The 71,431-nt window shown below is 47.8% G+C and overlaps 2 long non-coding RNA genes and 1 pseudogene across 3 annotated transcripts; 2 read left to right on the top strand and 1 right to left on the bottom strand.

The window, feature by feature from the left end:
• The first annotated feature begins 26,800 nt into the window (after positions 1 to 26,800).
• Positions 26,801 to 39,072, top strand: LOC140628542 (BTB/POZ domain-containing protein 2-like; annotated as a pseudogene).
• Positions 39,073 to 40,340: 1,268 nt separating this feature from the next.
• On the top strand, positions 40,341 to 41,461 carry LOC140627544 (uncharacterized). The gene is made up of 3 exons (XR_012026231.1): positions 40,341 to 40,585; positions 40,913 to 41,150; positions 41,358 to 41,461. It is a non-coding gene; the product is annotated as an uncharacterized lncRNA (long non-coding RNA).
• Positions 41,462 to 43,862: 2,401 nt separating this feature from the next.
• LOC140627543 (uncharacterized) lies at positions 43,863 to 69,242 on the bottom strand. Of its 2 annotated transcripts, none has more exons than XR_012026229.1 (3): positions 67,804 to 69,231; positions 67,003 to 67,157; positions 43,863 to 44,898 (listed from the first exon to the last, which is right to left on the bottom strand). It is a non-coding gene; the product is annotated as an uncharacterized lncRNA (long non-coding RNA). The 2 variants fall into 2 exon arrangements; XR_012026230.1 differs by lacking the exon at positions 43,863 to 44,898 and adding an exon at positions 48,975 to 49,324 and having other exon boundaries at positions 67,804 to 69,242.
• Positions 69,243 to 71,431: the final 2,189 nt, after the last annotated feature.

The following is a 71,431-nucleotide window of genomic DNA, read 5'->3' as shown; positions in this document are numbered from 1 at the left end:
AGCCTCTTGATGAGTGTCAGGGGTCTTTGCTGTGGGAACACACGGTCGGTGAGAGACTATATGAAGAAGTCCTTTTGATATTTGATGACTAAATGCCTTTGGGTGGGTTTTCAACATATTTCACTTTGTGATAAATAGCTCTGGAGAGAGGATTCAGTGAATTGATAAAAGGACTAAAATATCTTGGTATGCTGAAACTGTTAAAACTTGCTCTTGTCTACTTTTTTCTAAAATCTGTAGAGAAAAGAAAATTATATGGACTATATTTGGGTTCCAGAAATAGTTATTAAGGGTTTTCTTTTAAAGAACAGCTTGATAATGGGAGGAGATGGACATACATACACATTGTTGGTGAGAGTGTAAATTGGCACAAGATTTCCGGAGGGTAAGCTGGCAATCTCTATCGAATTTAAAACAGGCTCTCCCTGGTCCAAAAGTTTAAGTCATAGAAATTTATCCTAAAGAGAAAATCGAGCAACTGCAACAAAATGTATATACAAGGATGTTCATTGAGAGAGTCGTTATAAAAAAATATAAAAAATGGAAAAGCCAAAAGGTCTATTGGTGGAAGATTGCTTTTCAATGGACTATTATGCTGAGTCAGAAGGATTCATAAGTTTTAATATAAAAAGATATCTATAATAAACTGGGTATTGATCAAAGCTAGTTAGAGAGTGGTTTTTTGTATGTCCTGTGTATTTTTAGTGATTTGTGTATTTTGCTACCATTTGACTCACGACAGATACTTAATAATATTTAGTGAATTAATTCATTTAAATCTATTTTTATATATCATTATATGCATTATACATTCTGGAAGGATATATGCTTCTCCGTTAACGGTGGTTATTTTTAATCATTGGGTGGAGTTGAAGCCTGAGGCCATAGCGGAGATTATTAGAAACAACTTTCACTTTCTAATTTCCCTTCTTTTGCATTATTTAAATTTCTTTTTTTTCATTATTTAAATTTCTAAATAAACATGTGTTATTTTAAAATTCTATTGCTAATTTGAAACAATGTGGAGTTTTCAAATTTTGTAACAGGCGAAGGCACCTAGAATATATTAGAATTCGTACACAGCAAACAGAAAAAGGGAAACAACCCAATAGAAGAATGGGCAATTGCACTGCTGGGGATTTACCCCAAAGATACAGATGCAATGAAATGCCGGGACACCGGCACCCCAATGTTTATAGCAGCAATGTCCACAATAGCCAAACTGTGGAAGGAGCCTCGGTGTCCATCGAAAGATGAATGGATAAAGAAGATGTGGTTTATGTATACAATGGAATATTACTCAGCCATTAGAAACGACAAATACCCACCATTTGCTTCAACGTGGATGGAACTGGAGGGTATTATGCTGAGTGAAGTAAGTCAATCGGAGAAGGACAAACATTATATGGTCTCATTCATTTGGGGAATATAAATAATAGTGAAAGGGAATAGAAGGGAAGGGAGAAGAAATGGGTAGGAAATATCAGAAAGGGAGACAGAACATAGACTCCTAACTCTGGGAAACGAACTAGGGGTGGTGGAAGTGGAGGAGGGCGGGGGGTGGGGGTGAATGGGTGACGGGCACTGAGGGGGACACTTGACAGGATGAGCACTGAGTGTTATTCTGTATGTTGGCAAATTGAACACCAATAAAAAATAAATTTATTATTAAAAAAAGAAGAAGAATGGGCAAATGGTACAAGGGCCACAAATATACATCAAGACGTCAAACCACAGTAATGGGGTTCCACTTCTCAGCCACTAGATTGGCAAAACTTTAAGTCTGACAATATCTCGGGTTTTCAAGAATGTAGAGAAACAGGGACTCTCAGATGCTGCTGATGGGGCTGGGAATTGGTGTAAGCACTTTGGAACACACCTGGGGAAATGGAAGCTGCAGGCTCTAGGAGCCAGTACTTGCACTAAATATATACCTTAGATGGAATGTCGCACAAAGAGAAGTGTGCATGTGTGAACCAAGGTGGTTTTAAATAGCTGTGCTCTCAGAGTGTTGGAGTGATTTGGGAAGCAAGTACTTCCCCCTCAGGAGCCAGTGAGGAAGGAGGGCCTAGATAAAGGACAGTGAAGCCGAGCAAGGGGGATGTCAGGCCGGGTCCCTACAGCCTCAGCTGGCCCAGATGGGGAGCTCTGGGCTTTTGTTCCTTCATGCCAGTCATTGGCTAAGGCCCCCCCTTGAGGGATAGAAATACCCAGGCACTTCTGACTCTCTGTGACTGTAGGCAAGGTGGCTCTAGGAACTCTTGGGTAATTGCCAAAGAAGCCCCACTGTGGGTTGTTAGAAGCCAATGCCCCCAGAAGCTGGGAAGGGGCTCCTAGAGCTGGTTGAAAAAACAAAAAGATCCTGGAAGATCTGGATGAAGTACCAACAGGTGCAAAGAATACACTAGAATCATAGATAATATATTCATGATTTTCATTGAGAGGTAGAGAAGAGAATGGACCTTATCTATGTATAATGTTTTACTTTGTTTTTAAAGCTGAAGACAATGTAACAAATATGAATACTAGTCAATTTTGGGTGGTGGAAATATGAATGAAACTGGGGTCCTTGTGTGTGACTACACTGGGCATCAAAAACACTCACGCATGGCTGATCAAGAGGCCAGGGGGATTTCCAAAATTTGACTTGCAATGGGAACCAGGGAGCTTCCCAGGAGTGTAACCAACCCAGGCTTCAAGTCTCTGGGGCTAGCCCAGAACTGGCATTTAGCAGGTGCTCAAAAAATAGCTAATGAATCATGCAGCTTTATTTGGGATGCCTTTAAAAATTGTTATGCAAATGATAAAAACTGTTACACAAATGATCAAGAGGCCTCGCCCCACTTTGCTGCGGACCATATCTTAACTTTGGCACTCTGAGGACCTAATGTATTGGTGGCAATACCTGGCAAAGGTTTCAGAGTTTGAGAGGAGCAGGCAGGTTCATACACACCTGGGAAACACTCTCTGTATGCTTCCAGGAAGGCCTGGGGTGGGAAGGCCACTAAGGATGGTCGTTTGTTAGTGGCTGAGGTATCTTCCAAGCAAGACTGGGTAAAAATTGAGTTCTTTCAAGGAGTCATAGAAATATTCTAAAATTAAATTGTACTATGGATTGCACAATTCTGTAAATATACCAAAATTCATTGGATTATGCACATAAAACGAGTGAATTGCTGCTATGTAAGTTACCCTTCAATCAAGCTATTTTTAAAAAATTGAGTTACCCTTAAAGAGATCTTAGTAAGTGGGAGAATTGGGATCTACAAGGAATCTGTGGCTTCGGAGAACCACCTGTGCTTTTGCCCCACGCTGTGACTTTCTACGGAATAAACTCCAAATAGTTGTTCATACAAGTGGCATGCTGTGCAAATGGGTTACAGATATGCTGGGACTTATGGATCCCCACAGCTCTCAGGAAGGCTGCCTGGGGCCAGGGTACAGAAAAGCTTCAGTCAATTGCCTCAGGCCAAGGGCATCCTCCTCCATCTGCCCCAGCGTGTTAGACAAATAGCATAAATTGTCTTTGGGTGCTGTGATGTGAAAAGCCAACCAACCAACCAACCAACCAACCAACCAACCAACCTGGCAAGCATTTCCCTAAAGAAATGCCATGTTTTTCAACCTTTACTTCTTAATGGGAACCTGGGCCTTGCAGTGATGGAAGGGCTGTAGGTCTCCTGCTATTGGCAGATTTGGGGCTTGATGTAAGCAAAGGGCGTGGAGCTGGCCAGCTAAGAAAGGGTGCCCCAGGTAAATGTGAGGGCAGCCAGCACCAACAGTGAGAATCCACTTGGATGTTTCCTTTACCCCTGCAGAGCATTATGTTTATTCACCTGGAAAGCAGAAACTGTTGCTAACTGGAGCAGAAAAGTAATTTCCATTTGGATGTGGCAAAAGAAGATCAGAGCATCAGAAGAGGAAGCCTCCTCTCGCAGAGACACGTCACCTTTGCCTGCATTTCCAAAAGCAGAAACTTGGTCCACCCGTAACTCTAAGAGCAGAGGAAGCCACCCGGGAGGTGCCGGAGGTGCATGGAAAAAAGAATTAGCTCAGGCCTGTCTTCAGCCAGACTTTGAAAGTCCCTTACTAGCCTTCTTTTTTTTAAAAAAAAGATTTATTTATTTATTCGTGAGAGACAGAGAGAGACAGAGAGAAGCAGAGGGAGAAGCAGGCTCCATGCAGGAAGCCCAATGTGGGACTCGACCCCGGAACTCCCGGGATCACACCCTGAGCCAAAGGCAGATGCTCAACCGCTGAGCCACCCAGGCGTCCCCCTTACTAGGCTTCTCAAAGCTTGTCTTACTTCTATGACCTACCTATCTTTGCAGAAGGTTAGAACATTCATCCTTCTCAGAATCAAGAGATTGTGCAGGTGAAGAGCATTTCTCAGGATATCCTTTGCCACCCAGAGTCCTTTCTGGAGTCTTTGAGTTCCCCAAAGGCAGGCCAGAGACACTGAATAGATTTTAAGTCATTTCTTTGGAGGTGGGAGGTGGCCAGGGTTGGGTGCAAGGGAGTGAGGCAGGGCAGGGAAGGGAAGGAGACAAATGAAGGCTGTGTCACCAAGTGGGTGAGCACTCTAGGCAACAAGAGCTACTCCCACTGGGGAAGCCTGTCTGGGAGACAGTGCAGGGGACACACTCAGACGGGCAGGGAGGCTCCCCACTGGCTCCCCATTAGTTGAGAACTATTCCCAGGGGCATTCTCATTCTCCAGCATTCTAGGCTTATTATGCAGACAGGCAAAGTAGAGCCTGGGGGCAGAGAAAGCATCCCAGGAAAGGGACCCAGGAAAGGGTTACAGGTGCTGGTGGTTGCATGTCGGGCCCATGTGCAGGGCTATGGCAAGACTGGAGGATATGGGTGCACCACAAGCCTTGGTACCCTTGGCTCAGGTCGTCCTGTGTTCTGGGCACCTGCTGCTGCCTCTCTGAAAAGCCACAGGCCTGATTTTCCCCCCAAGCACTGGCTGTCAGAGCCCTGGGCTCCCGGCCCCTGTAAGGGTTAACTCGCAGTCACCAAGGGCGCCGCCTGTGTTGGCCGGTCTGATAGCACCATGCACGTGTGGTCTGCCCGGAGAAAGGCGAAGGCAAGAGGAGCTTTGCACTGCCCAGCTGAGGACTTAGTCATCCGCGCCACGCGCTGTCTGAGGTCACCCGCGTCTGACAACAGAAGCCAGAGCCTCTGGCCAGAGCCTCCGCCACAGCCGTCAGATCTGATTTCTAGGCAGCTCTGTCTCTAATCTGGAAGAGACTCAGTGACCAAAGAAAGTGGGTCACTCAACTCTTGGCAGATGCTTCTCAACAGTCAGTACATCCTCATGAAATGACAGTAGGGATTTTAGTCCTTCCCTCTCATCCCCCAGGATGAGGCAGTGCAGCACAGTGATTAAGAGAGAGAGAGAGAGTGTGTGTGTATGTGTGTGTGTGTACACGTGCACCTCTGGAGTTTGCCTGGCTTCAAATGCCAGGTGTGCTACTCATGCAAGTCACTTAACCTCTTTGTGCCTCGTTTTACTTTCATAATACCACCTCAGAGGACTGGTGCAAGGATAAAGTTATAGAAACATCTAGAACATTCTAAAAGCACCAAATACTTGGCAAATGCTGACTATTTTTATTCTGCTGTGAGATCCTGAAAACCCTGGAAGTGGGGAGATGTACCCAAGGTAACAGACAAGTTGGATCTGCAGCAGACAAGAGCTGCACCTGTCAGCCCCTGGCCAGCCCCGATCTCAGCAGCCCTCCTTGGGCACACGTGTGGAGTCACCTGTCATTGTGATTCTCACAGTTAACTCCCACCTCTGTAACAGCTCCAGCTCTCGAGCCTGGATTTCTTTTTTTTTTTTAAGGTTTTATTTATTTTTTCATGCGAGATACAGAGAGAGAGAGGCAGAGATACAGGCAGAAGAAGAAGCAGGCTCCTCCCGGGGAGCCCGATGCGGGACTCAATCCCAGGACCCCAGGATCACAACCTGAGCCACAGCAGATGCTCAACCACTGAGCCACCCCTGCATCCCTTGAGCCTGGATTTCTGCATCAACTTCCCTGCAGGGAAAACTGATCGTACGACTCAAGCCTGACTCTTCGTTGTTCCTCAGTCCCAGCTCTACACCCTCATGCCCCAATTCCAATGTCTCAGCTTCCCACTTGGGCCCCATTCCCTTTCCTTTGTGCATTCGGCGCAATGCTTGGCACTGGGTAGGTGCTTGGGCAGCGGGGTGTGGTTGCACTGGTCTCTGCTCCGTGGCTAAGTACAAGGATCAATACCATTATCTCTACCTGGAACTAAAGCCCTGCCAGTGACAGGAGGCTGCTCTGCACTGCTGGCCCCTGCTGGCATATCCCGTTTTCTTGAACTTGCACCCCCAACCCTCTGCGGCTTTCTGGGCTCCATGCTCTGTGTCAGCCACATTGTCCCAGTTCCCTGGCATTTGCCTGGATGGGGATCTGAAGTGGCTGCAACTTCTGGTGCTAGACTCAGCTTCCAGGCTAAAACTCCTCTACCTGAGCCTGCAGCTGAGCCGGTGTCCCCAGAATCGCCCCTAGTCCCATGGGTGTGTCTGCAGCCTATTCTATTCAGTGCTGGAGCTCCTAGTCCAAACTGGCTGCACCACTTTTCATTTTTTCTCCAGAAATGAAAACCAAAATGTCTCTTACTTGGTGTCCAGTTCCAAATTCAGAAACTCTTGTCCACCCAGCCAGACACTGGCTGATTCTGGAACCACTGAATTTATAGATGAAGTTCAAATGAGAGTAATTCTCAGGGCCCTACAACATATGTCTGTTTAAACCCACCATTAATTTGTTTCACCACCAATTCTAGGTGCCAGGGGTACGAAAATTAATAAGTCACATCCGTTATCTCCTGATGGAGAAGGCAGATGTGTAAGCAAATAGCTATTATACGAGGTTATAAATGCTAAAATACAAGTATCATTAAAATGCTATGGGAATGTCAATAAAGGAGGAATTAATCCTATGGGGAAGGGTCGAAGAAAGCTTCAAAATGAGATTATGCCTGAGCTAAGCTTGAAGGATGGGTGGCAACATGTCAGATGGAGGAAGGAGAAAGGGCATTTGGCTTTGGTTTTGCTTCCTTTTGCACCTGAGGTCGAGAGGGCTCCATTAGCCACATCTCTGCGTTTGCCAGCCCTACCTGCACTGGAGCCTCGCACTTCACCCTTTTGCTCCCCCCCCCTCCTTCCACTCTTCAATCCCCCAGTTCCATTCCCTTCCCCTCAGAGGCACCCTCTGGAAGGTGCAGAAGTGGTGTCCTTAAATGTTCTTTTGCTTTGGTATGGTACACAGTGTCGTTTCAGGCGTACGTGTTCTCAGGGTACGTAAGAGGTATTGTGCTGTGTCATTTCCCATCTTCCACTGTGCACTCAACACTCTTTGTAAAGACCTATACATCTGCTGTATGAGCATTTAGTTTTTCCTTCCAGCTGCAGCACAGTGTTCTGTGGTGTGCACACACCTCATTTTTCTATCATCTCCCTTAATAACAGACACCGGAGATGCTAAAAAGTGCTCTTCCGCACATACGTCCTCTTACAGACCTGTGTGTGAATTTTCCTTGGCGGGACTTCCTGGTGATGGGCCACGCACGTGCTTGGTTTTACAATGTGCTGCCAAGTGGCTTTCAAGAGGCACACCCTCCGCAGAGATTTACTGAGTGAGGACCTCGTGCCAGGTGCTGGTCTAGCCACAGGGGATGGAGCCGAGAAGGTAGCCCTTGCTTTCAGGGACTGATGGTCGAGTGCAAGAGTCAGCAAGGAACTGAGAAGTACATAATGAAATACCACGTGGTGAGAAGTGCTGTGAAGGAAAGGAAGCCGGGTAGAGAGTGCCAGGGAATGCTACTTTAGGTGAGATCTTCAGAAAAGGCCTCCAGGGGAAGCTGTTCCATGGGAGGTCTGGAAGAAGAGAGGGAGTGAGCCACGTATTGGGTCTGGGGAGTGCCATGGTTAGATTGGAGGTTTGGGAAGACCCTTTGGGTTGCAAAAGGAAGAAAGATGGAGTAATTCGAAACCAGCAAGAGGGGTGCATGCCTGGATTGGGGTAGTGGCAGTGGGGTTTCAGTTTAGAGTGTAGACAGTCCTTGCTAGCTTAAAAATTTTTTTTCTGTCTTTATGAGTGTTTTCTCAACAACCCTTGGGATCTGGTTTTCGAGCCAGCAACTGAACTGATGGTCATCATCCATCTTCATCATCATTAGGGGGTGCAGCCAGAGTATGGTCCTTACAGAAGAGGGAGCTCCTTCCAGGACTGGGGAGGCACTCCGACAAGAAGCTGGACCAAAGTGCATCCCCTGCTTCTTGGGAGCTTAAAGAGAACAGCATCTTGGCAGGGTGTTTCAGCTAAATGCCCAAACGATCAGCTAATTACTTGGGTCTGAGTGCAGCTGAACAAATCCACCTTCCCAAGTCACTGCCAGGGGTTTGAGCAACTTCATTCTGGCTGAATTTCAACACCACACACCAAGAACCAGATGACCGGGCCAGGAGGGGCATTTCTCACCTACCTGCTTCCTTCTGTTAAAAAAAAAAAATCCTACAGTGCAATCAGTCTCCCTACCTACAGATTTGGTGAGAGCTCAAGACCGGATGAAGGATATTCAGCCTTGCTAGAAATCAGAACTGCGCAATTATAAACAGAAATGAGAGACCGCTTTTCATCAGGTTGGCAAACATTAAAAAGATAGAAGGATCAACAATATGTAAAATTGCAGAGAGTGGGGGAAAATGGGCCCTATTGTACACTCTTGGTGGGAGTTTTAATTGGCAAGGACATTGTGGAGGGCAATTTGGCAGCTTTTAGCAACATTTAAAAATGGTCATAGTCTTTGGCCCAGCAAAGTCCTCTTCTAAGCCAGCCTGAGAAACTCTATCTTGTAGATATATTTGCATGTGTACCCAGCTACACACACACACACACACACACATACATATATATGTGTGTGTGTGTATATATATATATATATAGATGGATAGATGCAATTGATCTAAATGCCCATCCATAGGGGAGTTGTTAAATAAATAAATCATGGCATGCCTGTACAATGGGGTCTTTGATGGATGCACTGACAGGGAAAGATGTTCAAGATATACGATCATGAAATAAAAGCAAGCTCTGGATGATATGTAGGAGAGAATCTCATTAATATAAAAAAAACCTATATGTGTTCATTTATGTGTGTAAATACTTTTCTACAGGGTCTGAAAGGACACACTTCAGCTGTTAACTCCATCCACTTCCCGGGGAGGGCAGTGGGAAGAGGGAAGGGTGGCCTGAAAGGGTTTTCTCTATGTACTTCTCAGTTAGTATTCATGTATTATATGTGCCTTTAAAGGTGGTCTTATCAGAAACACAGAAGATAGGGGACCTGACCGGATGGGACGGGGTGGGACCGGATGGGCATTTGTATTTAAAACGCTTCCTCTTCCTCCTCTTCCACCACCAATCCTGATCATCACTTTCAAACCCCTGAGTCTTTTCTCTTCCTTGGCGCATGACAAACCCTGAATCCTAAGCATGCTCTTATTGTGGCTGATAGCTCTGTCAGCTGTTAATTATTCATGCTAATGGAAGGGGCTGGAGGCACAGATAATGCAAAATCAAGAGGAGTAAATCTTTCAGAGTCTCTGTCTACTCCCCTCCTGGATCCCCTGGGAGCACCTTGCATACTGTAGGTATTTACTCAGCAATAAATATGGATTGATATGGATTGATATTTGTCTCTGCAATTTCAAATCCTCCCCCCATCTATGGACGTGTAGATGCACACCCCTGGGCAGTGCCCTCCTCACATCTTTCCTAGCCTGACCTTCCCTGACAGGTGGGGCCCTGAGCCCAGCAGGGGCTTCCCACAAAGATTGGCAAGCCCCAGGCATTAGCCACCAGGGGGCTATTCTGTTCCCGGATAGAACAGAGGTGACAGCAGTCCTTGTTATTATTTGTTTTTTACACAAACTGGTTACCATGTTAACTGGTGATCCCGCCTCACTAGTGGGTTTTCATCCAGTTTATGCTCAGCACAAACAAAAGAAAACCAAGATTTCACATCCACTAGAATGGCTAAAATTTTTTAAAAAGGACCAATAACCCCAAATATTGATGAAGGTGAGGAGCAATTGAAACACATGTTTTGTTGGTGGGAATGTAAAATGGTACGACCACTTTGGAAAACTAATAGTTTCTTAGAATTATACATCTAACCCTACAACCCAGCAATTCCAGTCCCAGGTATTTGCCCAAGAGAGATGATGACATAACCCCCCCCCCCATAAGACTTGTACACAAGTGCTCATGGCAGCCTTATTTCTGAGAGCCGCACACAAGAAGTCCCTCAGATGTGCATCGGCTGGCAAATGGATGAACAAATTGTGGTGCATTTGCCCAATGGAAGATATTCAACAATTAAGAAGAATAAGCTAATGATATAGGCAACAACATAGATGAACCCTAAAAGCATTTTGTTGTGTAAAAGAAGCCAGGCATAGGAAAGGATGTACCATATGATTCCACTTTCATGAAGTTCTAGAATCAGCAAGACTGCTGTATGGTGGTGATAGGTGTTAGAAAGTTGTTGTTTATGGGCAAGGAGGGAGTTGATTGGAAAGGGGTATGAGAGGACACCTGGGTGGCTCAGTGGTTGAGCTTCTGCCTTTGGCTTAGGGCCTGATCCCAGGGTCCTGGGTTGGAGTCCCATACTTGGTTCCCTGCGAGGAGCCTGCTTCTCCCTCTGCCTATGTCTCTGCCTCTGTGTGTGTGTGTGTCTCTCATGAACAAATAAATGAAATCTTAAAAAAAATAAAAGGAAAGAGGCATGAGAAGTCTGTCTGGCATTGTGGAAATGTTCTAGATGTTGACAAAACTCATCCTACTGAACATATAATAAATGTGTAGTTGACTCCTGCTGCCATAACAAAATGCCATAGACTGGAGGGAGGGAAGGTGCTTTAAAGAACAGTTCTGGAGGCTGCAAGTCTAAGATCAAGGTGTCGTCAGTGTTGGTTTCTTCTGAGGCTTCTCTCCTTGGCTTGTAGGTAGCTGGCTTCCCACTGTGTTCCCACATAGTCTTCCTTCTGTCTGCTATTATGTGTATCCTACCTCTTCTTCTTATAAGGACACCATTATATCGGTTTAGGGCCCACGTTAACAACCTCATTTGAAGTTAACCGCCTTTTGAAGGTACTGTTTCAAATTCAGTCTCATTCTTGGAGGTCCTGGGAGTTAGATCTTCAACATATGAATGGAAGGGGGGATATAATTTAGCCCATATCAATAACTGTGTATTTTATTATATGGTAAATGTTCCTCAATAAAACAGAAATAAAAAAGAGGGAAGTAACCCCCCGCCCCCATTCCTGGAAGCAGACGAAGCTGGGCACTGGTGAACAGTGGGAATGTCTGCCATGCACCATTAAAGGCACAGTTTGTGAGTTACAATAGCACAATGGCCAACATTTATCGAATGGGGCCCTCTATGTGTATTCACTGATTTAATCTTGGCAAACATACTATGAGGTAGAGGCCCCATTATTATCCTGTTTTATAAATGAGGGAACTAAAGCACAGAGAGGCTAAGTAATTTACTCAGGGTCACACAGCTAGAAAGTGACCGGGCCAAGTTTTTTTTTTTTTTTTTTTAAAGACTTATCTATTTATTCATGAGACACACACAGGGAGGCAGAGACACAGGCAGAGGGAGAAACAGGCTTCCTGCGGGGAGCCGGATGTGGGACTCCATCCCAGGACTCCAGGGTCATGCCCTGAGCCGAAGGGAGATGCTCAACTGCTGAGCCTCCCAGGTGCCCTGGATTGGTGAAAGGGAATATAAGGGAAGGGAGAAGAAATGTGCGGGCCAAGTTTTGAACCCAAGCAGCGTGGGCCCAGAGCCTGAACAACTGTCATACAGCTCTGTCCCCACTGGTTTGAGAAAAGATCACGGAGACCTGGGTATTTGGGAAAGCATATGTGTCCTGAAATCATATGGTTCTCCTAAAGGAGAACAGAAGTACTCCAGGTTAGAGACTGAAGGAGGTCCTGGGAGAAATGAGCCAATCACTGTGTTACCTAACAAACAGCTTGGTGCATAGTAACTTTTCAATATTAGTTTTGAGTACACTTGACAGGTTTCTCTGCCTGCAACATGGAGGCCTACTTCTCAGGGAATCTGGCCCCTCCTATAACTAGGAAACCCCTAAATGTGTGTGTGTGTGTGTGTGTGTGTGTGTGTGTGAATGTTTCACTGAAGTATAACACACATATAGAAAAGTGCACAGATCCCCCCTCATGCCCCCTTTCCAGGCAGCATCCCTGCCACCACATCCCTACTTTTCAGAGCATGGACTGGTTTTGCCATCTTGTATCAGTTTCCCAGAGCCACCGTGACAAAATATCACAAACTGGGGGGCTTAAAACAATAGAAATTTATTGTCTCACAGTTCCTGAGGTTAGAGGTCCAACATTACAGTGTTGGCAAGACTACGATCCCTCTGAAACCTGGAGAAGAGGATCCTTCCTTGCCTCTTCCTGGCTTCTGGTGGTGACCAGCACTTCGTGGTATTCCTCGGCTTAGAGCTGTATCACTGCAATCGCTGCCACCTTTGTCTCATGGCCTTCTCACCTTTTGTATTTGTGTCTCTGTGTCTCTTCTCCTCTTTTAATGACACCACTCATCTTGGATTGAGTGTCCTCCCTACCCCAGTATGACCCGACTTCCAATAAAGTCACATTCTGAGGTATTGAGGGTTCGGACTCCAACATGTCCTTTTGAGGGGACACAATTCACCAATTCACTACACTGTCCAGATGAAAAATGAAGTCATACACAGGATGGGCTCTTGGGACTGGCTTCTCTCAATGCAGTTAGTGAGATTTGTTTCATGTTATAATATGTAGCGGTAGTTAGTCCACTCCCGTTGCTGTATAGTATTCCATTTTGTGAACATACCATCATTTAGCTATCTAGTCTACTGTGGATGAGCATTTGAGTAGTTTCCTGTTTGATGTTAGTATGAATAGTGTTGCTATGGATACTCAAGGGTATGGATTCTGGTTAACTTCTGTGTGCCTTCCTGTTGGTACATATATGTGGGGGTGGAATTGCTGAGTCACAAGACAGGCATACAGTCAGCTCTTGTAGATACTTGCAAACGGTATTCAAGGGACTCTGACCAATTTCGCCTCCCACCAGTAGTGTCTGAGAGTTCTGGTCTCTCCCTTACCAGCACTTGGTATTGTCCTTCTCTTTCATTTTGGCTCCTCTGATGGGTCCGTGTTGACATCGTGCCATGTTTTTAATTTGCTTTCTTTTGTTTTTCATTTCAGCTTCCCGTCTCACTCTGATCATCTTGGACACTTCCTGGTCTCTTCATCACCCATGACCACAACTGGCATTTCAAAATCCCTTCCTTACAGTCGGATGTCTTGGTCTACAGGGAAACCAGTGTTTTTCCCCATTTATCATCCTCTTACAGAAGAATTTCTCTTGCAGCCTCTTTGAACTGCCTCTGAACTCATGTTGCAAAAGAATCCATGCCTGTTTGTTGATTATTTGGGTTTTTTTAATGCCTTCAGAGCACAACTGGAACAAACATGAAGTTGGAGAGCAAGACGCTTGCCATAACAAATTTATAGAGTCTGTAATGCATACAGATCTACTTGTAACCAAGTAATCCGCAACTTTGCTCTATGGCTGTCTTTCTTATTGTATGATTGTTAAATACATTTCATGGAGCAGTTATGTTAGAGTGTCAGATTGCTAATGGAGATAAAGCAATTCCTGAACGCCTGGGGTGGATGTGAGGAGGCAACCATGCCCTGTTTAAACTGCTATCACTGACCCTGTTCCTTCTTCCTGCCTGCACTCTCTGTCTAGAATGTAGCAAGTTGGCATCTATTGTGATTTTATAAGGAAGCAAAGTAGTATCCTCGAAAAGGCTGAGGGGAGCAGGGTTAGTCACCTTAACTCCAAGCCCTGTCCTGCCACTTGCTGGCGATGTGAGGGAGAGGCAGGGAGCTGGGCAGATGGGCATCCTCAGGGAAGCAGGTGACTCAGCGGGAGTGGAATGAGTCAGGGCCAGAGACTGGAAGCCAGTAACGGACTGCAGCTTTTGTGGATTATGGGCTTGCTCCCTTTTTGCCCAGTCAAGTGTTCTGTGAAGTGTCTTTGAAGAGGCCAGTCTGTCTAGGGTACTGTCTGGATGGGGGTTGGAGATTTAAAGGGGAGCCACCCTTGTGGGGCCATGAGTTAACATGGTTAAAGAGTGCTGGCTTCTCAGACCAGCTTCTCCTCCATCTTCAAGTGTCATCTCCTAGAACTGATAGAGAAGGTAGAACAATCACCTTCTGGCTCTCAGTTTTGATCCTGTATTGTTTCCAAAACTGGCCTCAGGTGAGTCGGACTCTGGATATTTGACATTTATTGACTGTCCCAGAGCATTTGGTATGATAGAGATTATAAATTAATAGAGCATAGCCTGGCCTTATAAGGGCTTTTAAAAATAAAGATCTATTTATTTATTTTAGAAAGAGTGAGTGAGGGGGCAAGGGAGAGAGAGAGAGAATCTCATGCAGATTCCCTGCTGAGCATAGAGCCAGATATGGGGCTCAATCCCACGACCCTGAGATTAAAACCTAAACTGAAACCAAGAGTCAGATACTTAACCAACTGAGCCACCCAGGTGCCCCTATGGACTTTTCATTAAACACTTACCAAGAATCTTCTATGTGTGAGGGGAATCTCAGAATCATCCGCGCCCATCCACAGGGCTGACAAGTGAGGACTTGCCAAGCTTTTCGGGCAAGTGAAATGAAGACTTCTCCCAACCAGCCCAACACACCAATGCCAGATCATGACCGCAACGTAGAGTTATACTCGTTCTGCCATTTACCTTAGCTTTACCTTCCTGTCTGGAAACAGCTGGTCTCTGTGATTTGTTTAGGTGGAATTTCTCCAAACATCGTGTCCTTGCATTTATCTTCCAAAGGTGGGAGAACAATCGAGTTTGATGCAAAGCTGCATAGTCGTGACCCCTTCGTGGAGGAGAGCACTAATGGGACCGTTTGTAGGTTTGGCTTGAGATGTGGGGCCGAAAGGGAATTGTGGAGGGGTAGACTGAGGAAGAGAGGAATCAGAGAATATTTAGGCTTCTCTATGGCTTATTTCAACTCTAAGCAATTTGGTGGCTATGCAAGGAGCATCCCTTGAAGGGAGGGGATGATTGAGGACCACTGTCATATTAAGGCTGATCTGATAAGGTGGAGAATTAACGAATGTGTTAACTTCCAGCCTACAAACTAAGCACTGTCCACCTGACTTGAGACAGGCCCACCACCTCATATCAGGAGGAAAGGACAGAAAGCTGCTTCCTAGTTGCTACCTCTCACATATGTCAAAATATCAACTTTAAAGTTGCTGAAATCAGGACTAGTTTTCTCACTGGCATTCTTCTATGATTAACTCAATGATTAACAGGCAAATGAAGTTGTAGGAAATGACGTTTTCATTTTCCCACATGGGAATAAACAGAGTCATTTTCAGCGAAACAAATGCTATCAAGAAGCATTTCTTTTTTTTTTAACCCAGAATTGGCAAGGGTTTGCTCATCACTGTTCTACTCATCCACCATGGATGGAGAATGGTGGCCTCACTGGTCCTCTAGTATTATCACTAGGACGATCCAGAAAAACCACTTATATTTTCTTGGTCTGTGGTCTAAGAGCTTGTGGTAGATGGCATTGTGCTTGCCAGTTCTTTACCCCACCCTATGGCCATGCCTTTTGCCAGGTGATTTGCTGTAGCTAATGAGATCCTGGAAGACATGATGCCCATAAAGGCTTGAGATGGGCTGTGCTATCAGGCTTGCTCCCTCATGTGGTGGCTGTGGCCCCTTTATCCTGGCCTCAGAATCAAAACACGTGGAGCGGAACTGAGTGCTCCTTGTAGCGTAGATTCAAGCCCAGCTGAACTTGAAGCTTGAAGTGGATCCACTCAGCAGAGGCTAGCCTGGGTCCACTGAGCCATGGGCACTACAGATCCATAAATGTGAGATAGAATGGTGATTTTGTTGATCATTGAGTTTGAGGATATGCATCATAGCTGAAAGTCACGGAACTCTTTAAGCATTTTTTTTTCATTTAATTCAACAGTGCTATATGTGGGCAGTCTTGTTATTCCCATTTTAAACATGTGGAAACTGATGGTTAGGTTAAGGAATTTGCTTAGGTTCACATTGTTTAAAAATGTCAGAATGGTACTTCCAATGCAGGTGTGCAGGGTTCCAAGGCTCGCGCTATTAACAACTGTGTTTCCTTCACCAAGGGCAAACCTACAGTGTGCCTAGGGCAAAGAGGGAGGAATACCACGTACTGTCAGCCAGCTGACTTCCTGTTTCCGCATCACTGGACAATTTGAAACCTTGAGATTTTGAACTGGTCCCCTCTTCTCCCCAGAGGAGGGGTCCTATTCTTAAGAAAACTAGGGCCTATGATACTGTTGACTTTTCAGAGTTTGGGGAAATTCTCTGGTGATGTATTTGCTTACAGAAGGTTAGCTGTTTACTTACCAAGAGTTGTAGGGGGAGTGAAGTTGTATCCCCTGGCAGCTGAAGGTCAATCAGAAGTGATAACCAAGAACCTCTGAAGCCTGATTTGTTATATAATATATCCATTTCAGTCTAATTTCCTAGGAATTTGGGAAGTATGTAAAGCCACTTGGCTTTACTTTTTACTGGCTTAGAATGTGGGTTTTGGAGACAGATACCTGGATTCGGTAACTAAGTGACTTTGGGCAGTTACTTAATCTTTGGTGCCTCGGTTTTTTTCTCCTTTACAATAGAGATAATAATGCTACCTCCTTTTGGGTGGCATGTGGATAAAATGAGATAATGCATATAAAGTACTTAACACAGCGTTTGGCTTTAAGATGCTTTTGGCTGTACGATTAAGAAACGTATAATCTCACATAGTTGGGTGAAGGAAGAGAGCTCCAGGTGGGATCCAGCCAGAGCTCTGGTCTTGATATATAAGCCATTCTCTGGACTTGGCTTTCCTCAGATTGGTCCCCATAGAAACAGGAGAGCTGCTGGTCCCAACTGGGGTGATGGGATTGCTCATCCATGGCCAGTGGAAGAGAAAGAGCAAACCACTCCCAAATATGGAAAGAAATTCCTTCCTGTACATCTTATTGAGCCAACCTAGGTTACTGCCCTCCCCCTTAATCAGTAACTATTGCCAGAAGAGTGTTCCATGGCAACTGGCTTTTGCTTGGCTCTGCAGACTGTCAATCAGGAGAAAAGGAAAATGGATTACGGTGATTGATTCACATGAGTCCGGATTCATCTTTGTTGCTGGAGGTAGAGGATCCCTTTCCCTAAGTTACATGATCTGGGTGGGAAAGGAGTGATTACTTGAACAAGAGTAAGATCTTATTAGAAGAGAGGCAGGGAGGAAGAGATTTGGTGAAGGCATTTAACAGGGGTGACCACAGCAGACAGGAAGTGCTCAATAATTGCTAGCTTTGCTCTTCTACTTTTGCAACCAAAAGTTGTTGTTTTGTTTTTTTTTTTTATCAGTCAGTTTTGGTGTTTTATGATAAGGCAACTGATGTTTGGCCCTTTGCCATGCCCTGAAAGACAAATTTGGGAACTCTGGGGTGACGAATGATTTACATTGAAAGCCGTCTCTACTCCTTCTCCTCCTCCTCTTCTCCTTCTTCTTCTTCTTCTTCTTCTTCTTCTTCTTCTTCTTCTTCTTCTTCTTCTTCTTCTTCTTCTTTTGGAAATTAATCTACCTGGAAAACAAATTCCAAGGACTTGTGAAGACTTGGTTGGTCTAAACTCAATTCTTCATGTCAATGTCACCTTGAAAAGGCAAAGTTGATAATGCACAGCAACTTTTTCCTCCCTGGACCAAGCCATATTTTCCTTAAAAAATATTATGCTTCAACAGTTTCTGTACAAAACCTTGGCACTCTGTGGTGGACATATATTGTTTCTTCCTACCTCTCTACCTTTCCCTCTTTTCCACCTAACAGAGCTTCCAATTCCTATGTGAAACTTATTCTATGTGATTTGGCTAAAGCTGATCTCATTTACACACACACACACACACACTCACACACACAAGCCAGGTCGACCAATCAGAAAACATTATCTCTTCCTTTGGAGAGAGTTATTAGTTCCAGGTTGGGCACACGACTCAAGCCTAACCATTCATTCACTCTCTCTCTCTCCTGAAAATTTAAACCTTGGGTTGGATGAACGAGTGTCAAAGGCCACAGCTAAATCTTTATATTATAGGCCAGTGCCTGGCAAATATACTTTCTGTATTCTCTTTGTTTACATCCAGAGCTGATATGGTTTCCATCAGTTATAAGTTCTAATTGTCTTGATTATTAAGCTCTGTGAACTTCCCAGAATTTCTGTAATAAAAATAGCTATGGTTTGAATTGTGTCTCCCTAAAATCCCTATGTTGAGGCTTTCACCCCCAGTGTGACTGTATTTGGAGATAGGGCTTTTAGGAGGTAATTAAGGTTCAATGAAGTCATAAGAGTGGGATCTTGATCGAAAAGGACTGATGGCCTTATAAGTAGGAGAGAGGAAGAGATATCTCTCCACACACACACACACACATACACACACACACACTCAAGCGCAAAACCCTGAGGAAAGACCCTTTGACCACGCAGCGAGGAGGCAGCCATTGGTAAACCAGGAAGAGAGTCCTGACCAGGAGCAACTCTCCTGGCACCCTGATCACAGACTTCCAGCTTCCAGAGCTGTGAGGAAGAAATTCCTGTTGCTAAAGCCACCCACTCTGATTCTTTATGATGGCCGCCTGAGCAAACTAAGACAAATATCCTTTTCCTTCTTAAGTATCAACGTCTATTATTTGCCAACCAAATAAATCCTCATTTTGGAGTAGCCAAGCAGCTGGTTAAATTGTCACCCCTTGAATCTTCAGACACAGGAAATATGCCTGCCCACACCAGCTGCCAGGATTAGGAGGAAAATATCAGGATGTTGTAGTGTGGGGGCAACATTTTGGTAGCTTTCCCCAAGGTCCTACAAGAAAGCCTATTCTATTTGGAAGCTAAAATGGAGTTGTGTATACCTCTGGCTGAAAAGCATGATCCAGAGCCTTGGCAGAACTGGAAAAGTCCTACTTTATGCCCCACACTGAAGTTAGAGCTCATTAAGGGAAGGAGGAGGGAAGCACAGTGGGAAATAAAATTGGTCCCAGGAAGAGATCCGTGGAAAATGGGAAATCCTTGGTTCCTTCCAAATATCTCCAGATGAGTAGTACTCTTTGCCTGACAAAGGTTATAATTATCCTCGGTGTAATGAGTCATTCACTCAAATTGAATGGAAGCTTTGAACTTGGAAGCAAGGGGCAGATTAACTGGCCTTCATAACTAGGCTGCTGTTTTTATTGCTGAAATGCTGAGGCCCAAATAGAAGCTGTTAGATTAAGAATTAGGGGTTACCTGCTGCACACTGAGACCAATTACAACACAAAAGATGCCACAGGGCCAGGGTACAGGTCCGAGTGCCAGAACTCGACAAGGCCTTCAGCTTTGATTAGAGCCACTGCTAGGTCTGTGAGGGCACCTACTCAAGTACCGTTTTGAAGGAAGATTGGGGCGAGCTATATGCACAATTTAATTTTTTAAATGTGGTCTGAAATTCAGAGGCTTGTGTGAGGGGTAGCAATTTATCAGTGAGAATTTAGAATGATGGGTATGGAAAGAGGCACTTATGTACTTGTTTACTGTCTGATCGGTGCTAGTAAAGATTCTTGAGAGCGTCCTGGCACCATCTCTTTCCATTCCAGGCCCAAGAACCATTCTTCGTGTTCTTTAGTGCCAAATGAGTCATTCCTGGACAATTTATCTCTCACTACAAGGAAAAGGCAGCACTCCCATTATTGCCCACCATGCTTGTTGCTCTTTGGAACCTGTTTGCATTGAAACCGTATAGATTTTGTTGTTCCAGCTGCCTTGCACCACTTACTCCATTTACGCAAAGCTGGTTACATCGCCCAGCATGCTGCATCACCCAGAATGCCATGGTAAACTCTGGCAGAGAGTCCAGTGATTCTCTCAAAGGTCACAACTGTGTTTCATTGATGACCATCACAGATGCCAGTCTTCCTGAGCATTCAAGAGAGTGCAAATGATCATTCATTGTTCCAACACCGAACACATCTTCCACTTGTATCTTCCCTTGGTCTCTTTAAGCTGTGGTCATTGCCTTTCTAGAATGTGATCTTTTATGACGTCAACCTCACCCCTGCCTTTCACACATCACTGCCAATGGGGAGGATCGGTGAGGGGCCCATGGGCAGATAGAGAATTCTCATTTGTGCAAGAGATGTCCAATGCCTTATCCTGTGTAGCTTGAGATCAGCCCAGGAGAGCATGCTATTGCACCGATTGAAGGTAAGAGAGGACATAGATCAGAAAGGTCCATTGACATGGCAGGGCCACAATCTAGGAAACCCTTGGAGGAGATAAGCATGTCCACTCCTGGAGGCCTAGGGATGGAGCCTGAGGAAGAGGTGGGTGCCTACTCAGGGCACCAGCTGCAGGAGGCACATGGGGCAGTGGTGCTGTAGACCAGAGCTGGCACTGTGGTCAGGACAAGGATAACTGTAACTGATGCATAACAGGTTCTCCTGACTCAAACTCAAAAGCCAACCATGAACTGATGGTAGCAAGAACCTTGAACTCACCCTGTGTCCGATGTAAATGAGAGACACCAAAATCAGCCTGGCAGCACCATTATGCCAGCCCAGGCTTTGTGATACTGCAAGAGAAATTCTGTGCTAGCCAGCAGAAAAGATCTCCTCACAAGACCACCCTTCTGGAACCAGGCCTAGGACAATGCCATAGGATAGAGCCTCAGAGTTTCTCAGAGCATCTGATCTATCCCTCTCAGGGGGTCAGGAGGGAGGTAGATGCTTGCAGAGTGCCCTAAAGGAGATAAACAGAGACTCAAGCTCACATAGGTCCTGGTCTGGGCTCAGGGGACCTCATCCAGACAGATGGTGCTGCCAGCCCTGGAGAATAGCTCACAGTCTCTGTTGGAAGATATAGAAAATGTTCCAGTTGGTGTTTCCAGTGACCAGGACCCACACAGAACCAGGATGTCTAGATGAGACACAGTACCCAGACAGTATTCTGGGCTAGTTCAGGCATTGGAAGAGGGTTTTGAAAATTTCAAGGAAAGCACTCCAAAGCAGAGCAGGGGTCCTTCTTGGCCACGTCTAAGGCCTACACTGGCTTTGATCACTAACCAGTTCTCTTTTTGAGAAATCCAATGACTGGTTATTAATTGAGAGTTTTAATGACACTACTTTGCTCATGTACCCACCAAGTATGGGAAGCAGGGATCTATGACTGCTTAGTTGCTAGGCAATCCCAGTCCCCTATAACTGCTTTGACAGGCATGGGGTTGCCAAATGGATATGTCTTCTGGAATTTAATTGTTTCTCATGCCCTCCTTGGGGAAGTCCATGGAAGACAATGATCAAAATAAGTTCGGCCTCTCTCTGTCTCTTATGAATGAATGAATAAATAAATAAATAAATAAATAAATTTAAAACATCTTTAAAAAAAAGTTCTCCCAGAGATCACAACTCTGATGAGCCATGTTCTCCTTTTGCAGAGCATGGAATTTTGCTGCCAACCTCCAAAAGGATACCTAATGTGGGCTCTGGTCCTTCTGGATTGTTTCCTCTTCTCCCCAAAGAGAAGGAGCTTTTGTTGTGATTTTTTTGTTTTCCTTTACAACTGCCTATGGGGTACATTGTGTGTAGTGGGTAGTTATATTTACCATTTAGATGTAGGGTTCTTAATATAGGGTCTATAAATGTAAAGGGCTTGTGAACTTGAATGGGAAAAAAAAGTCACATTTATTTTCAGTACTATTTAACTAAAGGTTAGAATTCCCTTTTCACAGGAGTGCCTGGGTGGCTCAGTGGTTGAGCATCTGCTTTTCACTCAGGTCATGGTCCTGGGGTCCTGAGATCGAGTCCCACATCAGGCTCCCCACAGGGAGCCTGCTTCTCCCTCTGCCTATGTGTCTCCCTCTCTCTGTCTCTCATGAATAAATAAATAAAATCTTTAAAAGAATAAAAAATAAAATAAAAGGCAATTCTTTTTCTAAAGATTTTATTTATTTATTCATGAGAGACATACACAGAAAGAGAGAGACAGAGACACAGGCAGAGGGAGAAGCAGGCTTCTTGCAGGGAGCCCGACATGGGACTCGATCCCGGGTCTCCAGGATCATGGCCTGGGCTGAAGGCGGTGCTAAACCTCTGAGCCACCCGGGCAGCCCAAGAATTCCCTTTTAATATCATTGCAGGCAAGAGGCCATGACAGCATTTGTAGTAATTTTCAAGAATAAATAATAGATTTTTTTATCATATGAGCATGGTGATAGATTCTCAAAATGTCATTCACGGAAGTCACTTTTGAAATTGTGCTAGTTATTCGACCCACCACTAGAACCATAATACTTTGCTAAATGTATTTCAATATGGTTCTGAGAAGGAGGCCATAGGCTTCACCAGACTTTCAGAGGTGTCCATGGTACAAGAAAGTTTAAGAAACCATGATTTAGATGAAGGTGAGCAGCCTATGAAGATCTACATCCAGAACTGTCTTGGGGAGCAGAAACCCAGAACTTGGAGTTGAACTGAGTATCTAGAAAAGGCTTTGGTTTGTCTTTGTGAAGAAGGTAAGTAGGTGTTTACTGTATGGGAGATCGATGCATTAAGTGGCATAAGGACATTTGTGGCATAGCGTATGGATTCTTGGCTGCCAAGGGGTAGAGTGGAGTGGGTATATGTTAGTCCTATTCCCAAGACTCTTTTCCACTTTCCACTGGAAATGGAAGCTCTGTTTTCTCTGGGGAGCTAAGACTTAGTTGTGTCTAAAACCACCCAGCTCCTCCCCTTCAACTCCTGTGCTGCCTAGTTGGAACATTCCATCCTGTTGGCCAGAGTGGATGGTTTAGAGCAGGACACATGTCCCAAAACAGACCACTCAGAGTCTTCCCTGAGATACTTCTGCTAAAAAAAATCTGGATCATTTTTTGAGATTATGAGTTGTAAGGATGGAAAAACTACAGCTGCTAGAAGCAATCTTTCCCAGCTCAGGGACAAGGTTGTTTTCAGTAGGAGAGAATGAGGCTAATGAATAAAAAGCAGAGACAAAGAAAAGAGCGAGAGAGATGAGTAAGTCGAGTTCAGTTAAGCTGTTTGAATTCATAAATCTCCCTTGGTTTGTTTTCTCCTGGTTGAAAATGAATCTCTATCACTTGTAACCAGAAGATTCCTGACTCATACAGAGAGAGTGAGAGAAAGAGAGATAGAGATAGAGATAGAGAGAGAGAGAGAAAGAAAGAGAGAGAGAGAGAGAGAATGAATGTGTGTGTGTGTGTGTGTGTGTGTGTGTGTGTGTGTGTGTTATTCCAGCAAGCATTGAGAATGATGGAGAATTGCATTTCTATGTAATGGGTAGTAAAGCGTCTATTGTTTTTGTTTTTATTGATGAAGAAATGAAGACACAGTGATTATATAATCCTCCCACTGTCATGCGGATAGAAAGTGACAAAGCCAGGATTTGATCTATTTTATCCCCAAGCCCATATTCTATATGAACTCAAATAGGACAATGAGATAAGAAAAACATCCTTCAGCACTTGGATCCCCCAAACTTATCTGTTGTTTCACCTGGTGGGTAGGATGTGAGTGGACAGAGCACAGCAAGAAATTTTCCTGCTCACGGATGCCTTCACCATCCCAATCCTCTTCTTCCCTGCTGGATCTCCTCCTAGCCTAGTGCTGGGCAGCCTGATCTTACAGCATCGTGCTGTCTTATGTCTAAGGGATTTGGAAGCCTAGGCTCTGTGATTCTTTATGGGCATCCTCTCAAAATTTAAAATGCGTTACTCTAGTTATTTACTCCATCATTTCTGCTTTAGGTCAATAAATGCTCCTAGTTGAAATGGAAGATCCCTTTGAGAATCTGGGGATTTCTTTCCTTTTTTTGTTCATCCCTCCTGTCCTCCCTCCCTCTCCTCCTTAACCTCCCTCTCTCCCTCCTTCCAATCCTTCCTTCTTTCTTTCCTCCCTCCTTCTCTCTTTTCCTTCCTTCCTTCCTTCCTTCCTTCCTTCCTTCCTTCCTTCCTTCCTTCCTTCCTTCCTTTCCTCCTCCATTTCAAGCTTTGTACTTACTTATTTTTTCATTACGTCTTATCAGATCTCTCTGTGTGTTTGCAGTGGGAGCACAGTGAGCAAGGCCCTTGTTAACTCAGTCTACTGAGTTATTGAAATGCCGCCTGTCTTTCCCATGCCAGCCTTCCACCTGGTTCTTGATGATTTGTACAGATTGCCTTTGTTCTGACTTTAAGGAAACCCGGATGGTGGGGGTTACGGATGTGATCCCATGGTGAGTTTTGAGAGGAGGCGTTGCATCGGCTTGAGCCTGCCTGAGGAGACACCGTGGTCTGGAGATGGTGAGTCTGGTCCACTTCCATCCTGAGAAGTATGGCGTAGATCAGATAAGTCCTTTCTAGTATGAGGAGGCCTAATTAATGCATGCGCTGATTTGTTCTTCCCTGCTGAGGACTGCAGATTAATGCTTACTGGGTGCTGCATATGCTATCTCTTATGTATCTTTCATAAAAATAACACGGGCTACAATTTACAGTGGCCTTACTGTGTTCCGGAACCCTATGCCAAGCCCTCTGCATTCATTATTTCGTTTGCCCTCCCACTACCTGATGAGGCAACTCTTGAGCATTATTTCTCTCACTGTATAGAGGAAGGAGCTAAAGCTCAAAGAATTTCAGTAAATTTCTCAAGGTCACACTGCTAGAAAGAGGTAGGGCGGGTTTCACACCAAGGCTTGTTTGATTTCATAGCACTTAACCACTTGCCACCGTGCTGTTATGTTTTAATGTTAAGGGGAAGTGAGAAATGTAATAATAGAACTTTGGCAAGGTGGCAATAAAAATGAGGTAGCGCTGTTGCCTCCCTCTTACAACTGTCCTTCCCTTCATCCCCTTGCCTTTAAGTGCCAGAGGTGCTCGGAATACTGATGGGGCCACACGAGGGAGCCAGGAGGGCGTGACTGAGGAGCCAGCAGGCTCCCAGGTCCAAGGTGGACCTAGCCAAGCAGGAAGTGCTATTCCTGCTCCAGGGTTCACCAACTAACTAACAGGGAGCTATAGGGTCATGGTATGGAGGGGATAGGGAAAGAGGATGGAGCCAAATGGGCTGGGAAACCCTGCGGGTCTGGAGGGCTAGACACCAGCCAGCTCTGTGACCTTGGGCAAGTTCCTTAACCTCCTTGGGCTTGCTTCAGGGCTATTAGGCTGTGTTGGGGGCTGGTTCACACAGTCTATATAACACTCTGGTTTTAAGCAGGGCAAACAGAGAAGGCCATTCCAGATGACACAGGCTGAGAAAGTTCCTGAGCCGACTAGCTCTGCAGAGGTGCTTCCAATGCTATGTCTGTTCCCCTCTGGCTTTCTGACACTGCCTTGTATCACCATGTGGCTCCTCTTAACTATCAGTAGTCAGCTGTCCGCTGCATCTGCTGCTTAGCTCCAGCATGATGGTGAGAAGCTCTGGCTCAGAAGTCAGACTGCCGGGGCTCAAGTGCTCACTCTCCCACTTACTCTCTGCCTTAGTCTTCTCATCTTTAAAATGGTAGAGTCATAATAATGCTTTTCATGTGGTCAAGTAGCAATGAAACAGATCAGCAGGGGTGCCTGGGTGGCTCAGTGGTTGAGCATCTGCCTTTGGCTAAGGTCATGATCCCAAGGTCTAGGGATCGAATCCCACATTAGGCTCCCTGCAGGGGGCCTGCTTCTCCCTCTGCCTATGTCTCTGCCTCTGTGTGTGTGTGTGTGTCTCTCATGAATGAATAAATAAAATATTTAAAAAAAGAAAGAAAAGAAAGAAAGAAACAGGTTGGGAAACATTTACTGAGCACCTCCTAAGAGTAAGCCCTGCAGGTTAGCACTGTGGGTATGCAGAGAGGCACAGCCATGGTCCCTGATCCCAGAGTTCTGGGGGTGCTCACCAGGTATTGATGCTGAGACCAAGTCTGGGGTAGGAGACATCTGTTCAAAGCAAGATTGTATGGAGAAAGAACCAGAACTGTGTCACAGGCCCGACAAAACTTCAGCCAACCCCAACAGGGAGCTCCAGAACAAGGATTGTCCCTAAGGACACCCTAAGGGTGTCCCATGTCGGATCCAAATGGCCAGGCCTTCATATCCCTGCCTTGCCCACTCAACAGACATGGACCACCCCAGAAAGTACATGATCTTGGGCAAAGTGGTTCTCAGCAGCTCAGACAGACAGCTGACATTGGAGGCTGACTCTGGAGCGGGATAGCAAGTTCTCCTCTGAAGTGGGCTCTGGACAGTGCCATGGAGTGTCCACCACACTCAATGTTTACAAATGATTGAAACATTTCAATGTGGCACTTTCTCCTGGTGTGGACTGTCTCTGGTGGGCTGAGTTTACAAATGATTGAAGGCACAGATGCAGGTCAAACATGGGCAACAGATTGTCCCGGGAGAGAGCTCAGCCAAACCGAAGAGAGAGCCTTGCTGTGGGGAGAACTCAGGTCCTTGTAGAGAACCAAAGGAAAAGTATGACATCTGTGCTTCATGCTGCCTTGGAGGGCGTACAGTGAAGACCCACATTGTGGACTTAAACCCAATGTCAGAATCCTGCAGAAGGTGGGGGGTGGGTTCATCATGGTCCTAGAAGAAGAAAAAGCCAGGGCAAGTGGGCCTCCCATCCTGGCCAACATGGGGGCCGTGGGTGGGTGTCAACTGTGTGGCACTCTGGTGAGCCTGAAGACCTCAAGACTAGACATAGGCCCCATTAGGTAAAGATCCAACTAAATAGGTATTATGAGGGAGAATCCAAAAATATTCTATGGCCCCCATAAGATGATTGTAAGTAAGAAAGTTGTCAAATTCTAAAATCAGAGAGATGTCTCACTTCCTACCCACTGTGTCTCATTATCCACCTGCCTCCGCAGTGATGGTTGTCTGTCGTCTTTTGCACTATGATCCTAGCCACCGTGATGATCTCAGCACATTAACATGGCCCATTCTTGGTGAACATGTTCAGCAGAAAGAGAGAGCAGGGGCTTCCCACCTTGGCCCCCTTAGAAATCTGGAGGCGCTGGCCAGATGCATGTTGGGAAGGGCTTTGACTACCCAGACAAGGAAGGTAGACTTACTTTGGCAAGAACTAGGGAGTTGCTGAAGACTTGGTGATCTAGAGAGTGATTAAAAGAATCAGACTAGTACTTTAGCAGGATGCATTTGCTCTCAGTGTTCTAGACATTCCAGAAACACGGGAGAGGGGAGGCAGACACATAATGCCCTCGGGTTTATTGGCTTAGCTCAGGTAAGAGAGAGAAGCCTGAGCTGTGGGGTAGGGCAGCAGGAGGGAGAAGGCCTGGATCGGACACCACAAAGCCCTCCAGGTTCCTGAACTCCTGACAAGGACCGTGGTGGCTCCCGCTAACAGCCGTAGGGGGTCCACGGGAGGAGCTGGTTGGCGGGGCAAGGGAGCTAGAGAGGAAGAGTAAGCATTTCTCTTGCTTATGAGACTCTGATGGGAGGACAATGGGATGTCTTAGGCATCACCTATGTCCAGTTGACCAGAAGTCAATCCTGAGATGAGGATTTGTGTGTGAGTCGTTCCTCACAGAGGTCCTTTCCGGGTGATCTGCAGGGGCCAAGGGGAGTCAGGAAAGGAAAAGAGAAGGAGCCAAGCAGGGCCCACCCTCAGGCATATCCTTGCCTGGCCTCACCTGCAATACAGCTCCAGAAGGTGAGTGCCCCCCAGCTGGTACCGCCCAGTGAGGGGAGCTAGGCTTTCACCCCCGGGGTCCTGTCAGCCGATGATTAAGAGCCACCAGGAGGTGGGGGTGGGTGGGTAGGTGACCCCCCCCTCCGGGCACTGCCAGTTGCCTGTACAGGTGTATGCAGCGGCTCCCTTCTCTTAGCCTTGAGGACTGACCTCCCAGGCCAAGCCTAAGTGCTGGATGAAGTGTGCAGAGTCAGAGCACAGCGACTGTAGTGGAGTGCAAGCATAAGGGGGCCACAGGGATCCCAGGGCGACTGGGCAGGACACCAACACTGTCTGCTGTCGCAAGGAGCATGGTCTTGAGAAAGAACAGCGGCATGCCAGTGGCTCTTCTGGCCAGGCTGATCTCTGTCCTCTCAGCCATCTGCTGCTTTGAGGAACAGCGTGGAAGCCTGGGCCAGGGTCTGTTGCAGATTTCACCTCACGTTCACCTTTTTCCATAGAAAATGGGAAGCCGGGAAGCGCATTTCTCAATGCCAGAGCCCCCAACGGGCTGCAAAGTGCCCTGGCTGCTGGCACGCCCTTGATGCTTCTGGCCTGCGCAGAGGGCTCCCAGCTCCAGCTCATTAGCCATCCCCAAGCCGGCCACAGGTGCCACAGCCTCCTGACAGCTCTCTAAGGCGCTCACCTGTCAGCGGTCAGGAGACTGGCCTCGACACAGGGGCGGATGCTCCCAGCCCGTTAGGACTTGCTGGAAGTGTCAAGAAATTGCGGGACACGGGAGACAGCATCCCATGTGAATTGCAGGGGCCTGGAGCACACGGAGCTGGACTCACAAAGTGAATTAAGCCAAGCCTCTGGGGGTGGGGGAGGGGAGGGATGCCACCTCCTTCCCAGCAAGGAAATAACTAACAATGGAAGTCAGGGGATACAGAGCAAGACTAGGGGGCCGCCCTCTCAGACCCTCCCTGCGGTTTAGGCCTGTGCCTGGCGTAGTGCGCCAGGGTCCCTGAGAGGTTAACCCTGAAACAAAGGGGTTGGTGAGGACTCTGCGCCCGCCTCTGGCTGCCTTCTCTTCCGATGGGGCCTTGGCGAGCCCATAGGACTTGTGAAATACTTTGCGTCCCGTCCCCGCTCAGAGCCACCCCTCCTGCCAACCCCGTGGCCTCTCAGCTGTTCTGCCAGCGTGGCCCTGTGCACCTCACCCCGAGGGAGGCAGGCCGGCAGGCAGGCACGCAGGCAGGCACGCAGGCAGGCACGCAGGCAGGCACGCAGGCAGGCAGGCAGGCAGGCCTGGCTTTGCCCTCAGCTTCCCAGCAGCAGACAGGAAAACAGTAGACAGCCGGGTGTCAGTAGTCTTTTCCCAGAAGCCTGGCCACCATGTCCCTGTCCCCCATCCCGCCAGAGAGCCGTGCACTGTGTGCTCTGCAGCTGCCCCTCTGGGGGGTGGCCTCACCCTCGGTGGAGCTAGCCCGAGCTAAGTCACGAAGGTGGCGCCTTCTCCCGGTGCGGACCACACCACTGTCTCTGAACCCCCATTCGTCCCCCCCCTTCTCCGGGTTTGCTCAGGTTTGGCATCCTTCCAATCCCACAGGAATTCGGCTGATAAATGAATTCATACTCAAAGGTTATTGACTTAATTTGTCACCCCCATCCAGGAGCTATTTGCACTGAAAAGAGATCCACCAGGGAGAAGGCAATGTTTAACTGCGAAGAATGCCTTTCTAAGAGGCGGTAGGGTGGGGGGTTCAGGCAGTGTGGCCTTCGGGTAGCCCTCTGCGGATCACCACTGAGGTGACAGTCTCTCAGCAAATTCTGGCTGCGGGCACATCCCAATTTTAGTGTGCCCTGGAATGGCCTGGGGTGCTGGGGGGGAGGGAACTGCAGATCCCCGGGGCCCTGGGGATTTGATTTAGCAGGCCTGCAGGAGGCCCAGGGACCTGCATTTTCATCTGCTCTCTCCTTTCTGGTGGAAGTGGTCCATGGACTGCATTTTGAAAAATACTTGGCTATTAGTCCACTCCAGCTCCTGTAGACGCTGCGTGGCTCAAACAGCAGGCATTTATTTGGTTCTGTTTGTTCAGTTCTGGAGGCGGGGAATCCAAGATCAAAGTATGGACAGATTTGGTGTCTCCGGAGGCCTCTGTCCTCAGCTGGGAGACGACTGTAGTTCCCTGTGTCCTCACCTGGCAGGTGCTGTGTCCCTGCACGCCCCCGTGTCTCTGTGAGTGTGCAAATGTCCCATTCTTAGGACACCAGTCAGACTGGATTAAGCCCACCCTAAGGGCCTCATTTTACCTTCATCACCTCTTTAAACACCCCGTCTCCAAAGGCAGTCACCTCTGAGGTCCTGGTGGTTAGAGTATCAGCATGCAGATTCGGGGAAGAGATACGCTTCAGCCCCAGGCGGGCATGTAGAAACAACAGCAACAATTAAAGCATTTTTGAAGTGGTTCCCAAGTTCGCTGGGTTCGCTGCAAGAGAAAAGAGAACCTGGGCTTGAAGAGGTGGTGCAGTAAGCACCCCGGACAGCGCCCCCTGTTGGCACTGCCGGCCTCTGGGTAGGCCACCGCCCTGGCTAGGCCTCCGTAGCGCCTGTTCTGGGCTTCGAACCAGAACCAGCCTTTCTTCCCTCCGCTTCACGGGAGAGAAGTCTCTGGCGCTGGCACCAGTGTGGCCGCCCGAGGCAGCCCTTCCTTCTGCCTCCGAGGGTGCTGCTTTCTCCAGAAAAGCGAGGACCCTTCACCCTCCCCGTTCATCATCACCCGGGGCAATCTAATTACAGCCTCGTCTTAAAAGAGGAACTCATTTACAATTGAGACTTCTTCCTTATGAAAATGTAACATCTTGAACTATGTTTTTCTGGCCCCCTTTCTCAAAAATAAAAAAAGGAAATTAATTAATTTTCCTTGCACACGGGAAAAACTCACGGGGTCTTGCTGGTTGTGCAAGGAAAGGATTCTGTCTCTCTCTCTCTCTCTCTCTCTCTCTCTCTCTCTCTCTCTCTCCTGGCCTCCCGCTGTGTGACAGTGAAATGCTAAAATGATTTTGGCAGGAGAATATTCTCAAAGGCTGTTTTTATTTCAGCGGCAGAAGAGTATCTCTGAACGCAGGCTGCACCTCTGCCCTGTGGGGCTGTTTCTAATTGCACGAGGTGAGCTGCAGAAATCCTTCTCCTAGCCGGGTGGGGAGAAAGCGGCAAGAAACCTAAGAAAGATAATCGTGTCTGCCACACTCGGCGCTCACCACTTAAAGGAATTAACTTGTTGGAACAAAATATTTCTATGGGTGCACAAACTATGCAGGAGAATAATGAGGCTGACCCCTTTCTTACGCTTTGCAATCACTGGGGTTTGTTGCTTTTCTCTCTAATCACAACATGCTATGTTCCTCCTTGCTCACACCTCTGTCGGCAAGACTGGCTGCGAATACTTTAGATTATCACCTTCTCATTTTCAGTGTGAAATAATTGCCCAAGGATGGAAACTGACAAACAAGAATGTGGATTTCGGAAAGCAGCCCACTCGTTATTTAGGATAGCCTGCATAGGAGGGAGACAGGTGCATTAGGTATCATCACCTTCTCCTGTCCTCACACTCACCTCTTTAGAAACCAGGCTGTGCTCTCAAAGACCCAGTTTGATTCGAAATATGGAAGACAGTGGGGGGACTGATATGGTTAATTAAAGCCCTATCTGATGCTGCAGCATAAGAGTATGAAGTTGTGGGGAGAAGAAGCCTTGTGGGTTTCCCTCTTGGCGCTGCCACTGAGTGACTGTGTGGCCTTGGGCAAATTAACTAACCTCTCTGTGGCTCGGTATTTTCATTTATAGAATAATAACTATTCTTTATGAGACGGTGAGGGCTGAATTAGTACTTGGAAAGTGCTCAGGTCCATGATCAACATACAGTAAACACTCAATGATTACCAGCTATTCTTATTTATGCCCTCAGAAAAGAAAGAGTAGATGCCTTCTTTCCCTCCTTCAGAAATATTTAGTAAGTGCTGTGCTTGGGCATCAGGAAAAGTAATCAAGGCCCCTGTCCTCAAGGAGCTCATAGTTTAAGTGCATATATAAACAACTGACTATAATAGTGCATTAGACAAATTTGAATTAGTGCTGAGTAAAGATAATGGTACCAGTGTATGGAGGCCCTAAGAGGAGAAATGCTTAATTTGGAATAGCAGATCATGGATGGCATCATGAAGGAAGTGGCTTTTGAGTTGGACCTTGCTAGGATAAAAGGTCTCTGGAAGCAGAAAACAAAAGAAAGATGTTCCGGGGGAGGGCATGACACCTTCAGAGAAAGGCGAGGATGTGTGTGGTGTCGCGACAAAGGAATGGAGGGGACTGGGGAGCCGGACAGGTAATCGGAGCCTTCATCTGTCCTGCAGCAAACTGGCATCCTGATTTTTTTTTCCAGGTAAAACAACGAAATGATATGGCGGTATGATGTGTTCCCCATATTTTTCCCCCCGGAAAGAGTTTGGGGAAAAAATTTTAATGATGGGCAAAGTCTTACTGTTACCAACTCTAATTTAGCAGCAAGAGCCCCCCCCCAGACACCCCGGTTCTGTCCTTACAGGTCATTTATTACACCCAGAGAAATCTTTGTAGTCCCCACAAAAGTGCAGCTACCTCTGGGGTACAATGCGGCTGCTACTTAACTGTCACGTAACATGACAATCGAGTGTCCTATTAGAGCTAAAATTTAATTGTGAAGACGGGTACCATATTTAACTGCAATCCTGGGGGGAATTTAGGTTGACAGGCTGTAATTACCCAAACTGGAACCTGGCCAGGACACACCTACTCTTTGCCAAAAGAGCTATGGGGGTTTCAAGGACCGCAGGCCTGAAGCTGCCGGTCTGCGGGATGGGGAATCGGGGCTTGCGGCCCCACAGCTCCCCCTAACAAAGCTAAGTGCAAGCGCAGGAGCTCTGGGGAGCCAGCCTCTTCTGACCGCTCCCCTGCCCCCCCCCCAGTTCCCCGCGCTTTGGAGCCTACCCCCAACGCTTTCCCTGCCTCCACCTGCCTCCGATCCATCATGAGTTATCAGAAACTTTCCATTTAAGGCTACATGGCTGTGGGTCCTACAGTCGGGTTCTCGCTGGGTCTTATCTGTGTCTGTCTGTCTGGTTGGCCCTCTCGGTGTGTTTCTCCCCAGGTCCTGCTGTTTCTCTTTTATCATGATGGAAGTGCTTGTCCTGATAAAATAATTACCCACCAGAGCACAGTGGTTCTGATCACCAGCTGCTATTTCTACATAGAGATCAATTAGAGGCATCTTTTCGCCGGGGAAGTGGGCTGGTCGGGCCAGTTTACTAAAAACCCCATTAGGAGTCTTACTGTGAAATGCATTATATTCTGGCCTGCCAGTGCAGTTGCTTCCAGAAAAAAATTACAGAACGGGCCAAGAAGAGGTGGAAATGTGGCTTGCTGATGTCACTGAAGAGTTAAAAGGGAGAAAGTTCTGAACTGCAAGCAGCAGTGTGAATAAATGTGGTCTTAATTTAAGGTTATGGATTTTTTAAAAAGCCTTGCTTTTTTGTCTTCAGAAGTCTTGGCATTCATATCAGTTAAAAAATAATTTAGACAGAAAATAAATGTTGGAGCAAACTCAAATTATTATGTGCATTTTAAATAAACCCGTGTTTTCTGCTGCAGACATACCATATGAATAATAACATTAATAGTGATCACGATCATTTGTCAACTGATGATCTTTTCCCTCCGACCTTCCAGGCCATTGGTTCCTGGCCCTGCTATTTAACTCAGTCCAAGGCCCGTTCTTTGTGAGGGGGGCTGAGGATAACAGCCCCCACTCCCTCTGCAGGTTGGAAAGGTAGAAAAACCCAGGGTTCTGGTCCCAGCTCAGCCCTAATTAGCTGGGTGAACGTGGGCAAGTTGCTTCACTCCTCTGGCCAGTTGTCAAAGGATGGAATGGTCTCTAAGGGTGACCGGTGGAGCCCGTAACGTGCAAAATCAAAAGCAATACAGGAATGTCACCTGGGAAAATTTTTTTCCCTTTTTTTAAAGATGAAAGTTCTGAAAAAAAGCACAGACTCAAAAAGAAACTTCAACAAAGCAATTATTGAATAGAGCACCAGAGGAAGTTAGATTAAGACTCATTTTTTAAAATTTGCGGGATGGTTTTCTACTGAGTTTCTAAGAGCACACACACACACTTACATACATAGGTACACTTTGGTCAAAGGCAAATCCACGTAAAACTGTCCAGATGCTACCAGCAGAACAATGACATGTAAGGTTGAACCATATGAAATTGTCATTTCTATAGGTCAAAAAGAGTGCGATATAAGAAATTTCTTATGGTTCAAACTAATATTATATATGTATGTGTGTAGTATATATGTAAGGTATGTATACAGAACCTATTAAAAGACTTATATGTATTACTATGTGTACATACTTATGTATTATTATATATCAAAAGGTATATATGTATATAATATATAAACCATTATAAATGACATAATAATAATATAGTCTAGAGAACTGTGATTCTTCTATATTCTTATTTTTCTAGCAAATACTTTCACAACAAAAAAAACTGGTATATTCTTCATATCCCTATCCTAACTCTTAGACCAAGATGGCATGAGACCTGTTAACAGAACACATATTGGCATCCCAGGTTACATTTCTACAGACCCTGGTTTGATCCATTGAGAATATCACCAGAAGTTGACATGTGCAAAGGTCACTTGGAGGCACTAGCAGGGATATTGCCTCCCAGCAAAGGTGAAGGGTACCCTGGGCCCTTGGGGAAAGAAATCCCCCTGGAGCTGGGCCCAGCCAGACCTGTGCACAGCTTCACTCAGAGGTTTGAGGGTCATGATATATATCCCTGAGGAGAGATGCTTTTTTAGCAGAGTTTACTGATAGTTATTTTTTATTAGTGATTTTACATTAAAAATACATGTATAGTTAGTTATACCCAATAATGATTGCAAGGATAGCTAATGTGACAGAATGTTCCAGGATATTTTCAAGAAAGAGATGAGGCTGGTAGGAGTAAGGAAGCTTCCATGAATGAAGCAAGTGGATTTCAAAATGAATAAGGAAATAATGATTCTGGAGGGAAACAATCAAATCTTTCACTGATTAAAAATTTCACTTCCTTATTTTATGTATGTAGGTCCTCATTTGTTGTTTCTTTCACTTCCATAAAACTGCCAGAATAGCCAGACCAAGTGCTCCCTAAAAGGTATTTTTCAATGGAGATAATCGTAAATTTTCATTGTGAAAAAAAATCAAGAAATTATGGAAAAGTATAAGAAAATTAAAATCACCTGTAATCTCATCATTCAGAAAGTGTGATTGGAGGCGCTTTTACCCAGACGTTTTTTTTTTTTTACACATACATGGTTTAAAAATGCTCAAAAAATCGAAGCATCTTACACCTTCTGTTTCCAACTTTTTTTTTTCATTTAGTGACATCTACATGTCATGGACATATTTCCATATCAATAGATACAAAGCTATTCATCTTCTTTTTAAGGTTTTTATTTATTTATTCATGAGAGACACACAGAGAGAGGCAGAGACAAAGGCAGAGGGAGAAGCAGGCTCCCTGCAGGGAGCCCAATGCGGGACTCGATCCCAGGACCCCAGGATCACACCCTGAGCTAAAGGCTGATGCTCAACCACTGAGCCACCCAGGCATCCCTTATTCATCTTTTTAAAAGTGACTGTATAGTATTCCACTGTGTGCTTAACCAATCATTTAGCAATACACATTTAGGTAGTTTCCGGCTTGGCTATATAAACCTCATCGAGATAACCAATCTTTACTATATGCTTGTTTACTCGTTTGCTTATTCCTTAGGATTCTTTCCTATAGGTGGGATCTGTGAGTCAGAGGACCATGCTTTTGTTCCACATTGCCAGGCTGCTCTCCAGAAAGGCTGAACCTACTTATAGTCCCATTAGTGGCAAATGTAAATGCCCCTTTCCCCTCACTTTGCCTGGGGAGGATCAATAGGTTTAATCTTCGCCTAGCTGGTAAATGAAAAATTATATTCTATAGGTTCAGTCTCATTGGTAATCAAAGAGATACCAAATGAAACAGCACCTCTTCAGTCTTCATATAGAGTTGACTTATATTTCTTCTTTTGTGGATTGCCTACTCATGCCTTTTGCCCATTTTCCTATTTTGGTATTCTTCATTTTCTTATTGATTGCCAGAGTACTTTATATATTAAGGATACTCTTCTTTCAATTGCTGGCTATGTAAAAAAGATTTTTGTCAGTTTTCACTTGTCTTTTGTTTCCATTTTTTTTCTTTTCAATGCCAAAGGTTTATGTTTTATGTATTAAAGTAGTTAACTTCTTTCTAAGGGTTTCAGTCTTTAGGGTCACTCTAGAAAGGCAGCCTCTTGTTTTGCATTTTATTTTTCTAGTCATACTAAACTACACTACAGTTATGGCTCTCTTTTCCCTCCAAACCACAGTTCTTGTTACTTTTCAGAGGTTCTGGAGTGCAAGCATAAGGGACCTTGGAAACCAGAGCAGAGGAAATAGGACTATGAATAGTAACACTTGACATTTCTATTTTCAGTGTGCTATAGGATCACTAATTAGTAACCCCCTTAGCTTAGCCCCAAGGGTCACCCTGGCTGCCTTTTACTCACTCTACAGGATACTGTGGCGTAGGACAGAGAAGGCTGTGGCATTCATTTGGTGGGCAACACTCTACCTGGCCAAGACTTCAATCCAGGCTCCTGATTCCCCATCTGTGCTTAAATTAAGGTAAGGCACTTTTCCTCCACAGAGGCTGGCAGATTCCCGGGATGCACACAGACCACCAGGATGAGTTCTCTGGCCGAAACACCACTGCTGTTCCTTCGCCCTTCCCAGAAACTGGAAATCACATAACCTAGAGGATGGTTTGCAATAAGGCTTGGCAGCTACAACTGAAATCTGATGTGGACTATTATGTTGATGCTATGGACAGTGAGGGGCTCTAGGAAGAGCAGAGGAGAGGTTCCTGGAGGAGTGACCTCTCTGCTGAGACCCAGTAGATGCACAGGCATTCATCAGGAAAGGGAAGAGCTGTGGCTCTGAGAGACATGAAGGCAACCTGCAAACTTCTGAAGCCTGGAGTGGCAGGGAAGCCAGGAGAGTTAGATTCAGAGAGAAAAAAAGTGTTTTGTAGCAGTGTTTCTTATATTATCTTTGGAAAAGGAGTGGGGACCCCCTCCTCCCTACAACACGTGTCCCAAACCAATCCTTTGGTGATGAAATGCAATAAAATGGATTAACAAAAATTAACAGGCATCCAAAAAAAAAAATTAACAGGCATCCAAGATACAAACCGCATTTTTTATTATTAGATTCAGCACACAAAAATTCCTCTGCCAAAATTTCCCGTTATTCTCTGTTTCTGAACTTAACTTCATGGCCAATCAGCAACAGTTTACCTGCTGGTGTAAGTTCACGAAGCATGCTTTTTGAGTGGCACCGAGGCAAAGCTTTCTGGGAAGAAGAAATGTCGCCAAGGTGTTAAGTCAGGTGTGGTCTGTGAAGCGTCCTTTGGATGTAGCAACAAATAGGTGGTTGCAAAGAGCAGTTTCCGATGAAGTGGTTGAGACAGCAGCCAGGCCCAAGTGGCTTGAGGAGTCCACCAGCATTCACAGCGATTAAAAACCGTGGAGGTGAAGATAAACTGCAACGGGACAGGTGTAGGCCAGGCTCCAAGGCCCCGCGGGGACAGGGCGGGTGGGAGCAGTGGGTTTGGCCGGTCCAAGGCCAACACAGACGCTGGGGCATCCCACTTAGCAGGCAGAGAGCAGGCGGCCGAACAGCCCAGTGGCGTGCTGCTGCACAGCCTGATGCAACTGGCAGGGCCCTGAGCCCACTGAAGGAACTTGGCCTTCCCCCCTCAACAACGAGACACTCGGGCTGTGCACTTGCAGGCCGGGGAGGGGTCGTCTTCTGGGCCATGTTCACAGGCATGGCACTGCGTGCACAGAGATGAAGCTGCCGGAGGTGGAGCCCACCGCCTTCCTGCCCTGTTCCAGTTTCTCTACTCGGCTGAAGTCACCACCACGTGGTACACGACCGAGAGGCACGCAGTGTGGGTGCTCGAGGCCCACCGCGTGGACTTCCAGGAGAATAAGCTCCAGGATGGCCATGTGTTCCTGCTGCCCACGTGGGCCAGACTTTTCCACGAACTGCAGCAGGCCAGCCCACACCTGGAGAATGTGGCAGAAACACAGCGGACGCTGTTGCTGCTGAGGGCTTCACAGACCTCGACCTGGACACACTGGTGGCATGCTCGGGTCGGACAGACACCCTGAGTATTCCGAGGTATGCTTGTTCAGTTGTTCGGCACCCTGGGCCTCTGGGCCGAGGCTGAGCATCAGCAACAGCAGCCACAGGTGATGCAAGAGAACAAGTGCAAGATCCTGGGCAAGGCGCTTGCCCTCATCTGCTTCCCACTGATGACCATCTGGGAGTCTGCTGTGGAGCCGGTGCAGGAGGGCCTCCTCGTGGACCGCCAGGTGGGCAGCCTCTTCCTGCACTTGACGGCCTCCTTTAAGCCACGTGTGGACTTCATCCACCAGCGTGCTCCTGCCTCCACAGGAACAGCTTCCAGCAGGGGTACGGAGGCACCAGCAACTGCCTCAAGGTCTCCATCAACACGAGCATTTTCGTGGTTGGCTTTGGGCTCTATGGCTCCAGCCACGGGCCCACTGATGACCATGTGAACATCCAGATCATCCACTTGGGCAGGAACACAGGGCCAGAATGATAGGGGCTTCAGCTGTGATGACTCCACCAACACCTTCCTGGGTCATGTTCAAAGAGCCCATGGATGCGCTGCCCAATATTATCTACACAGCGTATGCTGTGCTGAAGGGCCTGGACTTTCATTAGGCACCAAAGGTCTGCCCAAGGTGACCCATGAGTCAGCCACGACAGAAGGCCTAGACGTGTTTTATCTTCTGCTATGTGGCCAGGAACAACCGCGGGTGGGTGGAGGACAGCCACATCTTTACACCTAGGCCCCCCAGGCCCCCAGCATGTCCACGGAGGATGGCCAGGACCCTGAAGTCACCTGATGCAAGTGGGCCACCACGCATTTCATGCCAAGGCCTGGTGGCCCCTGATGCTGTCTGTCTGCCCCCTGCCACATTTCTGGGCATCAGGAGAGGGTCTTCACATTCCTGGTAAGGAGCCAAGAGGTGGCTGGTGGGGGCAAGGGCTGTGTGAGGTAATTCCTTGGGACTTGGGGTATAGGGCTGGCCTAGTCCCTCCCTGAACTGAGGGTCCATAGGGTCCCTGGGTGTGGTTTCCTGCCCACCGTCCCTGAATCTTGGGATTCCTGACCAGCTGCCTGACCATTGGATTTGAATAGGTTTTTGTCTCATGTTTGCTTTGTTTAATAGCATGTGGCACTGCATCTTGGATTTCCAATTGTTGTAGGAGTATGGAGGGGGTACTTCTAGTGCATTTGGTTGAGGTCTTGTGTTCTTTTTTCCCAATGAGTACACTGGGGATGTTTAGGCCATCCTTAGCCTGGCCACCAGCACACTGGCCTGACCTCTGGAGAGTAGGACTCATGGAGGGGACTCCAGTCCCCTCAAAGTCCTGAAGGCTGGCTTCCTGCCATGCCCAGGCCCACCCAGTGGGCCTAGGGAAGGGCCATACTTGTGTAGACTCTCTGAATGGGCCCTCTCCAACCCCTGCAGCGGAGTGCATGGACCTCAAACCCTATGTTCCTGGGAGGCACAATGTTGTGAGCCAGCCTTGGTGGCCATGTCTCTGGCTAGCCCTCCTGTACACACTGTGGCCCTGCCCCACCTGGCCTCTGAGTGAATGCCTTGCTAGGAGGTGCTGGAGGGCACCACCCTTCCCCCAACTTCCAAGTATGTCCCCTCTCTCAAACTCTGTGTACTTTTCCCCCAGAGATTCCTTCTGGAAACTGTGTCCTCCCCAAAATCATGAAAGGTGCGCCTTCCTCACACCATACCCCCAAGTAGTCTTTTAAAATAAAGAAAAGAAATGTACCTGCAAACAAACAAACAACAAAGACAACCCAATGAACAGCTTAGGCTTTATAGAGATAAGTATCATCCTCATTTACACAAAACAATTAACAAAGATCTGTTCTGACATTGAATAAAGGCAGACCGTAATGGGGGAAAAGTGGGTAGTATAGCAGCAAATGTTTTGCTCTAAGAGTCCAGAGGCCTCGATTATCAAGTGGGGCCAGGCGATCATAACCTGTGTCATCCCGGCTTCCTTCTCTGCCAAATGAGGGGGTTGTGCACAATTTCTTCTCTGTGTTTACTTCCAGCTTTTGCATTCTGTGACCTTACTGTTCGATAATCACTATAAATATCGATACTCTCAAAGTGGTGCAACTTTTTCTGAGTCACTGAATTCTTTTGATCTGGCTGTGCATCTGCAAGAGCTCATCCATTGCCTGCAGATAGCTACCAGCAGAAAGCTTCTCACTTGGTTACAACCAGTAAGATAAACCTGTCCCCCAGAAAGTACACTAAGACCCTACACGTTCACAGTTTTTTTTTTAAAGATTTATTTATTTATTCATGAGAAACACAGAAAGAGAGAGGCAGAGACATAGGCAGAGGGAGAAGCAGGCTCCTCACAGGGAGCCCGATGTGGGACTCGATCCTGGATCCCAGGTTCACGACCTGAGCCGAAGGCAGGCAGCCAACCGGTGAGCCACCCAGGCACCCCACATTCATGGTTTTGATAGAGAACCCACTTCATGGGCCAGCCAGAAGGGAGGGGAAAGAATCTGAGGGCATCTTTGGGCTCATCCGGGCTTTGCAGAAAGACCAGAGCAAAAGGAGGCGGGGGAGGTGGGATGGGGGGTGAAATTACGATTGTGGTGCAAGCTGGGCAGGAGTCAGACTCTGCGGTGGGGTGATTTTCCCTGGCTGCCCCAACCCCTGTGAAGTGAAGGGAGCGTTGGCCGGATCACTGGTCCTCACCCCTGTTCTTTCTACAGATAAGAAACTGACCTGTGCTTCTGTCTTTACAGCCTCTGATATCACAGCGTCCCAGATTCAGCAAATTGTGAAGTGTCACTGCCGGTCTTCGTTGCATCCATTATGTATTATCTTTGAACATTACTCCGAGTGTGTAGACCTTCCTGTGACTATGCTCCGCATTTTCTTCTGGGCAGAGTTGGCAGAGGCGCTGTGCGGTCGCAGACACAGATGCACGGGCACGCTCACACGGCGCAGCCAGAGCGAGGGGCGGCGGTTCAGGGGGCCCAGGTAAGCAAGGAGCTGCCAGGTGCTCCCAGGAGCGTGGCTCCCTGCTAATGGGCAGGGTCCAAAGCCCGGGCTGCTTGCCGCCGGTCCCCTTGTAGCTTCGCATCGTTCTCTGCCCATTAAGTGAAACTAGAGCAAGCCATTTGAGTGGTTGCGGCCACATCTGGCTGAAGTGCCCAGCTGTTGCTCTTTCCTCTCCTCGCTTTTCAGTCCCCGTGATGTGGACTCATTACAGCTGTGATCGTTGCTGATGACATTAATGCAGTGTGCCGCTTCTGCATCGCACGTGCCATCTGCTCCCATCAGCCCTGTGGGGTAAGTGGGAGGTAATTGTTTCCCATCGGTAGTCCATTTTCTCAGATAAAGGATGCGAGATTCAAAAATAAACATCCACTCTGAGTCATGGTGACGAGGCCAGTGTGGATCCGGGGGCAGCCATCCCATCTACCTCGAGTAGTGGGTGAGCCTGCTTTCCCGGTAATTCAAGTCGAAGGGCAATTTGATTCATTAACAGTGGCTCCAGGAGAGGAGGAGGTGCAGGGAGAGAGAGTGGAGAGGCAAAAAAAAAAAAAAAAAATTCCCCGAGAGTTCTTATAAACCAGCAGGGTCAGTGCAGAGAGGAGAGGAGGGCTGGCGGGAGAAATTGGTGATTTATCAGCTAGGGCTCGCTAGTGGATGAGAATGGGAGATAAGAGCCCTGGAGCTGCAGCGCGGGCTCCGGATGCCGGGCCTCCGCTTCAGCTTTGGCTTCTCCACCGGGGACTGCGGGTTCCAGACCAGAGTGGGGGACACAGAGGGCCCGGAGCGCCGGGCAGGGCTCAGAGGGGTGGGCAAGCAGAGAGGCGGGACGTGGCAAGGCCAATAGAGGATCCAAAGGCCACCTCGCAGGAATTACGATGGGGAACAAATGTGGCTTAGCTACAGCTTTCCGGACTCCCAGGGTAGGGCTGGGTTCGTTCTTTTCTTTTCTTTCTTTCTTTCTTTCTTTCTTTCTTTCTTTCTTTCTTTCTTTCTTTCTTTCTTTCTTTTCTTTCTTTCTTTCTTTCCTTCCTTCAAGGAAATTGCATCCTGCAGTTCACTCTTAACATGTTAAGAACTGTCACATGACATCCTCGACTTGACTTTAGCCTCCCCACATATTTATTTTTTCAGTTATTTATTCCTCCCTCAGTTATTTATTCAGCAAATCTGTACTGAGCTTCCGGGACATCTCTACAATGGGGTGATTATGCCAGTGTCCCCTGACCGGCAATGACACTCAAGTGAGAGCATATGTGGCCCTGGGCGAGAGGCAATAAAGGCCCTCAGGAAGCATGGCAGCTGGAATGAAGAGCATCCCTCCTTTTGCACACACCGGACTGTCCTCACACACCCTTCTACCCATGAGGCCTCCTTGTGCCTCTTCCCTCTCCTCCCACCTGCCTGCCTCTCCGGTATCTCCTGGCTCAGGTGCTGACTCCATAGCTCTTGTGCCCCAGCTCTGGCCCCCACTTTCTTGTGGGAGCTGCCCCATCCCGTGGCAGATGGGGTGGGGGCAGGCCTTCCCTCCCAGGGCCCCCGGGAGCAGCCAAGCCCGTGGAGGGGTTGCACTGGGGCTCCTTCCAGCCAACTGTGCGCTCCGAGGGAACGGGAGATTCCTTTACACCAGGCTTGCTCCAATCGCAGCCAGTCCCGCTAATTGATTCATGTTATTTTATTTTCTGTACCGGTGGTTAGGGCCTCCAGCAATTTTATGCAAATTTATGAACCTTATGCAAATGAGGGCATCCCTAGACTAATTGCACACAGAATGGAAGCTTTGTGGGTACCTCCCCCATTCAAGTGTGCCCTGACTCCTTCTCATCCCTTAAATTACTCCCAAACTCCCCCATGCCCCCAAGCCCCCAAGATCAGCAGCCTCACCCCCCCCCCGCTACCAGCCTTTCCACCTGCAGGCTTCTCAGTGGCCATTTTGCAATGTCTGAGGGACCCCATCAGCTCTGCGTGCTGGGGCTGCTGGCTGCTGGGGTCCCAGCAGACCCTAGCCCTGGGGGACACTCCTTTCAGCTTGTTTTTATTTTATGCCATTTGAATCCCACTCAGCTTTCTTCCAATCCTCCCAGGACAGGTAAGACCAGCCTACTGCCGCCTAGAACCTGCCAAAGGCTCATGGAACTGTCTGGATGTGGCTCCTTTGGGTGACAGCAGGGCTGGGTGTGGCCCTCCTATTTCCAGGGGCCCCTGTCCCCAGTCTTAGGCTCGTCCTTGGTCCGAGCATGCTGACAACTAATCCTCAGGGAGGTGCCGTCTTAGGTGGGGTTCCCTAGGAGCAGCGCCTGAGACAGGAATTGAGAAGCAAGTGACTTGTCGAGGGAGGCCGGGCTCCCGGGAGAAGCCCACGAGGGAAGCAGGTTAGGGTAAGGGAAAAGCTGAGCAGGTATGGGTTCCGCTGGAGTCTTGACTCAGCAGGGAACTGTGGAGTTACCCACTCTGAGGCAAGAGAGTGGGTTTGTGTATCCGCCCCCACTTTGCGCCCCTAGACAGGCACTGCCTGCCAATAGCCCTAGGAGACAGGGCTGGTAATCTGCCCAGCATTGGGAGTAAGAAGGCTCCCTTCCGAGTGGGTGTCAGGCAACACCTAGCAGCTGGGGGATGGGCGGCCAGCCCAGGTAGGGGACCAACAGCATTTCCTACAGGCACTAAGTGAAACGCCGGATCACAACCACTGAGACCAAGGCCTTTACATTTCTTTTATTTGTTTGTTTAACCTAATTTAATTTTAACATCCCTGTAAAGCAAACATTGAAATCATACCCACTTTATAAATATGCTAGTGCTCAGGGCAGGTTGCCACCTGCTCTGACATCATATCACCAGCGAAACCTCCTGGACAGAGAAGAGATTTAAATTTGGACTGACTTCCTTGGGAGCCTGTCCTGCCTGGCAATGGGCCAGGACTTTTGTCTCCAGCCACTTAGATGTCCAAGGTCAGGATGCGCCACTTCAGGACTCTAATTTACCTAGCTTTTCTCAAGAGCCTTTTTCCCCTTATTCTCTGTTTTGTATGGCTTCTTTTGACAAATGCTTTCAGAGAACGTGTGTGCATGTGCATGTGTGTGCGTGTGTCTATGCACGTGCACACGTGCCGGGATGCAGGCACTGGAGTCATAGAGGACAGGAAGCAGAGCCAAAGCTTTCCTGTCTTCTTAAACCTTTGTTCCTGCCGCTTCCTCTCCCTGCCTCCGTCCTGTTCCCCGCTTTAGTCCCATTTTGGCCTCCTCTCCCCACCTTCACCTCCTCTTCCCTTCCCCTCCCTTCCCTTCTCTCGCACCTGCACCTCGGCTTTCTTCCCTTGCCTCTGTCTCTGCCCCATCACCGCCCTCTCCCTTATCTCCTCCCCCTTCCTACTCCCTTCCTTCCTTGCCACCCCCCCTCACCCTCAACCTGAGCCCCCAGACAAGCCAAGGTCTGTCCTTGGCTGGAGCAGTGCCTCCTCCCTGGCCCTCTGGCGTGGGGGAAGCAGGAAGGCAGCGGGAAGGACTCCGGGTTGCAGAAGCCCCAGCCGACCTGCAGGTGGTACCTGGATCCACCTCCAGCAGTGTGTTGGTCTCACTCAGGGGAAGGTGCAGAGGAGGAGCTGGGTGGAAGAGAAGGGGGGCTGGACGGGATCAATTTATCTTGACTCAGGGAGCAGCCCGGTAGCCAGGCAGCCCTGGCCAGAGAACGGCTAAGCAAGGAACGCACTGAGCGGATCCTCCTCGGAACCGTGTGGCTGCAAGAAGATAAAAGTAAACTGTGATGACAGTCGTCATGCATCAGCCCCATACTCGCTGCCCTTTGGCTCTTTGTATGGACCAAAAGGTCATGGTTGACCTGCCTTTCCCCTGAGAGGTGCTCTCCATGCAGACCAACTGGCCAAGGAGCATAAACATTATCAGAGCCAACATTTGCAGGAGCTCTTACCATGTGTGGTGTCGTGCTAAATTGCCCCATTTGACAGACGAGGAAACAGAGGCACAGTGCAGTTAAGTCACACAGCTGGGAAGCTGCAGAGCCAGGGTTCAAACGCGGGAAGTCTGGCTCCAGGGTCTGGGCCGTTAACCACTATACTGACAGCTTTGTAAACCTCACTAGTGTTTTTGCTCTTCGGGATGCCCCAGAGGCTCAGAGAATGGAAGAGAGAACAATCCAGAACTCCTTTCTCCAGACAGCAGCCAGGAAGGCAGTCCCACTTCTCTGGGGCAGGTGGCCACAAAGCTGGAAGTTTCTTTCTACCCTTACCCTGCATCCATGGGCGGTATGTCTGCAAGTTCCTGTGTCTCTGGTCCTGTCTGGTGATTCTGACCCAAACTCAAACCATGGGAAATCTATCTCCTCAAGAGCAGGAAAAAAAAAATCTGCATTTTCTTCTCCTCTGGGGGTTTGCCCTGGGAGCCACCCTGGGCCATTGCATGTGCCTTATACACTCTTCCATCCCAGCAGGTGGTACTCGCCACTTGTTGCACTAGTGCCTAGGGGACTGGACAACCGGAGTCACAAAGGGCACCGGTTTGCTAAAAAAGGAAAGAAGCACATCACCAGGTGCCCTAAGTAGTCCACTATGAATGGGGCTAAGAATCGACACCTTCCAAAATCCCTTAAAATTTAGGTATCTGTGCTGAGGGCGGTCATTTGTTGAGGCCCTTCCTCCATTCCAGGCTCTTTACAAATGTCTTTGCACGTCTACAAACCAAGCATCGTTACCCCCTACTTTAGAGATAAGAAAACTGAGATTTGCAGAGGGTGAGTACCCTCCTGGCCTGGGGTCCTGCAGCGGGTCCTGCACCTGATCCCCACCCCTGTGCCTTCCCCACGTGGTGCCCCCCTGCTGGGGTCAGACGGAGGAGAGCTGTGAGGTCTGCCTGCCAATGCTCCCCACTCCACTTTGCCCTCAGCCCTCCTCCCCACCCTCCCCCCTCCTTCTCCTGTTCCTTCTCCTTCCTTTCTTTTTCCCATTTCCCACTTGCAGGCCTACCAGCCTCCCCATCTCAAGTCCGAAGGGAGAGCAACTGGGGCGGCAGAAGGCATGGCTCCCTTCCTTTCCCTGCACGGTCATCTCCGGTCCTGACTCCCGACTCAATTACAGTTACTCCGGTTGTAAAAGAATTAAAATCTAAAGCTGGAGGTATCACTAGGCTGAGGACAGGGCCAGACGTGCCTGGGAGCGTGTGTGTGAGTGCGTGTGCACGCCTGTGCCAGGGAGGTGCTTGTGGGAATGTGAAGGAGAGTGCATCTGGGGGTGGGGGTGGGGGTGGTGCCCCCACATTCAGCAGTGTCTGTAATGGGGAGCCGAGTTGCTTTTAGCAGAGCAGGAAAGGAGGTTTCAAGCGAGCTCAGTCGGCCCTCGGTTGTCCCGGCAGCTGGAGCCAGACAGCTGGGCAGCCGAGGGCTGGGTGCACCCCAGCTTCACAGGCCCCACCCTGCAGCTGCCTGCAGGCCTGAGAAGCAAGAATCTGGGTGGCCTTCCCGGTGGAGGTGTGTCGTGTCCGCCTGGAGTGTCAGGAGGGGTCTGGCTGACAAAGAAGCCTGGGACTGGGGAACCTCATGGCCCTTCTGGGTAGCAGGAGGGAGAGGGAAGCCGTTTTGACCAAGGAATCGTGAGGGAGGGCAGACTTCCCCACGGCTCTCCAGGGCAGGGCCGCTGCCTCCGGTTGGTGAGACCTCAGGAAAGAAGGAGGGGAGGGCCCGGGAGGGGTGCTAGGGAGACAAGAAGGGCCAGTTACATGGGAAATGAAGGCTTTGGCTAGGACCTCCCAGCCGGTCGCCTCAGCACGAAGCTGAGGGAGAAAGGAGGGCCGGCTGTCATGTCCTGGGAAGACCCAGATTGCATAAGCGCTTAGTGCCGAAGGCCTGGGGAGCCCTCTCTGTGTGGTCCAGTGCCCCACCCCCACACCCCTGTCCCTGCCAAACAGGCCGGACCTCACGGCCTTCTCATTATGAGGGCTGCCATTGACTGTGGAGGCAAGGGGGAGGGGTTCTCTCTCTCTCTCTCTCTCTCTCTCTGTCTCACTGGGGTGCTGAGAAACCAGGGCCAGGGGCACATCGGGCTCTTTGAGAGCCCAGGTCGGTGCTAAGAACAAATGGCTTCTGATGGGTAACTGGCCAGCAAGCAGCAGCAAACCGACTCTCTCAGATGCAGTCTTGGGGATTGCAGGCACTTGCTGGCAGGGAGGCGTAGACAGAGGCCTAATTCCGGCGCCGTGTCCCTCAATGTCCTCATCTGTGCTCTACTGTGGCCCAAGCACTGGAGTTATTAGGGCAAGTATAATAATAAGGTGACTAGGCGGCCTCCGCACGTCCTGTTGCCAGAAAAACAAAAGTCCCATCTGTGTGTGAGATTTCCAATCATTCCCTGGGAATTGGAGCCGCTCTGGAGCTCCTCACGTGGGGGTGGGGTGGGAAGGGGGGCTCCTGGCGGAAGTTCCAGCTGAGACTTCGGTCCGCTCACTTCTGACCTGTGTAAGCATGCTTTGCTAGAAGGAAAACTTTTGCTGCCCTGTTCAGAATGTTCTTTCAGGTAGATCCTTCCCAATCCCCATTTACAGGAACAATTAGGGGCGAGTCTTAGAGTCCAGCGGTCCCTGCATCCTACCCCCCTCAGCTGGCACAGTGTCCCTCCTACAAGGCCAGAGTCAGCCTCACCAGGGCCCACCTCCTGGAGGGCCCTTCGGACTCCAGCTTCTGAGCAGATTTATAATGAGATTCAAACGAGATTGAGGTTATCCGGGGTGAATGAGCCAGCTCCTTGCCCCTTGTTTCTCTGGAGAGAGCTGTAGCTCTCCCCCTAGCACTGTAGATCTCAAGCTTCTTCCAGAATTGTCTCTGAAAGTGGAGTTTGGTAGGATGGAGTGGATACAGGCCAGGGTAGGGGGGCAGTGGGATTTGCCCTTGCTGTCCACGTAAGCCCCAGGTTTGCCGTTCCTCAGAGAGATGAGGATAAGGACAAGGGGCTTCAGAAGCTGATCTGAGCACCTATGTGCCCTTTCGATCTTCAGGAGGCTTCCGGAGAGGGATCACCACTGCTGTGCATAGGCGCATACCCGGGGTACAAACCCCAGGCCCGTTCCAGCCACCGTTTGGGGAACTGAACTCAGCACAGTGGAAGGATAAGCTTCATTGCCTCTTCTGGCTTGAGAATCTGGGTTAGTTTTCAGCTACCTCTTTTCTTTTGCCACCCGGAGCATTAGCACATCTCCAGGCACCCCTAAGCAACAGAATGCAGTCCAGTGGGGGGGGGGGTGGGCAACCACTCAGAACTGCCCTAGCCAGGACTAAAAGCCTCGTGCTTTCTGCCCTGTGGCTGGCCACACTTCCTGCGTAGCCGGGCAGGCCAGGCCAGGCAGCCAGACTCAGACTTGGGCTGACCTGCTTGCAGCACTCCAGAACTCTGGCCCCCAGTCTGCGGGATTCCAGCGAGGTGCCATTTCCATATTCTCTGGCAATAACTAATTAGCGATTATAAAGCTCTTTGAAATATGAAGTGCTGCATGATAATATCTGTAATGAGCCTGATTCTTTCCCTCTTCCGTGGGGGGGGGGTGGAGTGGGGGGAATAGGTTTTACACCCATTAAGGGGGAGTTGTGCTGCAAAGCAGCTTCCCTTCCCCGAGGGGCATCAGAGTCCGGGGCTGAGGGAGGGGTACCGGGGAAGGGGCATGAGAAAGCAGCCCACTTTGACGCCTGCCCTTCTCGAATATTCTACCCCTGCCCCCATCAGCTGCTTACCAGCTTCTCACTTACCCTCCCCTGGGTGGGAGCAGGAGGGGGTACTGAGGATGATGGATGGAAAGGGGAGAAGAGAAAGGTGGAGTTAGGGTGAGCAGAAAGAGCGGGGCTCGTGGTCTCCTTAATGTGATTTAGAATTTCATATTAATATATCACCTCAGAAAAAAATTAATGAGAAACGTGAAGAAAATAGGATAATGAATATGATAATATATGGGGAGTGCTTTGGGCTTCTTGGAACAAAGGTGCAAGGAATTATTGCTGTGATTTTCTCACGGTGCATATATATTTTTATTAAACTCTAAAAAAAATGCCAGTAGATTCACTTCTTTGCAAGGTATTAACGCCCCGCAGAGGAGTCGTTCTTCAATTAGTTTCCTGAGCCTCGGCCCACCTCTTGGCTGTTTTTTCGTCACTCTTCTGGAGACTTCCAGCTTAAGGGACAGAGGGAGTAGATTAGAACGCTCCTCGGCTTGGCCCAGAGTGTCTAGCGCACACGTGCCTGGGGAGAGGGCCTTCTGAGCAACCCGGGGCTCAGGAGGGACAGCAGGGAGTTTCATGCAGACCAGGACTAGAAGTCAGGGCCTGGCCAGATGACCACTCGAGGTGGCCAGCAGGAAAGGAGAGCATACTCAGGTTCATTCTTCTGGCCAGCCAAGGGTCTACTCAGGCCAGACTTCTTGTTGATGATTTAAACATAATTGAATGTAAATTCCCAGTTGGAAGGGAACTTTGTGGGGCTGTCTTGCCAAGGGGCCGCAGAGGCCAGAAGGAAGCCGAGAACCACATCTCTTTCTATTTCTCACTGCCTGGTACCAGTAGTCCTCAGACCATGATCTCTGGACAGCAGCATAGTGTCACTGGGATTGTGTTGGACATGCACATCCCCATGGCCCTATCCCAAACCCACTGAATCAGAAACTGTGGGGATGGGGCCAAGCAATCTGTTTTAACAGGTCTTCTTACACGCTCAAATTGGAGGACCCTTGTGCTGGAATGAGTATTCCACAGGAAGCTACGGATTATCCTGTCCCGGGGACACAAAGGTGGGGTGGGGGTGGGGCTACCCTTGCAGAAACACAGGACTAAAGTACAAAAGCTAAGTAGGTGATGGGAAGGTCTAGGATACTGGGTGTCACCGGCTGGGTGTTCCAGAAAGCAGGCTTTGGGATGGAGTTTAGCATGTGGAAGGTTTACTAGGCCCGGCCCTCAGCAGCTGAGCTGTCTCTGAAGAGCCTGAGAGCTGAGAGCAGAAGGAGGAGGGACAGTCTAGGGATAGCACTCTCTGCAGCTGGGCTGTGGGTCCCTCCCCAAAAAGGGATCTGCAAGCACTACCACCTTGGACTATACCATTTTAGTTGCCATAGTTAAACAGAGAACGAGAGTGAACCCCCATCCTCACTCCCACCCCACATGAGGGCACAGACCTCTCTCTCTCTCTCTCTCTCTCTCTCTCTCTCTCGCTTCTGTCTGCCCACTTCACATACCTTGTACCAGGCCAGTGTCCAACAGAGAAGCTGCTGAGGAATGTGAGGGCTTGGGTCCCGCTCCTACTTCTGCCCCTCATCAGCTGGCTGACCTTGGCCAAATTTCTCTCTGCCTCCCTGAGCCCATTTCTCAGTAGGAATTGCTATCAGCCTTCGATGTAGCTGTTCATAAAGGACCTGGGAACCTGAAGATGCTTTCATTCATTCAGTAAATATCTATTGAGAGCCAGCTATATGTTAGGCTAGGAACACCCTTCCTGCCTTCATGACCATGAGAGGCTGATGATGGGGGAGGTCAGAAGTCCAGTAAACACACAAAGAATTAACTAAGAATTGTGGTGTTACAAAGGAACAAAAGAGGAGATCAAAGAAGATACAAAGGGACAAAATTTAGATGGGAGAGGTCTCCTTCCAGGTGTGACATTAAGCTGAGGAATGAAGGATGTAGAATCTTCCTGAGGTGGAGTTGGGGCAACGGGGAAGGCATTCTGAGTAAAAGAAATAGCAGATGCAAAAGGTTTGAGGCAGGAAAGGGCTTGGCTCCTTAAGGATCCATGGTGAGGATGGTGGGAGTTGGGTGCAGCGCCCTGAGGGACGTGCTAAGCAGTTTGGATTCTGTGCACAGTGAAGTCAGAAGCCACTGGAAAGTTTTAAGTAGGACAGTGACAGAGATTACTCTGGCTGCGGGTCGTTGGGGGCAAGAGTGAGTAGTGCTAGGGACTGTGGCTCTGTCCTGGTGAGAGATGATGGTGGCTGGGATCAACCAGGGGTATCACGAGGGGGATAGCTGAGGACAGATTCCAGACTTTGCAGCAGAGCTGATAGGACTTGATAGCTGGTTGGAAGTAAGCAGCTTCGGTTCCTTGTTACTGGCTTGAACAACTCAGTAGAGGGAGGTGCAGTTCACGAAAGTGGCCGCGGGATGCTAGCGGAAGAACAGAGAGGAGCAGTGCTGGGTAAAGCTCAGTTCCCCGACCTGTTGGCTAAATGCCTATTAAAGTGAACCAGGGAGGTCCTGACCCATCTTAGGGTCCATTGTGAAGAATCTAGGAAGCAAAGAATTGGAATTGGAGGGATCTCCCTAAGGCACAGGGAGAAGAAAAAGGATAAGGAGGAGGAGGAGGAAAAGAAGAATGAAGCAAGGCAGATGGTGTAGCAAATCAACAAGAGCTGATATCCATCTAGTACTTGACATGGGCCACATGCTATTCTAAGCATTTTATGCGTATTATCTTATTTATTCCCGCAGGTGTTCTACAGAGCACCGAAAATTGTTACCCTTCTTTTACATACAAGCAAGAGCTGGACCGGAGAGGTTACATAACTTGTGCTGGGTCACACGTCCGGGAAGGGGTGCGGCAGCCTGGCTTTGACTCAGGCAGCACAGATCTGGAGCCCAAGCCCCCACACATGATGCCTCCATGCCTGTCATAACGGCGGCTGATGGTAAACAGCCATCTACCAGGAGAGCGGTATCACGCACCCTTCTCGTAAGCCTCATTTCATCAGTGTGGAACCTGATGCCTCAGAGGTTCAACAACTTGCCCAAGGTCACTTAACTAGAAAACAGCTGAACCGGACTTCAAACACAAGTTTGTCTGGCTGCAGGGGCCCTGCTGTAACCACCACACTGCACCTTTCCCCCAGAGACATTCAGTCTGTCTTCAAGAATGCAGAGATAAAATCAGGTTGCTCTGTTTTATCTCAGTGGCCAGATTTTATGCCTATGTTAGTGACAGCGACGTACCAAATATCTCCCCTGTCATCATATTCCTCGCTAGGGTCTCAGATTCTCCTTGGAGCTCCAGTGTTCATTCCTCGTCCATCTCTCCATTCCTCGGTGTGGCCAGCCCTGAGCCAGCATTTCTTTGAGACTCAGCCATGTGCATAGTTCTGCTCTAGGTTCTTTGGTTCAAAGTGAATGTAACACTGTGTCCCCAACCTTGGGAGTTTTGCAGTCTAGCTGGGAGAAAGTTAAGGATGATGTACGTTGCTCTTTCTGGTAGCCCAAGCACCTTCCCATGTTTTTACCAGGGACCCTTCCCAGGCTTAGTGTGGTCCTTTCACAGATGAAGGCAATTCTGCCGACAGCCACATGAGCTTGGAAGAGGATCCTAAGGCCCAGAAAGGATCACAGTCTGGCTGACACCTTAACTGTAGCCTTACAGAATTCAACAGAGGCCCCACTTGAGCTGTGCTCAGACTTCTGCCCCACAGAAATGGTGGGGACTCACATGGTGGCAAACCACTATGAGTGTGGTCATTTGTTATGCAGCACAGGAAACCCATTCTGATGGCCACAGTATAGCCCACCTCACACTCTTCCTCCACAACGTGACCTTGGTATTCATCCCATCAAGAGGTGGAGTCTAATTCTCCTGACCTGGAGTCCAGATGGGCTCATGACTTCTTTGACCATAGAAGACAGTGGAAGTGACACAGATTTCCAAGGCTATGTTGTGAAAGGCCACGCAGCTTCCACCATGCCCCTGGATCACTTGCACTTGCAGCCCTGACCTGCTATGTAGGTGGCCTGATGACTCCGAGGCTGCCATGCTGGGGCACTCTGTGTGGGCTCGCCCACCGGCTGTCCAAATCTTCAGGTGAGCCCAGCCCAGACTCTAGACGTGTGACAGAGCAAACCTGCAGATGATCCCACCCTCCAGCCACTGAGTCACTCCCAGACTGCTAGCTCTTTCCAGTGGATTTTCTAAATATCATGGGAGAGAGACAAGCCATCCCCACTGTGTCCTAAACAAATTCCTGGCACACAGAATACATGAACATAATAAAATGGTTTCTGTTTTACATTACTAAATTTGGGAAAGTTTGTTATGTAGCAATAGTAATCAGAAAACATGGCCAAACTCCAAATCCAGGGGGTGAGGAAATAAACTCTGCCTACTGCAATGTGAAATCCTGCAGATTCACACAGTGAAGGGCACAAATGTATGATTTTAGTCGAGCAAGGACCAGAAGATTGGGAACAATACCACAGTCTACCATAAAGCTTTCGATCTGGTTATGTTAAGGATATAACATAAGGCCCAGATAGGGCTGTTGTTTTACCCATAATCACACAGCCTCAGCGTCAACATTTGAGACTCAGCCCTGGCGGGCACCCAGGATTGTCCCTCTCTGTGCATTTGCAGCACCCCAAGCCGGAACTTGTTGAACAAACTTGACCTGAGAATGACCTTCCCAGTGAAAGAGGAACCCAATGAATGCAGACCCTGAACTATTTCCTTAGCTTTTAAAGGCCCGGGGCTGGTACCTGTTGTAAATGGCTGCACAGTATCGATGTTTATTGGACTTGGTATCCTATGAGTCTGTTTTGTGGCTGCGCCCCCATGATGGGTCACCAATTTTTTTTTAAAGATTATAAATGTAACATGCAAAAATCATATTTGTTACATTTATACATATTTATATCATGCATTTGCAGTATAGAGAGGCACTCAGAGGATATATTATTTATAAGCATTGCTGCGCGGCTCAGGTTGGTTAGAGAGGCTCAGAGTGAGAGTGTGTTTGTAAAGTGCTCCAGGGTCCTCTGGGATGAGGGCAGCTATGTAAGCGCGAGTCATTATCATTAAACTAAACTGCCTTCCTCCGATTACTGACAGCACCGAAGAGCTTCTCCCGCCTCCCCTGCCCCTGCGCACGGCCTGGTAATGCTGGGATAATATAAAGATAATATTACCGTAATAAGTGCTTTGCAGCATTTATGCCTTTATTAGCAGAAGCCATATTGTAAGGAAGGGAGAGGCCCGCAGAAGTGCCAAGGGGTTGGTGCCCAGGGTGGAACACTCAGGGGGGACGAGCAGAAGTCTGGGTCCAAGCTAAATGTGGGGGCAATGTAGCATGAGGCCAAATTCTCCCTCCCCAGCCCCCCCTGCAGTGCTTATTTCCAATTTCAGTTGGTTTCCGAAAATGCTATTGAGTCCAGCTGGGTCTGGGGTTGGGTGGGGTGTAATTGATAATGGGCACAGGGTGGGGGGTAGCAGCTCCTGGAGCCGTAGATCCAGGGGTGCCCCACCTCATTTTAGGGGGCCTCCAAACCCAGGGGAGGCCCCAGATTGATTGCAGAGGCCTTCACTTTGATTGGCACGTAACAGAGACGGCCGCAAAAGCCATGGGCTTCCCTGAATGGCTTCGTTGGTTGCCCCCATGACACTATGAGAGAACGTACAAAGAAGAAGGAGCTTCAAAATAGTTCTTATATTTTACAAAGGGTCCCTTTCCCCTCAGTGTGCCAGGTGCGTCAGACTCAGTTTAGGTTGTGTTGCATGTATCCTTCTGCATACACTTGCCACGGGGAGGTATGAGGCATTTGTGGAAACACATCTCAAGGCCTTTAGACGTCCCATTGTTACGTCCACAGCCTCAATGGACCCTTCTCAAACAGCTCCATGAAGCTCTTCTTATCTGTCAGCTCCATTTTATTAGACATGGACACTGAGGTCCAGGAGCATAGTGGACCCCCAGAGAGTGGACCAAGGTGGTATGTCGGGAAGAATCAGAACCGAAATTCAGGCCCTTAGGCCCCAGGTCAGGGACCCATTCCTGCACTATGCCTGTCCCGCCCGGGATGGATTCGTACAATGGAAAGGACCCCACCTTCCAGCCTTGCTTGGGAGGAGACAAAATCAGAAGGGAGAAAGCCAGTGCGCTGGACATCTATTGCTGTGTAACAGAACATCCCGAACCTAGAGGTGTAACCCAGCTTCGATCGATCGTTGTGGGGTGACAGGGCTCAGCAAGGCAGCTCCCCACTGGGACTGCTCCTGTGGTTGCAGTCACATGGCCGGAGGTGGGGACATCTCAAAGCCTTCTTCTCTCTGGTGCGTGGGCTGGGAGGACTCCCGACAACTCGGGGCAGCACAGCTGGGCTCCGGGTCTCTCTGTGTGGGCTGCCCATGTCGTCTGTCCAGCGTGGCAGCCTCGGAACAGCCGGATTGCTTCCATGGCAGCTTGGGGCTCCCGAGTGGCCGTCCCGTGAGCGAGGGCCAGATGGAAGGTGTATCGGCTTTTATCATCTTGCCTCGGAAATCACACAGCATCACTTTTTGTTATTCTTGTAATTATTTGCTCGAAGTGAGTCCCGAAAGCCGGCCCACATTTGCAGGGTGGAGGGCTGGGCTCCTACCTCGTCATGGGGGCCCATCACAGAACTTGATGGCATGTTTTGAAGGCACCACGGCTTTGCTCAGACCACTTCTCCTGGACAGCCCTTGCGGGAGCCCAAGTAGGCTCAGGCAGGGGCTAACCACCGCTCCTGACCTTTCGTCTCCTCTGCCCCTTTAACTGGCTGAACTGCCCTCGAGCCTGCAGGCCTGGTGAGGTGCCTCGGGCACCGACTGATGGCACCATGCTCAGGTGCTAATGACGCCAGAAGGCCGCAGGCAGGCCAGGAGCCCAGGGGTGACCCACGTCCTGGGGAGGGAGTCACAGGTCCTCACCTCCCACCCCGCCCCAGTCAAAAGCCCCAGTAATAGGGCCTCCGCGGGAGCTGCTGGCAAGGGTGGCAGCCCAAGTGACAGCCCCTGGGCCTGAGCTGCTGAGAAGGTGTGTTTGCCTTTTGGCTGAGACGCTTTAAAACCCCAGCGGCTTGGTTTCATTTTGAACCTGACAGATAAAAGACCGACTTTGACTGAGAATATTAACTTTCTGGCTCCCGCCCAAGAAAGCTGAACAGATGAGGAAATAATATAAAATAAAAGGCGTCTGCAAACACTGATTGTCGGCTGCTTTCCATAAAATACGCCCACTGTTATGTGTAACACTCTCGGAGCCTTTCATTGCTCGGCTCCCTCCCTCTCTTTCGCTCCTGGTGCCGAAGGAACTGCCTTCTCTTATTTAGAAAAAAAAGACAGACAGGAAGAGAGGAAAGGGTGCGAGTGCTGAAAACCGCCCCCAGCTCCCCTCCAGGAGGGCTAAGCAGGTGCACCCACAGACTAAGGCTTCTTCTAGCTCCCCAGTGAGGATGGTGGGGGAGGCTCCAGGGGCCACCCCAGGGGAACCTGGCTCCGGAGTCCTGGGGAGAAGGCTGGCCCTCTGGGCCAGCTCCTCCCCTGTCCCCTGCTCGCAGCAGCCTTCAGATGCCAGAGGAACAATGGTGACGTCTCCTCCAGGCAGTGCAGAAGGGCCTGGAAAGGTCTCCCGTAGCCCCTGGCGACTGGCTCAGGGAGGCAGTGGGCGAGATAGGAGGGAAGCTGGGAGCAGGGGCTGTTGGAAGTGCTCAGCTTGGGCCTCTCTACTCCCCACAGCCCCTGCTCTTCCTGGGGCTGCCCCTAAATGGGGGCAGGACTGAGGGGGTGGGGGTACCACACTTGTCACGCCTTGGCTTGCACCCTAAGAAACACAGGGTGGCTCGTCTATTAGTTGGCTCTGGCTGCTGTAACGATGGACCACAGAAGGTGGCATCCACAACAGGAATGTCCCGCCTCGTGGTTCTGGAGGCTGGAAGTCGGAGATCAAAATGTCCCCAGGGTTGGTTCCTTCTGAGGGTGGGAGGGCCATGAGAGAGGGATCTGTTCCAGGCCTTTCCCCTTGGCTCTTAGATGGCCGTCTTCTCTCTGTGTCCTCACACGATCTTCCCTCCGTGGATCTGTTGCCCAACTTCCTCTTCTTATAAGGACACCAGTCCTACAGGACTAGAACCCACCCAGACGACCTCACGTTAACTTCATCACCTCAGTAAAGACTCTGTCTCCAAATGTCACATTCTGGGGTGCTGGGAATCAGGGCTCCAATGTATGAATTTGGAGGGGACACAGCTGAGCTCTTTAGCCTAAGAATTGAAATAACAGTAGGTGCATACCCCCAGCTATGTTTCCCAGCAGCTGCCTTGGGTGCTCCTGCTGTTGCGTCCTCCTTCCTTGCCTGGGCCACAGGAAGTCCTGAGCTTACGAGGAGGCAGTCAAGGGGACTCCTTGAGAAGCAGAACACTTGAGGGCATGGACTCCCTGCCCTGCCACTCTGGCCACTGCACAGCTGGCCTGGTTCGTGACGGAAAGCCTCCGGGCTGTCTAGATAGACAAGATCAGTAAGGGACACTGAAGAAGCAGAAGGTGGCCACTGGCCCCGAACACCTTCCATGCCTGGTCTGAGCAGGAGACAGAAACCGAAACTGCCACCAACATCATCTGGGATACTGGGCACGCTGCCATAGTGCTCTGTGCCTAATTTTCTTATCTAGAAAATGAAGAAAAAGAAATGTAGCCATTTGCCATTGAGTGGGTCCAGTCTACCAAAGTATGACTGGGCTCGTGATGTCAAGCCATCCAGCAGGCCGGCTGAGGAGGGCCACTTCTTGCACAGACCCCAGGAGAAAAGGTCAGAGGCTCCCAGGAAGTCAAAGCAGTGGCCCTCTGCTCACCTCACCCACAGTGGGCAAGTCCTCTCAATTCTCTGGCACTGAGAGGTCTGAGGCAGTTACAAGACCTCTGAGTTGGCCTTCAAGCAAACAGAATACAGGGGAAATATAATTGTTCCTGGGGAAGTGTTTCTCAAACTCTTTTTTATTGCAACACTAAGAAATTCTTATAACCCCTAACACACACACACACACACACACACACACACACACACACACACGTGGACATGCACATGCACACATACCCTATACCTTCAAATTATGTTCAGAACTGTCCCAGCAGCCTCCCAGCTGGTCTTCCTGCTCTTTCCCATCCCCCCCTGCTCAATAATTTCTCAACCCAGCAGGGAGAACGAGCCCTTAAAAGGCTAAGTCACATTACTCCCTTGGCTTAACACCCTCTCACAGTACATCTCAGGGCAAAAACTCAAGTCTTCCCAGGGACCAACAAAGCCCTCTGAGTCTGGCCCCCATGACCTCTGTCCTCACCTCCTCTCCTTCCCCCCTGCTCCCTGTGTTCCAGCCACACAGCTCCTCCTTCCTCATCAGACAGGCCAGGGCCCTCTTGTCTGTACCTTGGTGCCAGCTTCTGAAAAGGCTGTGGGCGGTGGGAGGGGCTCCATACCTCTCTTTTCAGGAGCCCAGGGGAGAGTGAGAGTCCCTTCAGTACAAGGCTCCCTGTGCCCACCTCTACGCCGACCACAAGATGCCAAAAGGGGCCAGCACCCACTCCTTGCAACTTGATCAAAAATCAATTGGCCATGCTACCATGAGTTTATTTCCAGACGCTCTATTCTGTTTCACTGATCTATGTCTGTCCCTCTGCCAATACCACTGCATCATGATTATTGGAGCTATGGAGCAAGTCTGAGAATCGAGAACTATGATTTCTCTATTCTTCATTTTTTTTCAAATTTGTTTTAGCTCTTCTAGTTCCTTTGTCTTTTTATATAAATTTTAGAGCCAGCTTGTTTATATGTATACAAATCCTCCTGGGGTTTTGATTGGTGCTGTATTAAATCTATAAATCATTTTAGTGAGGAATTGACATATTTATTATGGTGAACTTTAACAATGCATGACCATGGTACATCACTCCATTTCTCCAACTCCTTTAGATCTCTTTGATTTCCTTCATCACTACTTGGTATTTTTCAGCAAATAGGTCCTGTACATGTCTTGTAATATTTATGCCTAAATAGCTCATTCTTTTGGAGTGATTATAAATTGTATTCCTTTTTAAAATTGTGGTTTACAGTGGAACATTGTTAGTACACAGACTTATAGTTTCATTTCGTATGTCGAACTGATATCTGCAACCTTTCTAAACTTATAGTTCCAGGAGATTTTGTTTTATTTTGTAGATTCCTTGGGATTTTCTGTGTAGACAATCACATTGCCTGCAAATAGAGAGGATTGTATTTTTTCCTTTCCAATATATATGCTTTTATTTCTTCTTCTTGCCTTATTGCACTGCCTAATCCACTGGTGTTGAACTGGTGGAGTAATTATGGACATCCTTGCCTTGTTTCTGATCACAGGGAGAAAGAATTCTGTTTTGCATCGTTAAGTATGATATTAACTGCAGGGTTTTTGTAGATGCCCCTCTGTCAGGTCAAGGAAAAGCCCTTCTAATTCTAGTTTGCTGAGAGTTTTTATTACAAATGGATATTGAATTTTATCAAGTGCTTTTTCTGCATCAGTTGATAGGATCTTTGGTTTCTTTCTTCTTTGGACTTGTCAACATTGTGAATTATATTTATCCATGTTTGAATATTGCACTTCTGAGGAAAATCCCATTTGGTTGTGTTATGCTTTTATGTATTGATGGATTCAATTTGCTAATATTTCCTTAAGGATTTGTATGTCCATGTTCATGAGAGATATTAGGGTCTAGTTCTTTATTCTTGTGCTCTCTTTGTCTGGCTTTAGAATCAGAGGGTCATGTAAAATGAGTTGGGGAGCATGCCATGCTCTGTTATTCTTAGGAAGATTTTTTATAGAATTGATGTTATTTCTTCTTTAAATGTTTCGTAGAATTTACCACCTGGGCCTAGAGATTTATTTTTTGGAAGGTTTTTAACTACATCTTTAATTTCTTTCATGGTTAAAGGATGATTGAGGTTCTCTATTTCTTCTTGGGTGAGTTTTGCTAGTTTATGATTTGCAAGAAATTGGTCCATTCCTTCTCATATGCACAGAGTTGTTCGTATTATTCTCTTATCCTTTTAATGTTTCCAGGGTCTGTAATTATATTCTCTCCCTCCTTCCTGATATTGGTAATTGATGTTTTCTCTCTCTTTTTGTCAGCTTTGCTAGAGATTTACCAATTGTATCAATCTTTTCAAAGAACTAGTTCTTGGTTTCATTGATTTTGCCTATTGCTTATTTGTTTTCTGTTTCATTGATCTCTGTTCTTTATTATTTCCTTCCTTATGCTTGATTTGGATTGATGCTGTTCTTCTTTTTCTAATTTCTTAAAATGAAAGCCATTGGTTGTTTGAGAGCTTTCTTTTTCTAATGTATGCATTGAATGCTATAAATTTCCCTCTGGGCACAGCCATGGATACATCACACAAATTTTAATATGTTGCATTTTTATTTTTGTGCAGTTCAAAATATATTGAAGTTACTATGGATATTTCTTCCTTGATTCAAGGATTATTTAGAAGTATGTGACTAACTCTCCCAGTATTTGGAGCTTTCCCTGTTACTTTTGCATTATTGATTTTTATTTTAATCCCATTATGGTCTGAGAACATACTTTGTATAATTTCAATTCTTTTAAATTTGTTCGGGTTTGTAAAATATTGTCTATCTTACTGAATGTTTCATGTTCACTTGGAAAAACTGTGCTCTCCTGTTGTTGGGTAGAGTATTCTATAACTGTCAATTAGATCCAGTTGGTTGGCATCATTGTTCAGTTTTATATGCTTGCTGATTTTCTGCCTACGAGTTCTATCTAATACTGTGAAGCAGGTGTTGAAAAGTTTCTGCCTATAATTGTGGATTTGTCTCTTTCTCTTTTCAGTTCTGTCAGTTTTTGCTTCGTGTGGTAGAAAGTCTTTTGTTAGGTGCATGCATTTTTAGCACTGTTATGTCTTATTGGTGAATTGATCCTTTCATAGTTATGTAATGTCCCTTTTGATCCTTGGTAATTTTCTTAGCTCTGAGATTTCTTTGTCTGCTATTAATAGAGCCACTCTAGTTTTCTTTTGATAGGTATTTGCATGGTGCATCTTTTTTTTTTGTCCTTTCACTTTTAACCTACCTGTATCATTATATTTGATATGAGTTTCTTGTAGATAGCACATATTTGGGTCATGTTTTTCTTTTATCAATCCATTCAGATCATTTTTCATTTAACTGATGTGTTTAGGCCATTTATATTAATGTAATTATTGATGTTTGGATTAATTCTATCATTTTATTATTCAGTTCCTCTTTCTTCTGGTTTTTGTTCTTCTATTTCCCTTTTCTTGCCCAATTTTGGGTTATTTGAACATTTTTTCTAAGTACAGCTTATATTTTGAGAAACATACAGAAACGTTGCAGTGATAATACAGAATTCTCATATAGCCCTCACCTAGTTTTCTCTAATGTTAAGTTTACATTACTATGATATGTTTGTCAAAATTATGAACCCAGTAATTGCTACATAATTATTAATTGAACTCCAGACTTTATTTGTATTTCATTTTATTTATATTTCTACTCATCTCATTTTCCTGTTCTGAGATTTAGTCCAAGGTACCATAGTGTATTCACTCATAATGTTATTTGAACATATTCGACTTTAGTTTATCTAGTGTGATTTATACTATATCTCATATGGTTATTTTAGTGGTTGCTCTAGGTATTAGAAAATATATACTTAATGTTCCATCATCAACTTAGAATCAATATTTTGCGACTTCAATTGGAACATACACAATCTACCATTATTTATGGTCCTGTAATCTTCCCCTTTTGTATTATATTTTTCTTATGTATTACATCTACATGTACTAAGCCCTCTAGAAGATGCTGTTATTTTTGCCTTCAATGGCCAAATGTATTTTAAATATCTCAAAATTGAAGAATGATCTATTACATTTACTCAGATGTTTACCATTTCTGTTGCTCTCCCCATATTTCTGATATTCCAAGTTTCCTTCTGTTATTATTTCCCTCCTGTTTGAAGAACTTCGTTTAGCAGTTCTTTCCAAGCTGATCTGCTGGTGACAAAGTCTCTTAATTTGCCATCATCTGAGTATACCTTTATTTCACCTTCATTTATTCATGAAATTTATTTTTTACTCAATTTAAAATTTTGTGGACAGTTCTATTTTAACATTTTAAAAATACTGTGCTGGGGGCTTCTGGGTGGCTCAGTTGGTTAAACATCTCAGGTCATAATCTCAGGCTGGTGAGATGGAGCCCTGCATTAAGCACTATGCTCAGCACAGAGTCTGCTTGAGATTCTCTCTCTCCATCTCCCCCTGCCCCTCCCCCTGCTCTCTCTCGCTCTCTCTCTCTCAAATAAGTAAATAGATCTTTAAAAATGCAGTACCACTTCCTTTTGGACTCCATGATTTCTGTCAACTGTTTGCAGTCACTGAAATTGTTGTTTCCCTGTAGGTAATGCATTGTTTTTCCTCTGGCAGCTTTCAAGAATTTTTATTCTTTTGTAGTTTTCACCAATTTGTGATGTGTCTGGTCATGGCTTTCTTTGAGTTTATCCTATTTGGTGTTCACTCAGCTTCTTGAAGACATAGGTTTATGTCCTATGGCCAAACTTGGGAAGCTTTTGGCTATGATTTCTTCAAATATTTTTTTGGCATTGTACTCTTTTTCCTCTCCTCTTGGTCTCATAAACATAAATGTTAGACCACACTGGTCCCTGAGCCTCTATTCATTTTTTTTCAGTATTTTTTCTGTCTGTTACTCAGACTGGATAGTTTCTATTGATCTATCTTCATATTCAGACTCTTCCCCCACCCTACCTCTACTCTAGCCTATTCTTAGTAGAATAGCCCAAATGATCCACTGAAAACCCAAGTTGGAGCAAGTCCCTCCTCTGCTCAGAACCCTCTGTCTCACTCAGGATCAAGGTCTGAGTCTTACCATCGCCCACAGGGACATAGACGATCTGGCCTTACTACCTCACCAGTACCATCTTGCTCTAGTGCCCCTTGCTCATTTGGTTTTAGCCACATTGGCCTCTTTGCTGTTCCTCTAATACTTCAGTCTGTTCCTGCTTTACAGCTGTTGTACTGGCTGGTCTTGCTTCCTGAGGCTGTCTTCCTACCTCTTCATAGAGCTGACTTCCTCACCTCTGTAAGTCTTCACTCAACTGTCTTCTTTTCAGTGAGGCCTTCCGTGACCACCCTATCTAAAATGGCAGCCCCACTTTTGCCTTTCCTCACTTTAGTTTTTCCCTATCACGTTATTTAACACAATATGTAATTTATTTATTCATTAATCATCCAGAATGTGAACTCCAAGAGGGCAGGGTCTTTTGGTCTTGTTTCCTCCCATGTGCCCACGGCCTGACACACATATTAGATATTTGATAAATAAATGTTGAAAGAATGAACAAAAGTACTAGCTGGGTCTGCTTCCACTGTAGCCTATAGAAGGCAGAGAAGTTTTTGCTTCTTACTGAGTGTTTCCAAGTATGGACACTGAAAAGTTCCTGAATATTTGCACGAGCAGATTCAGTGTCATTGATGGCGTAGGATCTTTTAAAAGAAATCAATGGTTTAGGCACCTGCTGTTACCACATCCTCCTAGAACTGAGTATCAGAAATGCCAAGAGCGTGAGGTTCTGCACAGATTGACTCGTCGCAAGGTGTTGGAAACAGGTACCGAATTAGAAACTGAGAGCTTTGTACTTGGATTGATTCACAGGTTTCATCTTTTCAACTTCCCAAGTGCCGTTGCTGCTGCTAGTTTCTGAAATATCTTGTGAACCGTCGGCCTAGCTTCTGCTGGTGTGCACACGTGCGCCCACGGGCACGCTCCCGTGGGCCCCTACACCGGGTGCTGTTCCGGCACGACCCATTCCCCATCCCAGCCGAAGTCTGGAGTGCTCAGATGATTGTCCAAAGAGGCTTTTTGCTGGGACAGAGTTTCTCAAGCTCCCTGGTTCCCAAGGAAATGAGGTGTGTCTGATGGTGTCCCCAGTCCCCTCCCACATCTGTCAGCACAAGGGTATATGGCAGATAATAGGATTTCACTGTATTGTGGTGGCTTAAACAGGCATGAGAAGATGGTGATTTCAAACCTGTGTAAGTTGTAGATACCCAAGTGGTTGTGGCTTCTCCTCCGTGTGATTGTCAAGGGAGGTGAAAGTTCCAAGGGACCCTTAGGCTTACACCTGGCCCTCCCCTGCTTCCTTCCCTTCCACAGCATGAGATCGGGCTTATACCCCTTTTAGAACTTCCCCCCTTTCCATCATGTCCTGCATCCCTTGGAATCCAGCCCCTCATGGGCTTTCAAGTTCTATGAAGGAAACCATCTGCTGGACTTGTTGCACAGAATGGTTATTTGAGGTGCTTTGTTTGTGTGTCTATGTTAGGTGAACTGCAGATATTCTTTTTTTTTAACTGCAGATATTCTTTTAAAAAAAAGATTTATTTATTTGTTTGTTTGTTTGTTTGTTTACTTACTTACTTCTTTATTTGAGAGAGAGAGAGCATGAGTGGGAGAAACAGAAAGAGGGAGAGATAATCTCAAGCAGACTGCATGCTGAGCACAGAGCCCGACATAGGGCTCGGTCTCACGACCCCAGGATCGTGACCTGAGCTGAAACCAGAAGTCAGATGCTTAGCCGACCGAGCCACCTAGGTTCCCCTGAGCTACACATTCTTGTAGGAGTAGAACCTAGGACAAATGAGAGCCTTCTCCTGTAAAATATACCTAGGCTCACAGATACGTGTCGTTTTATGGATGCCAGACACTCCAGAGAGCCCAGGGCAAGAATACCACACTTACCATGTCAGCGACTTATTGATTTTTGTCAGCTTTGCAGATATATAATTAACATACCAAATGCACCTATTCTAACTTTATGTCCTGAAGAGTTTTGACAAATGCATACAGCTATGTAACCACTACTGCAACAAGATAAAGAAAATTTCCATCTCGCTAGAAAATTCCCTGTGCTTCTTTCCAGTCAAAACATCTTCCCATCAAGATAATCACTATTACAACCTCTATCACCATAGAGTTTTGCCTGTTCTAGGACTTTGTGTAAATAGAATTCTAAAATACACGCTCTTCTATATCTGGCTTCTTTCGCTCATCAGGTTTTTGAGATTCATCCATGTTGTTGCCCATATCTATAGTTTGTTCCTTTTAATTGCGGAAAGATATAAATATACCACAATTGGTTTATTGATTCACCTGTTGATGGACATTTGGGTTATTTCTGTTCAGCTGCTCTGAACATTCAAATACCAGTCTTTGGACTCTTTTCTCTTGGGTAAATAAATACCCAGGCATGGAATTATAGGCATATGTTTAACTTTTTAAGAAATTACCCAACTTGGCCAAAGGTTGCTTTTTTTTTTAAACCATTTTATATCCCCATTAGTAGTGTAGAAGAGTTCCAGCTGCTTTTTGTATGTCAAAAGAAGGTTCTAGGGAAAAGGCAATGATTAGTCTCTTGGGGCCAAATGCAGTGGTGGAATTTTAGGTATTAGAGGGGAGCATTTCAAGTTTGGGGAGTGTCTCAGAGCCCTACCGCTCACATTATTGCCTTCCAGTTGGTATCCTGCTTCCTGCAGGAATATACGGCCTGATACACTTGTGCACAACAAGAAGGGAGCCAGGGAAAAAGGAAGTGGCTGGGAGATCAAGTAGGGCAGGGCAGGATGGAAAGAGCTCTGGACTGGTCATAATGGAAAGACCTAAGTTCAAATCCAGTTCTGCCATGGACCTGCCGGTGATTTGACCCTTACCCTATGTTTTTTAGTGTTCTCTTCTGGGGAATGGCAATCATAGGAACCACCCTACCTGGTTCACAGGGTTACATGGAGGCTGAACCGGGACAGAGGGACTATGTGTGCAAGGACTTTACTAACGGCAGGGATTGTGGTAGCGTTGACGGCAGCAGGACAACAGCCGGGAGTCTCAGAATTCTGGAGCCCTGGAGTTCAGGCAGAGAGAAAGAGATGCAGGATGTGGCTGTATGCAGCACCACTGCCTGGGCAGGGCCAAAGTCTTATGTAGAAGAATGTCCTGCCCTGCTCCCCACCTAAAGCCTTGGAAGGGGACAGGGCATTAACACAGGCAATAGAAACTGGGAGACCTGGGTCCGAGCCTCTGCTGTATTAACAGCCAGCAGGGTAAATCCTTTTAACCTAGCTGCACTTGAATTTTCTCACTGGCAAAATGGAGGTGATAATGCCTTCCCTGTGACACCTCTCCAGAAGCTGAAAGAACCCTGGGAGGTAGAATTTGTCGTGTGGACAGGGGATGGCTGGGGCCAGGGCTGGAGCTGTCAAAGGAGCAGAGAGAGAGACCCACACTCAAATCCTGCTGAAGCCCCCATCCCTTTGCTTAGCACCTCTCAGGCCCCTATGTTAGTACAGCGCTAGAATTCCATGAGTCAAAAGCTGTGGATCAAGTGCCAGGCCCGGGCTTGAGCCGAGTGAAGTTTCCCAGTAAATGAGGCAGTAGCAGCAGAGTAAGGTAAAAACTACATCTGCCACCCACTGCTCGCTAGCCACGGGAGCTGGAGATTGCCTACCTCAGGTGAGATCCCAGGGAAACACTCTGAGATGGAGATGGAGATGTGAGTGCAAGAGGTTTGTTGAGGGGTGCCTTTGGGGAGGTAAAGGAGGCAGAACTGGGCCAAGGGAGACCTCAGGTCACGCCCCCACTCCAGGGTGGGGGTGGGGGGTTGGAAGAGCCGGGGTGGCCCTGCAGAGTTGTCCTGAAGAATTGAGGCAAGAGGGGCTCTATCCTCCCATATAACCCTGTCCTTGAATGTGGGCTGCATGCCAGGAAGAGAACATGACCTTGGGTCAGTTTCTGGAAGGGGAGGGTGTTAAATAACGTACGCCTTCAATATATACAATTTCTATTTTTAAAAAAAACTTTACTATGAACTCTGCTTTGCACACTCCCAGCAGCAGGGGAAATGAGAGCCCCCATCCTGAAGGGACAGCTGGGCAGTACACCACAGCATCCACAATGCCTCTCGGTGCCTCAGTTTCCTTATCTGTAAAATGGGGATAATAATAATAATAGTGCCTACCTCGCAGGGTTAACATGTGGATTAAAGGAGTCAGTATGTGCGAAGTCCTTAAAATGGTGGCCGGTACAGGTTATTCGTAGTCCCAGCATCGTAGAAAACATTCCATAAATCCTTCTTTATCAAGTGAATGCATAGATGGATAAGCCCTTCCAACCCTGTCCATAATAAAAGACAAACGTCATGTCTGCCCTTTTGGGAGGAAGCAAGCCAGTAGCCAGGTGACAGTGCATTTGGCTGGAAAATCGAGGATTCGGTATATTTTAAACCACGGGACCCGTGCTCACAGGAAATGTGAAATCTCCCTTTCGAAACCTTTGCCGCCCCTGAGGGTCTGGCATCTCCTGTGTGGGCACTGCCAGAGACCTTTACCCTCAGTGTGCTGAGCTGCGGTATGGGGATTTGACAGCCGAAGACAGCTCAGCAGGGTGCAGGAAAGCAGACAGTTAATGTGCTTTGACAATACAAAGGGTTATATAAACGACCCAGTTTCTGTAATTTTGCTGTAACTGTCATGGGAATTGCTATAGACAGATACGGAGAAGGCCCTGTTTATGCACTTAAACTTTAAAAGGTTTAACCACTAAACACACAGTTTCTTTCTCTTCCCCTCCCCTCCTGACAATCCTGCATTTAAATGGTACCGGAGCCGGGGTGCGGGGAGCAGGCGCGGGGGGGGGGGGGGGGGTGGCGGTTGAAATACTGGGCTGCCTTTATCTGCCCAGGTCCTGGACCAGAGCCCCACTTTCTGACTCCTGGGCCAACCGCCTGCCCCAGCCAGCCTCCTGGGGGAGATTTCCTTACCTGCTCCCGGCAACCAGATGCAGAGAGGGGGAGGGATGGCAGGAACGGAATTGCACCCGCTCTGAGCTCCCGGCTTTTGCCCAATTTAAATCTGGTTCCCGTCCCAGTGTTCAAAGCACGTCTCTGTTTGATTCTTGCCATCTCATCTTAGAAGACTTTTCCCAAGGTGGGGGTGGGGATAGTTCTAAAGCCAGAGAGGCAGGAGGCGGGAGGGTTTATGCAGGCAGATACCACAGGCTTCCAAGCTAAGTGCCTTAGCAGGGAGAGCTCCTGGCTGCTGCTGACATTTCTCAGACAGGAGATCAATAAGTGGGTAGAGCTTGAAAAGCAAATCATGCTTCTACCTGCCCTGGGGAACCCTCAGCAACTGTCATGGCAGAGGAGGCATCCCAGAGGAGGCCAGGAAAGACAGGGGGACGCACATAGCCTTGATACAGCCGAGATGGGGGGCAGGGACATTGGGACTGCCCAAGGAGATGAAAGGGGCAAATGCTACGACCACCCCCCCACCTTCCCACGCACCCCCTCTTGCTTCACAGATCTTGCTGAGTGTGTGAAGATTCCTGACTTCTGCCTCCCAGGGACAACCAGACCCTCGGAGGTGGGTTGTGCAGCTGATGTGGCTTTTCCAGGCCCAATGAGCCTGGCCCGAGCACGGAAGGCTGTACCGGGCGGGAGACCCCGTATGCGCAGTTGGGTCCCTCGGAGAGACCGAAGCCTAATTCCCTGCCCCGCCGGCACCCGCGAGGACTTTAAAGATTGCTCCACGCGACGTGCAAAGAAACTTTCTATAGCACATTTGAGCTTTCTCAAGAGCCCGGCGTGCCTTTGTAGGTGTGTACGTGTCCGCGGGAGCACGCGTGCACACGGGAAGCCCTGGGAGTAAGTATCGAACCTGGTTCTGATCCGGTCAGCTTGGTCCACTCCAATGCTTTCAACAATCCGTTTGGGCAATTGAGTCTTTTTTTGCTTTAGATAGTTACTCTTTCCATTCCGCTCTCCCTCCCTTGATCCTCTCCAGGACGGCCTCTGGGTAAGCAGTGGGAGTGCCTCATCCTTCAGGCCAGTGTGGCTGGGCGTCCCTCTGGTGTCACCGGTCCCCTCTCTGGGCCCTTCCGGTCTCCACGGCAGTAGATACTCCTAGCGGTGGCCAGTGCCGAAGTCAGTAGTTAAGGGATCTTGCTGTGCCCTCTCCCAGGGTTCTGTGATCCTCCCTGCTGACTCAGGCTGCTGCTGAAGACCCCCTCCCCCCCACACCGAGACATGGCCATGAACCCTGTTTGGTCTCCCATTCAGGTGGCCCAATCATTGTCTCGACTCTCAGATCATTTACACTCCAGGGTGAGCTCTTCAGCTAGTGTCTTGCCAACATCTGCGTTCACCCAGGGCCTGTAGCCATCTCTGGGATTTCTCATGTGCCAAAGAGGGCTGAGGAAATGTCGGGAATGCTAACTCAGGCTTGCTCTCTACTTACACAGTGGCTGCCCTATGTTACTGCAGGTGAGTTGTGCTGGGGGAGGGGGTGTCTTCCTGGAGTCCTGGTAGGAGAGTGGACAGACGCACTTCTGCTATTGGCCTTGGCCTCTGCCCCCATCAGACAACTCCCTACTCAGAAACTCTGCTCTAGATAGAGTCAGAAGGAGGCTTTTCTCGCCTGGTTGGGACTTCACTTGTGCCATATTCTGTGCCTTTCTGACCCCACTCTAGCTTCCCCCATGGTTTAGCCTTAGTGGCAGAGGATGAGCAGCAAGAGAAATGGCTTCCTCTCTTACACTGGGTTCTCTCCAATGCAGGGCATGACACGAGGCTTGGGTGAAAGTAGTTTGCCTGAGAGGTGATCATAGCAACTAGGAGCAAAGGAAAGGAGAGCGACACAGGGAAGAAAGAAATGTGGATCTAAGGAAGGATAGCAGGGGCTGATCTCCTAGGAAGTGTAGAGAATGCCTTGCAGAATTGTCCACAGGAAGGATAGGAGCCTGGGGCCTTTATCCACCAGCTGCCATCTGACCTTGCTTGAGGATTGCCCCTTCGGGGTGCTAACTCCAACCCACTTCTGGGCTATACACACACACACACACACACACACACGTATGTAAACTAAGCATGTTCCCACATGGGTGGAGAAGGCCAGGGGCAGAAAGAAGATAGAGACTCTCAGTTTGATGTGAGTCTGCCCACCGAAGCTGCTACTGAAATTCGAGGTGGACCAAGGGCATGATGGGAGTCACTGAAATGCTCTCGTACGCTTCCCCCATGGCAGTTCCATCTCGGAGGATTTATTTTTAAAGATTTTATTTATTTATTCATGAGAGACACAGAGAGAGAGAGGCAGAGACACAGGCAGAGGGAGAAGCAGGCTCCATGCAGAGAGCCTGACACGGGACTCGATTCAGGGTCTCCAGGATCAGGCCCTGGGCTGAAGGCGGCGCTAAACCACTGAGCCACCGGGGCTGCCCTCGGAGGAAATTTTAAAACATATTACAGTAGGCTTAAAGATCTTCCAGTCTAATCTCCGTGTTTCAGAGGGGCCCCTAAGATATTGTGATTTAGGGGCACCTGGTTGGTTCAGTCGGGAGAGCGTCCTCTTGATCTTGGGGTCATGAGTTCGAGCCCCATGTTGGGGATAGAAATCGTTTTAAAATAAATTAAAAAAAAAAAAAAGAACTTACCGAAGGTCAAAACGGTCTACCACTGAGCCAGAACTAGAATTTGGGTGCCAGAAACTCATGTCAGAGCTCTTCTACTGTATCACATGGATCCATTCAACTGATGATTATATGTTTATTGACTGCATATGGTGCTCATAGCATTGCAAAGTATGAGATACAATTCCTGCTTTCAAGGAATTTGCAGTCTTGGTGATGAGAGAATTTGGGTGTTTAGTCATCACATGTGCTTGCTAGAAAAAGGACGGGCTTAAGTACCCTATTCAATCAGACAGTACTCCAGAAACATAAGGAAGAGACAAAAAGGGCCCAGCAGATAGAGTGCCCATGGCAAATATTCACTCAGCAAACTTTGAGTATCCCTCCCAGCTAAAATATGGAAGGAAAACGTTAAGACAGCCCCGCCTGTTCCTCATCTCCTGGCATTCATGGAGTGTGGGCTAGACCTAATAACTCACTTCTAGCAGACAGAATGTGGTAGAAATGAAGGGATGTCACTTCCAAGATTAGGTTATGAAAAGACTGGCTCCTGTCCTGGGTGCTTTCTCTCATTCACTCTCGTGTTGCTGGCTCTGGGGGGAGGGGTAGTTAGCTGCCATGTCACGAGGCAACCCTCAAATGAGACACATGGCCATGAGCTTGGAAGTGGATCTTCTGAGGCCGGCCTGAAGCCATGGCAATGGGCTTTGGAGCAGATTGTCCCTCAGTTGAGCCTTGAGATGGGACTGCAGCCTTGGTAATGTCTTGATTGCAGCCTTAAGAAAGACGTTGAGCCGGAGAACCCAGCTAAACCATGCCCAGATTCCTGACCCTTGGAGATCGATAATATTATTTTCTTGGCTTTTTAGTTTATAAGGTTTGAGTAACTTGTTACATGGCAATAGCTAACTGATACAGAATGCATTCCATCAGAAGTTGTCAGTGAAGGGCACCTGGGGGGCTCAGTGGTTGAGTCTGCCTTC

Source organism: Canis lupus, chromosome X (assembly GCF_048164855.1).
Source record: "Canis lupus baileyi chromosome X, mCanLup2.hap1, whole genome shotgun sequence".
NCBI lineage: Eukaryota > Metazoa > Chordata > Mammalia > Carnivora > Canidae > Canis > Canis lupus.
This window is presented reverse-complemented; position numbering and strand designations above follow the sequence as displayed.